The sequence below is a fragment of the Tachysurus vachellii genome, chromosome 12, assembly GCF_030014155.1.
Source record: "Tachysurus vachellii isolate PV-2020 chromosome 12, HZAU_Pvac_v1, whole genome shotgun sequence".
Classification (NCBI taxonomy): Eukaryota; Metazoa; Chordata; class Actinopteri; order Siluriformes; family Bagridae; genus Tachysurus; species Tachysurus vachellii.
In genome coordinates this window covers 942,301-1,013,921 of record NC_083471.1, presented here as the reverse complement: position 1 = coordinate 1,013,921, position 71,621 = coordinate 942,301, and the positions used below count along the sequence as shown (strand labels likewise).

General features: G+C 38.0%; 11 protein-coding genes across 12 annotated transcripts; 10 read left to right on the top strand and 1 right to left on the bottom strand.

Moving 5' to 3' along the window:
- The first annotated feature begins 5,332 nt into the window (after positions 1–5,332).
- Positions 5,333–6,364, top strand: LOC132854776 (trace amine-associated receptor 13c-like). Its single transcript, XM_060883384.1, has one exon. It carries the CDS (start codon positions 5,333–5,335, stop codon positions 6,362–6,364), a length of 1,032 nt encoding a protein of 343 aa, XP_060739367.1.
- Positions 6,365–10,317: 3,953 nt separating this feature from the next.
- Positions 10,318–11,697, top strand: LOC132854947 (trace amine-associated receptor 13c-like). Its single transcript, XM_060883623.1, has 2 exons — positions 10,318–10,373; positions 10,944–11,697. Exons 1-2 carry the CDS (start codon positions 10,318–10,320, stop codon positions 11,695–11,697), a joined length of 810 nt encoding a protein of 269 aa, XP_060739606.1.
- Positions 11,698–15,548: 3,851 nt separating this feature from the next.
- Positions 15,549–16,595, top strand: LOC132854902 (trace amine-associated receptor 13c-like). Its single transcript, XM_060883562.1, has one exon. It carries the CDS (start codon positions 15,549–15,551, stop codon positions 16,593–16,595), a length of 1,047 nt encoding a protein of 348 aa, XP_060739545.1.
- Positions 16,596–23,876: 7,281 nt separating this feature from the next.
- On the top strand, positions 23,877–24,926 carry LOC132854963 (trace amine-associated receptor 13c-like). Its single transcript, XM_060883646.1, has one exon. It carries the CDS (start codon positions 23,877–23,879, stop codon positions 24,924–24,926), a length of 1,050 nt encoding a protein of 349 aa, XP_060739629.1.
- Positions 24,927–30,479: 5,553 nt separating this feature from the next.
- On the top strand, positions 30,480–31,523 carry LOC132854945 (trace amine-associated receptor 13c-like). The gene has a single exon (XM_060883621.1). It carries the CDS (start codon positions 30,480–30,482, stop codon positions 31,521–31,523), a length of 1,044 nt encoding a protein of 347 aa, XP_060739604.1.
- Positions 31,524–34,152: 2,629 nt separating this feature from the next.
- On the top strand, positions 34,153–35,196 carry LOC132854944 (trace amine-associated receptor 13c-like). Its single transcript, XM_060883620.1, has one exon. It carries the CDS (start codon positions 34,153–34,155, stop codon positions 35,194–35,196), a length of 1,044 nt encoding a protein of 347 aa, XP_060739603.1.
- Positions 35,197–39,246: 4,050 nt separating this feature from the next.
- Positions 39,247–40,281, top strand: LOC132854864 (trace amine-associated receptor 4-like). Its single transcript, XM_060883508.1, has one exon. The coding sequence runs from the start codon at positions 39,247–39,249 to the stop codon at positions 40,279–40,281; it is 1,035 nt and encodes a 344-aa protein (XP_060739491.1).
- An 8,008-nt stretch (positions 40,282–48,289) lies between these two features.
- Positions 48,290–49,327, top strand: LOC132854873 (trace amine-associated receptor 3-like). The gene has a single exon (XM_060883518.1). The coding sequence runs from the start codon at positions 48,293–48,295 to the stop codon at positions 49,325–49,327; it is 1,035 nt and encodes a 344-aa protein (XP_060739501.1). The 5' UTR covers positions 48,290–48,292.
- Positions 49,328–52,947: 3,620 nt separating this feature from the next.
- Positions 52,948–53,916, bottom strand: LOC132854943 (trace amine-associated receptor 3-like). The gene has a single exon (XM_060883619.1). It carries the CDS (start codon positions 53,914–53,916, stop codon positions 52,948–52,950), a length of 969 nt encoding a protein of 322 aa, XP_060739602.1.
- A 5,263-nt stretch (positions 53,917–59,179) lies between these two features.
- stx7l (syntaxin 7-like) lies at positions 59,180–67,190 on the top strand. Of its 2 annotated transcripts, none has more exons than XM_060883274.1 (10): positions 59,180–59,349; positions 59,983–60,078; positions 60,205–60,274; positions 60,809–60,899; positions 61,136–61,273; positions 61,663–61,712; positions 61,866–61,962; positions 63,654–63,726; positions 65,631–65,713; positions 66,840–67,190. In XM_060883274.1, exons 2-10 carry the CDS (start codon positions 60,006–60,008, stop codon positions 66,936–66,938), a joined length of 774 nt encoding a protein of 257 aa, XP_060739257.1. In that variant the 5' UTR covers positions 59,180–59,349; positions 59,983–60,005; the 3' UTR covers positions 66,939–67,190. The 2 variants fall into 2 exon arrangements, with proteins under 2 accessions (XP_060739257.1, XP_060739256.1); XM_060883273.1 differs by having other exon boundaries at positions 59,181–59,351; positions 59,990–60,078.
- A 1,488-nt stretch (positions 67,191–68,678) lies between these two features.
- Positions 68,679–70,519, top strand: LOC132854700 (trace amine-associated receptor 13c-like). Its single transcript, XM_060883271.1, has one exon. The coding sequence runs from the start codon at positions 69,533–69,535 to the stop codon at positions 70,517–70,519; it is 987 nt and encodes a 328-aa protein (XP_060739254.1). The 5' UTR covers positions 68,679–69,532.
- The last annotated feature ends 1,102 nt before the right edge of the window (positions 70,520–71,621 follow it).

Here is a 71,621-nt window from a genome sequence, read left to right as displayed (position 1 = left end):
TGTGAATTAATCACTACTCCTTGGACTCTTAAAAAGAGACTTTGAAACATTCAGACTTTGTATACGACTCTGTGGAACCCAGACCAGTTGCTACCAAGCCTTTGTTCATTGTATTAGAATTCCTGCTTTTGACGTTGCTTCTATTTTTTCATTTACTCTTGCCTACCCTAATCCACATTGACAGCCTATTCTTATTTAATGATTTTACATTATTTGGATCTGTGCATTGTTTAATAAAATTGTTTATCTGCACTTGCATACTGTCTTAGCATCTCTCCCTGACAATGAGCAACTATAGAAAGCTGTATTTAAAATACCATTACATGTGAATTAACACAAAATGCAAAATTAATTGTGGCTGGCTATCCTACTAATATAAGATATAATATACTCGGAATATTAGTTAATAATAGTCGTTACATTTAATGTTTACTTAAAAAAGTCTATAGATGCTTTATGCTATAGAATATGCTTAATACTATTGAACTCTTAATTTGGGAAAACTGTGGGAAATGTCATTTAAGTTAAACATTATTTTGACAACTTGTGTTCTAGTGAGAACTGTTTTAAACTATCATCATTGAATTCTACATAAACAAATATAGGGGCTGCTCCAACTGGAGAGAGTTTAGTTAAAGGGACGTTAACACATAAGGACACAGCACAGACCTTAGTCAATGGCCTTGCTCATCAGTTCTGTAGCAGGTCTATAGTTGCTGTGTATTCTTACAGGTTCCTGTTTACAAAAGCAAACCTAGAAATCCTGTTAAGGTCAATACAGATTAGATTTCACTCCTCTTAGCAATAGGTTTAGGCATGCCAATAGATTAAAAGTAGGTTCAGCCATCACTTTCAAACCATCACTTTCCAGCCATTTTATTGTCATTTCAAACATATATAGCTGTTGCAGTACACAGTGAAATGAGACAACACAGAGCTAAGGACTTAAGTACGTTCAGTCAGAACCAATTTGTCAATGAGGTTTATTGCGAGCATACAGTTAGTGTTGGCGGGATGGTTCTGTTCTGGGAGAATTTTTCCCACTCACCTGTTCGTGCGCATTCATAGATGGGGCGGTTAGGCAGCGCTGGGGAATGAATAGACCCCCAAAACAAACCATATGCCAGAGGGGACCCCCCAAAATAACTGATGCGTGGCACCGTAGACCGCAAAGCGTGATTGGGGGCGTCTCGGCCGAGCAAGGCAGCATGCGATGTATTTTCAGAGGATGCGTCGTCCTGGGCTGGCTTTGCAGCGTAATTGCGACAAGCTTGTTGCTAAAACACATGCGTCCCAGCCGCGCGATATGACAACGCATGTTGTATATCCACTAAGCTATAGTGGAAACAGCAGGGGAAGCATCAACCAGGGTGAGCGTGGCATGCGGTGGTGAGCATGGTACGGAGAGCGTTGCTGAGGTGGTTCGTGGGAGGGACTGAAGCATCCCTGGGCAGCGAGGACGACGGCGCGTGTATAACCGCCACTATAGTGGGGACGGCAGGGGCGGCACGCCCTATGGAGACTCTCCTCGGTTATAAACAGCGGTTCGTCAGGACATGCGTGCGAGCGAAGACCCAGATACCGGGACATGGAAAAAAGGGGCAGAAATCTGTATTATTGTGCGCGATTGTGACTGGAATACCTTTAAGATCTTTGTCGGACTTTGAGTGTTTTAGAAAAAATTAAAAATAATGTTCGTCAAGGGTGAAATCAGAGACCGTGAGGTCATGGGAGGTGTCGCATTTATTATTGCGTGTCGTGAATTCACCCACCCTGAGGAAACCGAAGAAAGCACACAGAAACACCACTTCCAGGAGAAGATCCTGATAAGGACGGAAGCACCCCGTCTCAGTTTAGTGACCATTTTTTTGACAAGAGGGCGGGTGAGAGGAAGTCGCTTGTCTGGACACCTTTTGGTGTCCTTTTCCTGATGCCGTCGAGGAGCAGGCGGATGGATGGATGCCTCAGCAGACTGCAGACGGACGGGTCCAAAAAGATGCCTGCGTCTTGGCTTTTGATGGAGGAAGGTTGCATTTTTTGAGCTTGAAGACAATGTATGATATAAGTGCTCACGATTGCGAGGTTAACGGCAAAACGGGGGCCGAAAAGGTAGCGCTAAAGCTGGCAAAGTGAAACCATGCGGAGTCATAGGCTTTTAGTGTGGATTTGGCTATACTTGATCTCATGTACTGCGAAGCTGCGGAGATGTAGGATTGGAACGTAGTCGAGGATGGTCAGGGCAAATGCTGGGCAAGGCAGGCCTGAAGGAGAGGCGTCTGGGCACAGTGCTTGGAACTCCTGAAATTTAAAATGAGACAGACAGTCAGCTATTTTATTGTCAAGGCCGGGAATGTGAGCTGCACGCAGTAAGAAGTTGCAGGTGATGCATGTCCACGTAAAGCGCCTTAGAAACTTGTTAATAAAGGGGACTGAGGAACGCCCTTTGTTAATAATGTGGACGGTTGCTTCATTATCGCAGTTCGTTTCCTGGACCACAGGTTACCCCAGAGAATGCATGCCATGACAATGGGATATAGTTCTAACAAAGCCGTAGAAAGAGCGTTGGGGTGAAGAGTTGACAACTCTTTTGGCCAGGAGCTGGCGAACCACTGATTATTAAAGAGACCTCCGAAGCCTCTTGAGGGGGCGGCGTCGGTAAAGAATTTGAGTGCGACGGAAGTCTCTACCAGATCGTTGTAAAAAAAGGAAATTCCGTTCCATCCTGCACATAAAAGGGACCAGAAATGCAGTTCGGATTTGCAGCTTGAGTCCAACATGATTGAATCGTGCAGATTCTCAGTCATTTTTGAAATGTCGAAGAGTCTCAAAATGAAAGTGCGACCTTTCGCTATGATCCACATAGCGAAATTTAAATGTCCTAAAAGAGAAAGCAGTACTTTCTTTGCGATGGAGTCGCGTTCCGAAGTGTCTTTCATGATTTCCCTAATGCGATCGAGTTTATCGAGGGGCAGCAAGGCTTGCATGAGATTGCTATCTAGATTAATTCAGAGGAATTCTAATGTATTTGAAGGACCCACTGTTTTTTGTCTGAGAGGGGGATGCCCAATTTTTTGAAGGTTTCTTTCAGAATGTTGATACTTCAACTCTGGTTGAGAATTGGGTTAGTCGACGATGAGAAAATCGTCTAATAGGTGGAGGACAAATGGCAGCTTGCAATTATTTAGGAGAATCCAGCAGAGCACTTCCGATAAGGTATTGAAGATGCGCGGGCTGCTGCGACAGCCGAACACGAGTCTGAAGGCAAAGTACTGTCTGTCATGCCATACGAAATGTGCACACATTTTCGTTAAAGTTGTAACACATGGGAGTATGGATCGTGGGATTAACCTGTTCTTCCTCTTTGGCTTTAGGTGTGCGGTAGGCCGAAAAGGCGAATTTAGCGGATCTCGGGCACAGAGAGGGGGTGTGCGTGAATGTGCCGCATAGAGAGCAAGACAGTGCGCGAAGTCCGGTGAAATGCGTGCTAATGAGTGCTAGGTCCACAGCTGACCAATCCAATTTTTGGTTGAGCCATTGGATGTACATGGCTGATTTGGCCGAGAAAGATTTATGGTACTCGTAGAAAAGAGTCCCGCCGTAAGTCATAGCAAGGTCTGAAATGATGGCTAGGTAGGTGTCAAGCCCTGCCCTGCGCTCTGGATACACGTCACAGATGACCTCTCTAAAAGCGCCGAAAGCGACATTGAACTCGGGCATGGTTAGGCGATTAGACAGCTTTAGGTCGTTATCCTTAAGGAGTACGGAAACGTCCCCACAGTCGACCATGCATTTTTCCTGAACTTCGGAGCCCAGCAAGATCTTAACTAAATTGATGTCATTACCTGCGAGGATCTGGGTTCACAGATGGGTGGTGAGATAGCGGCAGCAGGTGGAAAGAAGGGGGCGCCGGCGGTAGGAGCTGGAAGGGCCATCGCTAATGTGCCGCGGGGGAGGAGACTTAGGTCCATGACCTCTCCAGGCCCTTCATAGTTGTGTACAGTCAGAGTTTTAAACAGAACTTTGAAGCACATAAAGCCAAATCCACACCTAATTACAACTCACAAACGTTTCCATGTCCACCGTCATCTTATTCTTATCACATAGAATTCAGCAAACCATTTTGCAGCAGAAGATCACCTCAGGTGCCAGAAACAACCAGGGTCTTTCAAAACAGTGCTATAAAATTTGCTCTGTGTACAAGAGTCAGTGTTTGGGCCCTCACCCACAGACACCCTAGCCTTGAGATTTAGGTTTTTTAACACATGAGCTTGTCAGAATGTAGGGCAGATTGGCTTGCCTATATATTCTTCCTGCATCTTTTAATGACACTATCACATCCTTAGCAGCAAAAATAATATTGGTGTAAAGATAAAAAACAATTGATGTCAGATGAAAAAGTTTTAATTAATTAAAATAATACAAATTAACCTTGTGTCAATAAAGTATGTATATATAAATAAATTAAGCTATACCAAATAATCAAAAGGGCTTTACAGAGAATCTACATTAGATTGGATCAAGTCTAAGATCAGCACCGTCTGCCAATCTGTATAAACTATAACTGACAGCAAACCACAACAAGAGGAAGAGTGCTGAAGACATGGCAAATAAATTACAACAAAGATAAAGATATGTAAACCACATTATGTAAAGAAGGCAATAGAAAGAGAAGAACCATACCCTTCATCTTTTTCATTCTACCTCTTGATCATATCATTTACTGTCTTCAGTAATATGCTGATGCTATCTACCAACAATAGATATTCCTTAGTGTTCTATTTCTGCATGCATCAATAGTAACATAACTCCATCTTTTAACCAAACACTTACCTAAAATATACTCACTGTATAGAAATAAGTAGATAAGCTAATGAAACACTGGGCCACACCCTTACAACCTCTCAAAAAGATTAGAGAATTTATGGTGTTTCTAATCAAATACTCAATGATTCCAGCAGATCAATACATTGTAATATGGATCCCAATCATGTTGAAATTAATAAAAATGCTGGGTAAATTATACAATGGTCACAAGTGATTGAGCACTGAATATATATGGTTAGTAACTTTCCCAGCACACAGCAATATTAAGCATATATTATGGTAAAAGCTGCCATTTATTATATTTTTGCCAAAGATGTCAAACCACATGTCAAAGCCCAAAATGGTCCATGTTGTTCAGAAGTAAATGTAACTTTATTCCTATTAGATTATTATGTCCCATGTGGTCTCTTTCACCAAGGAGGATACAATTATAAAACCTGGCTCTTCTCACCAACAGAATCATTTGATGAATGGTCTTTTGCAAAGATTGATTTAATCCATTCTAAGGATGCCACAGTCTATTAGTTTTTTACAAGAAGAAGCAGATTTTAGAGATTACTGTTTTCCTGATGTCAATGCTTCTTGTGTCAAGAACCCTTACAATGTAGCAACTCAAAGTGTGTTATATTTTTTACTTGTGTTTGCATTGACCATTACAATTCTAGGAAACTTTGCTGTCATCATCTCCATAGCTCATTTCAAACAGCTTCACACACCTACAAACATTTTGGTGATGTCTCTAGCTATGGTGGATCTGCTTCTGGGAATCACAGTCATGCCATTCAGCATGATAAGGTCTGTGGATGGCTGCTGGTACTTCAGCAAAGAATTCTGCTTTTTACATTCTAGCTTTGACATGTGTCTCACTGGAGCATCTATTTTTCACCTGATTTCTATTGCAATTGATCGATATCAAGCTGTGTGCTATCCACTTCAGTACCCTACGAGAGTGACTAAACCTGTTGCATGGTTTATGGTAGCTGTGAGTTGGACTGCAGCAACAGTGTACACTTATAGTCTCTTGTTTACAAATGCAAGCGTAGACAGTGGATTAACAAATTGCTTGGGAGCTTGTAGCCTGTTTATGGATTCACTGTGGGCTATTATGAGTATAGTTACAGGTTTCTTTATACCATGCTGTGTTATGATTTGTCTGTATGCAAAAATAATTTTTATTTCAATGAAGCATGCAAGAAAAATTGACAGTGTGAAGCAGGGCAGAAATGACATTACTTTAACCAAATTTTTGCAAAGAGTGAAACATGAGAACAAAGCAGCAAAAACTCTGGGGATTGTTGTAGGTGCCTTCAACTGTTGCTGGATGCCATATTTCCTTACATCTCTACTTGATCCTTTTATTAACTTTGCCACCCCTATATTACTTTTTGATGTCTTTGTCTGGTTGGGTTATATTAATTCTACTTTAAACCCTATCATATATGGCTTTTTCTATCCCTGGTTCAGAAAAACACTGTCTCTCATTGTCACACTAAAAATATTTGCTCCACATTCCTCTGACATGAAAGTGTATATGTCATAACAGCCGTTTTAAGGCTTAAAATATTTGTGACTTATATGCATATTTAAGCAAATATGCTTAAATGCATATTTTCACATGGCCTTTGTTAATGTCTTTATACACGTCATGTCACCATTAAGCCCAGCGTACAGTGTGGCCTACAGACATGGAAACCACAGACTATAATCCCAACACATACACACTGCCACACTGTGTGAATTAATCACTACTCCTTGGACTCTTAAAACGAGACTTTGAAACATTCAGACTTTGTATATGAATCTGTGGAACCCAGACCAGTTGCTACCAAGCCTTTGTTCATTGTATTAGAATTCCTGCTTTTGACATTGCTTCTATTTTTTCCATTTACTTTTGCCTACCCTAATCCACATTGACAGCCTATTCTTATTTAATCATTTTACATTATTTGGATCTGTGCATTGTTTAATAAAATTGTTTATCTGCACTTACATAATACTGTCTTAGCATCTCTCCCTGACAATGAGCAACTATAGAAAGCTGTATTTAAAATACCATTACATGTGAATTAACACAAAATGCAAAATTAATTGTGGCTGGCTATCCTACTAATATAAGATATAATATACTCGGAACATTAGTTAATAATAGTCGTTACATTTAATGTTTACTTAAAAAAGTCTATAGATGCTTTATACTATAGAATATGCTTAATACTATTGAACTCTTAATTTGGGAAAACTGTGGGAAATGTCATTTAAGTTAAACATTATTTTGACAACTTGTGTTGTAGTGAGAAATGTTTTAAACTATCATCATTGAATTCTACATAAACAAATATGGGGGCTGCTCCAACTGGAGAGAGTTTAGTTAAAGGGACGTTAACACATAAGGACACAGCACAGACCTTAGTCAATGGCCTTGCTCATCAGTTTTGTAGCTGGTCTATAGTTGCTGTGTATTCTTACAGTTTCCTGTTTACAAAAGCAAATGTAGAAATCCTGTTAAGGTCAATACAGATTAGATTCACTCCTCTTAGCAATAGGTTTAGGCATGCCAATAGATTAAAAGTAGGTTCAGCCATCACTTTCAAGCCATCACTTTCCAGCCACATCCAAGTCATTTCAAGAAGCTTTTATTGTCATTTCAAACATATACAGCTGTTGCAGTACACAGTGAAATGAGACAACACAGAGCTAAGGACTTAAGTACGTTCAGTCAGGACCAATTTGTCAATGAGGTTTATTGCGAGCATACAGTTCGTGTTGGCAGGATGGTTCTGTTCTGGGAGAATTTTTCCCACGCACCTGTCTGTGCGCATGCATGGATGGGGTGGTTAGGCAGTGCTGGGGAATGAATAGACGCCCAAAACAAATCATATGCTAGAGGGGACCCCCTAACATAACTGATGCGTGGCACCGTAGACCGCAAAGTGTGATCGGGGGCGTCTCAGCCGAGCAAGGCGGCATGCGATGTATTTTCGGAGGATGCGTCACCCTGGGCTGTCCTTGCAGCGTAATCGCGACAAATTTGTTGCTAAAACACATGCGCCCCAGCCACGCGATATGACAACGCATGTTGTATATCCACTAAGCCATAGTGGAGACAGCAGGGGAAGCATCACCCAGGGCGAGCGCGGCGTGCAGCGGCGAGCATGGTGTGAAGAGCGTTGCCGAGGCGGATCGTGAGAGGAACTGAAGCATCCCTGAGCAGCGGGGACAACGACGCGTGTATAACCGCCACTATAGTGGGGACGGCAGGGGCGGCGCGCCCTATGGAGACTCTGGAGCTGCGAGCTGAAATGCATAGCGGGGGCGTGAAATGAGAGTGAAGGCAATAGCGGGAGAGGAGAGGGAGAGGGAAGGGAACACACATTAGGATGACAGGCGTGATCAGAGGAGGTCCATGGCTTTTTGAGCATTTAACATTTCCTTAGTTCCCGCATGTATGCCGTGGAGGACCATCGTCCCAGACTTTTTAAGGTGGGAATCTTGGTGACTGAGGCTGCAGTTGTCACTGCTCCGATGCGGAAGGAGTGGGGCGTGTAGAGCTCCGGTGAGAGGCCGCAGGATTGGCAGGCCGTGCATAGACGGCCGGCGAACCATGACCTTGACATGGCTTTGCTCTCCTCGGTTATAAACAGCGGTTCGTCAGGACATGCTTGCGGGCGAAGACCCAGATACCGGGACATGGAAAAAAGGGGCAGAAATCTGTATTATTGTGCGCGATTGTGACTGGAATACCTTTAAGGTCTTTGTCGGACTTTGAGTGTTTTAGAAGAATTTAAAAATAATGTTCGTCAAGGGTGATATCAGAGACCGTGAGGTCATGGGAGGCGTCGCATTTATTATTGCGTGTCGTGAATTCATCCACCCTGAGGAAACCGAAGAAAGCACACAGAAACACCACTTCCAGGAGAAGATCCTGATAAGGACGGAACCACCCCTGTCTCAGTTTAGTGACCAGATTTTTGACAAGAGGGAGGGTGAGAGGAAGTCGCTTGTCTGGACACCTTTTGGTGTCCTTTTCCTGATGCCGTCGAGAAGCAGGCGGATGGATGGATGCCTCAGCAGACTGCAGACGGACGGGTCCAAGCATCTTAGGTGGAATTGGATGCCTTCGTCTATCGAAGATGCGCGGGCTGCTGCGACAACCGAACATGAGTCTGACGGCAAAGTACTGTGTCACGCCAGTGCACTCCAAACAGGTGCCATTGGGATGGGTGGAGCGGCATGATTTTGAAGCTGTCTACGATGTTGGCTTTGCCCAGCCAAGCCCCGTTTCTGGCTGTCTTGATGAGTTGGATGGCGTTGTCGACCGAGGCGTAGAACAGGGAAAAATTGGGGAGAGGAAACAGGCTGTTAATGCTTGGGACATGTTCGATGTTATGGGGAGCTGAGGAGTCTATGATTAGATGTTTTTTTGCCAGAATACTTTCGTGTTGCTACGCCTAGAGGGTTAATCCTAAAGACTGAGAAAGGAGGATTATCGAAGGGGCTGATCATGTATCCTTTATCTATCTCTCTAGCCAGAAGAATATCGACCACTTCGGGTTCTTTGAGAGCGGACTGGAGGTTCTTGCAAATGTACGAATTGAGGGGACGCATTGTTAGACCGGCCGAAAAACCTTGAGTGAGTACGGTGATCAAATAATGGACGAAACAGCGGTTAGGATGTTTATTCAGTGCTTCGTCGAGTTCGGGGATTTTGACAGGCATTGGCTTTACTTTCCCTTTTTGGAGGGAGCATGCATTCTACGGGGACAAACGGACTTTGGATGCCCATCTCTGCAGTACGAAACGTGCACACATTTTCGTTAAAGTTGTAACACATGGGAGAATGCATTTTTCCTGGACTTCGGAGCCCAGCAAGATTTTAACTAAATTGATGTTGTTACCTGCAAGGATCTGGGTTCGCAGATGGGGAGAGATAGCGGCAGCAGGTGGAAAGAAGGGGGCGCCAGCGGTAGGAGCTGGAAGGGCCGTTGCTAATGTGCCACAGGGGAGGAGACTTAAGTCCATGTTGGCTGGTGAAGAGAAGGCGGGAGCATCGAGAGCCGGTGAAGCAGGTGTCGTAGACGCGGTGGCCGTGTTGGGGACGAGGGAAGGTAGATTTTCCAGGGCTTGGATCCTGGCGTCGAGATTAGAGGGGGAGAGATGGATGTTGTGGAGGGCTGTCAACATGGGATCTTCTGAGATTGGTGGGGTGATGTCGGGTCGAACTGTCCTTCTTTTTGAAGCTGATGGGTTGTTTGCACGCAGGCAGTGTTTTCTTTTAGCGGTAACCTTCTTGGGGCCGGGGGTAGGGGTAGATTGGGTTGGAGGTATTTCAGAGATATTTTCCAGAAAATATTGGAACAGTTGGCTATGATCGAAACCAAGCAGCACCTGTAAATTATGGCCGAACAGGGTTGCGAGGATTCTATCGACGGCCCATTACAAGATCGGTGGAGGCGATTTACATGCCAGCCAAGGGCTTCGGCGAACCTAGGGGCCATGGGGATTTTCCGTAAGGTCTGGGTCTTCTTCGGAGCTCGGATCGGACATGGCGAGTAAGTTACCTGCTAATAGTATCAGAGAATGCGTAAAATAGCGAGCAGCATTGCTAGGTTGGATCGCAGCACCGCCGATGCGTAGAAGTGGCTTGAAGGCGAGCAGGGGAAATTATGGAGGTCGTGCCAGATTGGTATGCCTCGTGGACAGCTGATTAACAGCTGATGCAGCTTACTAGGTGGCCTGCCTGAACTAACGCGATGCTTGATTTAGTCCTAGACACATAAAGTGCATCTTTGTAACATGGTAAAAACAAATTATCCAATGATCACAAGTGATGCTTAGCAGCACTGAATATATATGGTTAGTAACTTTCCCAGCACACAGCAATATTAACCACATATATGGTAAAAGCTGCCATTTATTATATTTTAGCCAAAGATGGTTAGCAAATTTCAAAGCCCAAAATGGTCCATGCTGTTCAGAAGTAAATGTAACTTTATCCCTATTAGATTATTATGTCCCATGTGGTCTCTTTCACCAAGGAGGATACAAATATAAAACCTGGATCTTTTCACCAACAGAATCATTTGATGAATGGTCTTTTGCAAAGATTGATTGACATTCAGCATGATAAGGTCTGTGGATGGCTGCTGGTACTTCAGCAAAGAATTCTGCTTTTTACATTCTAGCTTTGACACGTGTCTCACTGGAGCATCAATTTTTCACCTGATTTCTATTGCAATTGATCGATATCAAGCTGTGTGCTATCCACTTCAGTACCCTACGAGAGTGACTAAACCTGTTGCATGGTTTATGGTAGCTGTGAGTTGGACTGCAGCAACAGTGTACACTCTTGCTTGCATGTTTACAAATGCAAGTGTAGACAGTGGATTAACAAATTGCTTGGGAACTTGTAGCCTGTTTATGGATTCACTGTGGGCTATTATGAGTATAGTTACAGGTTTCTTTATACCATGCTGTGTTATGATTTGTCTGTATGCAAAAATAATTTTTATTTCAATGAAGCATGCAAGAAAAATTGACAGTGTGAAGCAGGGCAGAAATGACATTACTTTAGGCAAGTTTTCACAAAAAGTGAAACATGAGAACAAAGCAGCAAAAACTCTGGGGATTGTTGTAGGTGCCTTCAACTGTTGCTGGATGCCATATTTCCTTACATCTCTACTTGATCCTTTTATTAACTTTTCCACCCCTATATTACTTTTTGATGTCTTTGCCTGGTTGGGTTATATTAATTCCACTTTAAACCCTATCATATATGGCTTTTTCTATCCCTGGTTCAGAAAAACACTGTCTCTCATTGTCACACTAAAGATATTTGCTCCACAATCCTCTGACATGAAAGTGTATACATCATAACAGTAGTTTTAAGGCTTAAAATATTTGTGACTTATAAACAGGGAAGACCCATTAAGTTACTTATATCCCAAAATATTCAAAACCAGTAATTAGTTTTGTCTGGGATAAAAATATTAAAACAATCTGTTAAATGATATATTTTATGTGAACAGAAGTGCTTTGTAACAGGTATCAAAAATAACAACAAATAATCACTTGATCAAGCATTGACATTTCAGAAAATGCATAGACCAGTTGCTACCAAGCCTTTGTTCATTGTATTAGAATTCCTGCTTTTGACGTTGCTTCTATTTTTTTCATTTACTGTTGCCTACCCTAATCCACATTGACAGCCTATTCTTATTTAATCATTTTACATTATTTGGATCTGTGCATTGTTTAATAAAATTGTTTATCTGCACTTACATAATACTGTCTTAGCATCTCTCCCTAACAATATTAACACAAAATGCAAAATTATTTGTGGCTGGCTATCCTACTAATATAAGATATATTATACTCGGAACATTAGTTAATAATAGTTATCACATTTAATGTTTACTTAAAAAAGTCTATAGATGCTTTATACTATAGAATATGCTTAATACCACTGAACTCTTAATTTGGGAAAACTGTGGGAAATGTCATTTAAGTTAAACATTATTTTGACAACTTGTGTTGTAGTGAGAAATGTTTTAAACTATAATCATTGAATTCTACATAAACAAATATGGGGGCTGCTCCAACTGGAGAGAGTTTAGTGAAAGGGATGTTAACACATAAGGACACAGCACAGACCTTGTCAATGGCCTTGCTCATCAGTTCTGTAGCTGGTCTATAGTTGCTGTGTATTCTTACAGTTTCCTGTTTACAAAAGCAAATGTAGAAATCCTGTTAGATTAAATAGATTAAAAGTAGGTTCAGCCATCACTTTCAAGCCAAGTCAATTCAAGAAGCTTTTATTGTCACTTCAAACATATATAGCTGTTGCAGTACACAGTGAAATGAGACAATGTTTCTCCAGGATCATGAAGCTACATTAAACATCACAGAGCTGAGGACTTAAGTAAGTTAGTCCTAGACATATAAAGTGCATCTGTGCAATCTGCTGCAAACAGTTCATGACAAAAGACAAAAAGACAGTGCAGGATAAAAGACAGTGCAAACAATACAAGACATTACACAAAAGACAATACACAAAGGGAGCACCGACCAGTGTAAATACTGTATGCTCTATATTGCATGTGCAGAAGTACTAAAATGAACACTAGTATTATGGCAGCAGTTATATGAGGTATTGTAATGTATTGTGCCAAACAGCAATCGACTGAAATGTGAAAGACAGCATGTGTAAAGAGCAAAAACTGTGTGAAAAACAGCATGTAATCAGTTTGATATGGTGGTGCTGTAGACATGGATGTATATTGGAAGAATGTGTATTTTGTGTGGCTCAGTGCAGTCGATACGCTTGATGTGTGTGTGTGTGTGTGTATTGTGCTCGGTAAACTTCAGCTCAGTTATGAAGAATCTGATGGAAAAAAACTGTTACACAGTCTGGTCGTGAGGGCCCAAACGCTTCGGTACCTTTTCCCAGATGTCAGGAGGGTGAAGGGTGTGTGCGTGAGGGGTGTGTAGGGTCATCCATAATACTGTTGGCTCAGCGTGTGGTGTAACTGTCCATGACAGAGGTAAGAGAGACTCCACATTTTTTTTTGGGCTTCATTCTCTTGCCCAGTAGCATACAGATGGACTCAAACAGGGTTAAGGCAGTTAGAGACTGGTCAAACCTGGATAACAGAAAGCATCTCCAGCACTTCTTGGGGTTTGTTAACTTTTAGCACAAGTTCAGCAGGGGCTTCAGCACTGACGCAGACCAGCAGTTTATTGTAGAAGTGGATGCATCTGACTGTCTCAGCGATCCACCAAAGACAACCGGCTCTATCCCTGTGCTTTCTTCACAAGGCACCTCAGTCCGGGTGAATGGAAATATCCTATAGGTGAACGGGAACTCTTGCCCATCAAGTTGGGCCTGGAGGAATGGCAGCACTGGTTGGAGGGTGCTGGGCAGGCCTTTCTAGTGTGGATGGACCACTGGAATCTTGAATGTCTTTGCTCGGCCAAGCATCTGAATTCCAAGCAATCCCGTTGGGGTCTTTTCTTTGGATGTTTTAATTTTATCCTGTCCTACTGCCCAGGATCCCAGAATGCCAAGCTGGACACTCTATCTTGGCAATTCACCATGGAGGATGATGGAGAACCCATTGTGGAACATATACTTCCTTCCTCCGTCATGGTCCAAGCCCTTCACCTTGATATTGAAAGGAGGGTCCAGCAGGCCACCTCCAGTCTTCCGGTTCCAGAGGGCTGTCCAGAGGGAAGGTTGTTCGTTCCAGAATGTCTACACTCCCAAGTCCTCCAATGGTGTCATGGCTCTCCCCTATTCTGTCACCCTGGCTCTGCCCAGACCTTGTCAGTCCTCCAGCAGCGCGTCTGGTGGCCTAAGGTAAAGAAGTATATGCAGGAGTTTGTGGCGGCATGTCCTGTCTGCGCTCAGCATAAGACACCCCGGGGCCCCCCAGGCGGCTTGCTCAGTCCTCTTCCTTTTCCCATGCGGCCCTGGTCTCACGTCTCCATAGACTCATGCTCCAGCATGTCTTTTGCCTGCATGGCCTCCCACACAACATTGTATCTGATCGGGGTCCTCAGTTCACCTCTAATCTCTGGACAGAGTTTTGCCAGCTCCTGCGGGGTCACCATCAGTCTAACGGACAAACCAGGCACAGACCCTACTGCTCCCAAAGCGCCAGAGGTGGTGGGCGAGCAGTAGGGGAAGCCTACCTGAAAAAGGCATCATGTTTCCTTCTTAGCCTGTGTGCAGGTGGCCTGTGGACTGAAGTCAGAAAGGGGTCGTCTAGACAAAAAGTGGTCTAGCGGATTCAGATTTGGTGACAGAGAAGGCCTCTGAAGAACAAGGAACTCAGTGTCATGTTCACAAAAAAAAAACCTGCTCTGAAATGATTGCTTAGTGACATAGTGCATTATCATGCAGAAAGTAGATGACTGATAAGTATTGATTTAAAGTGTAACATTGCACACATTACAGCACCTCCACCAGCCTATACTGAGTAGGAAGGTTGGGTTCATAGATTCCACTGATGCTACCATTTATGTGCATCAGCAGAAATTCATGGTTCATCAGGTTTTCCAGTGTTCACCTGTTACGGTCCAGTCTTGCAGAGCTTGTTCCACTGCATGTGAAGATTTCTGTTTCTGGCTGACATAACTGTCAGTATCATCTTTTCCCCATACTGATTGTTGATGTGAACTTTATCTTAAGTTGATGGCCTTATATGCATTATTTTCTGACATTGCACTGTTGCCACATGATTGGTCAATTAGACACATTTATGAATGAGGAGGTTATAAGAGTTCCTAACAAAGTGATCAGTGAATGCATGCTTGACTGGCTCTGTGTTCTGTAACACAACTTCAGGTTCTTTACAGCTGTTACAATCATGTCAGAACTATTAAACTAGCTCTATAAACTATTTGTTGCTTACTTTGTGACTTGACTGGTAAGTAACCTTACCATCTCTATAGAAATATTGCTGTATTTGTTATTTTCACCAAAATATGCTTGATGTAATTCCACATTGTTCAGAATATTTCCCCTTTGTTCCTATTGGCTTACCATCTCCCAGGTGGGCATATTGGCAGACTGTTTAGCAAATATAACTTACTGTAGTGTAGGGAAGCAAACATAAATGTTCTGTGGGGAAGTGAGAATCATTTCTTACATGGCTATTTGAGACTGCACATTAAAGACAAGTCATTTTCCCCTCCAGATGCTTTTAACAGATTCATGTTAAAGGATGCCAGAAGCTCAAAATTTATCTTTACCAGAAGAAGTACATTTGGAGGAGCACTGTTTTCCTGATTCAAATTTCTCTTGTTTGAAAGCGTCTTACCATGTGACAACTAAAACCGTGTTATATTTTATACTGGTGTTTGCAATGACCATTACAGTTCTAGGGAACTCTGTGGTGATCGTCTCCATAGCTCATTTTAAACAGCTTCACACACCAACAAATATTTTGGTGATGTCTCTAGCTATGGTGGATCTGCTTCTGGGAATCACAGTCATGCCATTCAGCATGATAAGGTCTGTGGATGGCTGCTGGTACTATGGTGAAGAATTGTGCTTTTTACACTCTAGTTTTGACATGTGTCTTACTGGTGCATCAATTTTTCACCTGATTTCTATTGCAATTGATCGATATCAAGCTGTGTGCTATCCACTTCAGTACCCTACGAGAGTGACTATACCTGTTGCATGGTTTATGGCAGTTTTGAGTTGGACTGCATCTGTTGTTTATTCTTATACACTCCTGTGTTCAAAAGCAAATTTGGAAAAATTAGATGATTATATTGTGTCAATAAGTTGCCTGGGATATTGTGGCCTTTTGTTCAATGCACTATGGGCAGCACTGGATGCATGTATGTGTTTCTTTTTACCATGCTGTGTTATGTTTTGTCTGTACACACAAATATTTTTTATTTCCAAAAAACATGCAAGAAAAATTGACAGTGTGAAGCAGGGCAGAAATGATATGAACTTAATCAAGTTTTCACAAAGAGTGAAACATGAGAACAAGGCAGCAAAAACTCTGGGGATTGTTGTAGGTGCCTTCATTTGTTGCTGGATGCCATATTTCCTCAGTTCCCTACTTGATCCTTTTATTAATTTTGCCACCCCTTTAGTTCTTTATGATGTCTTTGTCTGGTTGGGTTATATTAATTCCACTTTAAATCCTATCATATATGGGCTTTTTTATCCATGGTTCAGGAAAACGTTATATCTTATTGTTACACTAAAGATATTTGGTTCTAATTCTTCTCATATGAAACTGTATGCATAAACATAAACATGGATAAATGCTTATTATTAGATGTAGGTTTTTTTTATTTTACTTTGCATTTTCTGAAGCCTTTTCTGCTTACAAATGTGTATTATTGATCCCAAAATATACCCTTGTGCCAGAAAACATAATTTAGTTTAATCAACTCGAAATTGTCTGTTGTTAGTTTGGAAGGTTTCAAATGATCATCTGTCATTTCTGATTTCTACACAGCTATTGTCTGCATACATGTTACTTACATTAAAATGCATCTATTGCAATATGGTCTCAAACTTTTTTATGAATAGAATTGAAATCTTAATAAAAGCTCAGCACAATGACTTTTCAATGGTGAGAATGGGGATACAAATTCACATTCAAATTCAAATTTATTTGTATAGCGCTTTTTACAATGGACGTTGTCTCAAAGCAGCTTTACAGAACATAAACATAGAACAAAAAGATTAATATAAAGATTAATATAATACAAAAGTTCAAGATTAATATTAAATGTGTTTGTATTGATCACCAATGAACAAGTCTGAGGTGACTGAGGTTACTGTGGCAAGGAAAAACTCCCTTAGATGGAATAGGAAGAATCCTTGAGAGAAACCAGACTCAAAAGGGACCCTGATTCTAATTTGGGTGACAATGGATATTATAAATTAAAGATTATAAATACACAGTCCGACAAATGTTGTCTTGATGAGGAGGTTGTGGTCCTCAAGGACCACATGGAGTTGACATCTCCTCTTAGTATGTCAGAATATTTTGTGATGCAAAGTCCAACTGGAGCTGGTACATCTTTGTAGATGCCTCAGGATCCTCACATGGTTGACCTCATCTCAACGAAAGTCCAAAATCTTCATGACATGGAAGACAATCAGCACTAGTACTATTTCAGGATGCCCCGGGATGTGTAGAAAAAATGAAGAGGAATTAGCATAACTGTTGTTCTTAATATTAGCAAACACTAGATGATAACGTGAATGTGATCAGATGTACTAAAGCACAATATGGGATGTATTATGTGTATGCCTGACTAAAGAGATATGTTTGTAATCTACATTTAATCTGGGAAAGTGTGTCTGAGCACCAAACACTATCAAGAAGACTATTCCAAAGTTTGGAATATATTTCATATTCTGGAAAATACCAGACGTCCTGAGTTTTGTGATCTCACAGAGCGTGAAGGACTGTAACGTGTTAGAAGACTAGTTAGATATATGGGAGCTAAACCATTAAGAGCCTTGTACGTAAGTAGCATCAGTTTGTAATCAATTCTAAACTTAACAGGTAGCCAGTGTAGAGATGATAAAATTGGGGTTATATGATCATACTTTCTTGTCCTAGTGAGAACTCTGGTAGCTGTATTTTGGACTAACTGTAGAGTATTTATTAAAGATGCAGGACAACCACCTAGTAATGCATTACAATAGTCCATTCTGGAGGTCATGAAAGCATGAACTAGCTTCTCAGCATCAGAGACAGACAGGATGTTTCTCAGCTTGGCAATATTTCTAAGTTGGAAGAAGACTGTGTTTGTAATATGGTGATATGATTTTAAAAACAAGTTACTGTCTAATAAACACCCAGGTCTTTCACTGTTGAGCTACTAGTAACAGAACATCCCTCTAAATGGAAGTTGAAGTGTGAGAACTTCTGTGTACTGGTTTTTGGACCGATAATTAATATTTCTGTCTTATCAGAGTTTAACAACAGAAAATTACAGTTCATCAAATTGTTTATCTCTTTAACACACTCAGTTAATTTAGACAATTTAGCTATTTCATCTGGTGAGATATATAACTGGGTATCATCAGCATAACAGTGGAAACTAATCCCATGCCTTCTAACGATGTTCCGTAATGGAAGCATGTATATTGAAAAAAGCAGAGGTCCTAGAACTGACTCTTAAGGGACCCCATAATTAACTGGCAATAAACTGGAGGATTCACCATTTAAATCTACAAAATGGTATCGATCAGACAGGTAGGATCTAAACCAACTTAAAGCCTGTCCATGAATACCTGTGTAATTTTGTAAGCGATCTATAAGAATCTTGTGATCTACTGTATAGTGTCGAATGCAGCACTAAGGTCAAGTAGAACTAAAAGTGACATGCAGTCTTTGTCTGAAGCTAAGAACAAGTCATTTGTAACTTTAACAAGTGCAGTTTCTGTGCTTTGACGGGGCCTGAAACCTGACTGAAACTCTTTGAAGATATTGTTCTCCTGTAAGAAGGAGCTCAGTTGAACATGCACAACCTTTTCTAGTATTTTAGACATAAATGGCAGATGTGAAATAGGTCTGTAATTTGATAGTTCATTAGGATCTGAAGAAGTTAAAAGCAAGGTCCGTGACGTCGCCCGGTATGGCACAACCGGGGCCCCACCCTGGAGCCAGGCCCGGGGTTGGGGCTCGCATGCGAGTGCCTGGTGGCCGGGTCTTACCCCACGTGGCCCGGCCGGGCTCAGCCTGAAGGATCGACGTGGGGCCGATCTCCTGTGGGCCCACCACCTCTAGGAGGAACTGTAAGGGGCTGGTGCAGTGTGGATTGGGTGGCAGTCGAAGGCGGGGGCCTCAGCGACCCAATCCCTGGACACGGAATCTGGCTCTAGGGACATGGAACATCACCTCGCTGGGGGGGAAGGAGCCTGAGCTGGTGCGGGAGGTTGAGAGATATCGACAAGAGATAGTTGGGCTCGCCTCCACAGCTTGGGCTCTGGAACCCAACTCCTTGAGAGAGGCTGGACTCTTTACTGCTCTGGAGTTGCCCACGGTGAGTGGCGGTGGGCTGGTGTGGGCTTGCTTATAGCCCCCCAGCTCAGCCGCCATGTGTTGGAGTTCACCCTGGTGAACAAGAGGGTCGTTTCCGTGAGCCTTCGGGTTGGGGATAGGTCTCTCACTGTCATTTGTGCTTACAGGCCAAATGGCAGTGTAGAGTACCCAACCTTCTTGGCGTCTCTGGGAGGGGTGCTGGAAAGTGCTCTGACCGGGGACTCCGTGGTTCTACTGGGGGACTTCAACGCTCACGTGGGCAGTGACAGTGACACCTGGAGAGGCGTGATTAGGAGGATGGGGTCCGGGGCCCTCTGCTAAGGGCTGTCCGGTCCCTATATGACCGGAGCAGGAGTTTAGTCCGCTTTGCCGGCAGTAAGTCAGACTTGTTCCCGGTGCATGTTGGACTCCGGCAGGGCTGCCCTTTCTCACCGGTCCTGTTCATTATTTATATGGACAGGATTTCTAGGCGCAGTCGGGGGCCGGAGGGAGTCCGGTTTGGGGGCCACAGGATTTCATCTCTGCTTTTTGCAGATGATGTTGTCCTGTTGGCTTCATCAAATCACGACCTTCAGAGTGCACTGGGACGGTTTGCAGCCGAGTGTGAAACGGCGGGGATGAGAATCAGCACCTCCAAGTTCGAGGCCATGGTTCTCAGCCGGAAAAGGGTGGATTGTCTCCTTCAGGTCGGTGGAGAGCTCCTGCCTCAAGTGGAGGAGTTTAAGAATCTTGGGGTCTTGTTCACGAGTGAGGGAAGGACGGAGCGGGAGATCGACAGGCGGATCGGTATGTCCTCTGCAGTGATGCGGTCGATATACCGGTCTGTTGTGGTGAAGAAAGAGCTGAGCTGCAAGGCGAAGCTCTCTATTTACCAGTCGATTTACATTCCTACCCTCACCTATGGTCATGAGCTTTGGGTCATGACCGAAAGGACAAGATCACGGATACAGGCAGCCGAAATGAGTTTCCTCCATAGGGTGGCTGGGCGCTCCCTTAGAGATATGATGAGGAGCTCGGCCACTCGGGAGGAGCTCAAAGTAGACCCGTTGCTCCTCCACATTGAGAGGAGTCAGCTGAAGTGGCTCGCTCATCTGTTCCGGATGCCTCCTGGACGCCTCCCTGGGGAGGTGTTCCGGGCATGTCCAACCGGGAGGAGGCCCCGGGGAAGACCTAGGACACGCTGGAGGGACTATGTCTCTTGGCTAGCCTGGGAACGCCTTGGTATTCCCCCGGAAGAGCTGGAGGAAGTGTCTGGGGAGAGGGAAGTCTGGGCATCCCTGCTTAGACTGCTTCCCCGCGACCCGGTCCCGGATAAGCGGCAGAAGATGGATGGATGGATTAGGATCTCAATTAGGTTTCTTAATGAGGGGCCTAATAACTGCCAAATTGAAAGATTTAGGGATGTAACCTAAGGAGCGAGGAGTTAATAATATTAAGACAGAGATGGGGGACTCGAGTCATATGACTTGACTCAAGTCGGACTTAAGTCGCAAGTTTGAGACTTGAGACTTGCTTGACAAATATTAAAAAAAGACTCGACTTGACTTTGACTTGACATTCATGACTTGAGACTTGACTCGGACTTGAGTTAAATGACTCGAAATAACTTGTTTTTTGTTTTTGTTTTATCTTTTTTGTCTATTTTGTTTTTAAATCTGTTTTTAAACGCACGCAAGAGCGTAATCTAACCACGTGACGCAGCAGGCAAGCAGAGGGAGCGCGTGCACTAACTAATAAACCTTAACAGTCGTGACGAAACATGGCGCTACATCAAAAATAATTAAGTTCGGGTACTGGGATTTTGTGCAAGATGAGAAGAGAAGAACAGCAGTATGCGACCACATCGCTCACATTTGAATGACAAATTTCTATCAAATTAAATTTTTTGTAAGCGCCATGTAGTGTAAATGGTTGGTCACCGTTTATGTGGAAATGTCAGCTTTTTTGCAGTAGCACTTATAATTGGTCTTCAGTGTTAGGCTTTGAGTGAAAAGCTTATGGATCGTTTATGGGGATGCACATATATATAAAAAACATAAATATAAAAAACTTCAGAGTTGCAAGCAGAGCCATATTCTTGTCTAGCATGCACACGCGCACACATTCAATTTAAAGGGATAGTTCACCCAAAAATAAAAAAAATTCTTTTATAATTTTCTCGCCCTCATGATGGTACAAACCTGTATAAATTTCTTTGTTCTGATGAACACGGAGGAAGATATTTTAAGGAATGTTTATAACTAAACCATTCATGAGCCCCATTCACTTCCATAGTATTCTTTTTTTCACTATGGAAGTGAATGGGGTTCATGAATGGTTTGGTTATAAACAGTCCTCAAAATATCTACATGTGTGTTCATCAAAACAAAGAAATTTATACAGGTTTGTAACATCATGAGGGTGAGAAAATGATGACAGAATTTTCATTTTTAGGAACGTTTTATTTATTTAGTTTCATTTTAACTATCCCTTTAATTAATAAATTACACTCACTCCAATCATCTCTCTCTCTCTCAAGGATTGTGGGATTCAATAATTTACGTTTTTTTGGTTGACATGATTGATTGTTGTTGTTATTCTGTTGTTAAAAAGGAAGGATCTAATTTAAGGATGTGTTCATGTCCCATTAAAAGGGAATGCCTGTTCAAAAAATGCCATTTGGTTGCATAGAAACCATTGTACTTTTATATATCTACTTTTCCATGGTCTTCTGCCATGTTTGAGGCATATTGAAACTTTTCATGCTTTTATGTTGGCCTTATTTCAGTTACATTTACATCTTATTCTTTGTAGTTTTGATTTTTATTCATTTTTAGATTTTTATTGTATTTACAACTCACCTGTATGTGGACACCTTTTAAAAATAAATGCATATAATCATTTTTGTTGCAAATAAAACTCATAGTTCATAAATACTGTAGATTTAACTTTGTTTAATATATACATTTAGTTAAATCATCAAACATCTGTATGACTTGCCAGTGACTTGCTTGACTCAAGCTACGACTTGACTTGACTTGCTTGACATAAAGCAGTGACTTGACTTGACTTGACTTGACTCTCACAAAAAATGACTCGGACTTGCTTGAGACTTGAAGGTTAAGACTTGAGACTTACTTGTGACTTGCACATGTGTGACTTACTCCCACCTCTGTATTAAGAAGAGGCTCACCAGCTTTATGTAACACTTCTTTCAGTAATTTAGTTGGAATGGGGTCTAGTGAACAAGTTGTTGGTTTAGCTGTAGCAATAAGTTTATCTAACTCTTCCTGTCCTGTACTTGTAAAGCACTGTAGCACTCTCATATATTGAACATCAACTATTTTGTTCCTGATACTTTAATTTTATCAGTGAAGAATCTCAAGTCCTCACTACTGAACTGTGATGGAATAGTGTGTTCAGGTATCAAATTGTTTATTAATCTAGCCACTGTGCTGAATAGAAACCTGGGATTGTTTTGGTTATTTTCTATGAGTTTTCTCAGGTGCTCAGCCCAAGCAGCTTTTAGGGCCTGTCTACAGCTGGACATACTGTTCTTATGCGCAATTCTAAAAACAAAGGAGTTTTACAAAGGTAATTTTAAAAATGAAGAGAGGGAATCACCCTCACAAATACATTTAAATCAAGCACAGGTAAGAGAAGGGCATTATTAACTCTCTTAGACCCTAAAATGACTTCTTTCTTATATGCAGGTGCTCTTGAAGGTTAAAGCCATTAAGATAAAAGTAAAAAGACACATAGACAGTGTTAATATTAACTGTAAAACATACATATGTGATGTCCCTAATGTGCCTAATTAAAAAAGATAAAGATTTTTTTGATTATATTAGATCTCAATTATTCCAATCAAAAGTCATTTCTAGCATTTTCTGAATTTATTACACTTGCTTTCGGTTACATTTGCAAATATAAAATATAGATTACATTTATGGGGTATGTAATTAAGTACAATTAAGTATGTTTTTTTTAGTTTGCGGAATTAAGAATAATAGTTATTTCTTTATGATTTGCATTTGTTTTTCTAAGATCAATGAAAAGTGTGGTGGTAATATGTAATTTTTATTTTGTCACTATATTACATATAACACTTATTAATAAACATAAAACCTAAGACACAACATATATAAACATAACCCTAACCCTAATCCTAACCCTAACAAAGTGATCAGTGAGTGCATGCTTGACAGGCTCTATGTTCTGTAGCATAACTTCAGGTTGTTTCAGCTGTTACAATAATGGCAGAATTATTAAACTAGCTCTAATTATTAACTATTTGTTGCTTACAATTGATGCTTAGCACCATTGTTATTCCACTTGTGTTTCCCCTTTGTTCCTATTGGCTTACCATTTCCCAGGTGGGCATATTGGCAGACTGTTTAGCAAATATAACTTAGTGTAGGGAAGCAAAAATAAATCTTCTGTGGGGAAGTGAGAATCATTTCTTACATGGCTATTTGAGACTGCACATTAAAGACAAGTCATTTTCCCCTCCAGATGCTTTTAACAGATTCATGTTAAAGGATGACAGAAGCTCAAAATTTATCTTTACTAGAAGAAGTACATTTGGAGGAGCACTGTTTTCCTGATTCAAATTTCTCTTGTTTGAAAGCAACTTACCATGTGACAACTAAAACCGTGTTATATTTTATACTGGTGTTTGCAATGACCATTACAGTTCTAGGGAACTCTGTGGTGATCGTCTCCATAGCTCATTTTAAACAGCTTCACACACCAACAAATATTTTGGTGATGTCTCTAGCTATGGTGGATCTGCTTCTGGGAATCACAGTCATGCCATTCAGCATGATAAGGTCTGTGGATGGCTGCTGGTACTATGGTGAAGAATTGTGCTTTTTACACTCTAGTTTTGACATGTGTCTTACTACTGCATCAATTTTTCACCTGATTTCTATTGCAATTGATCGATATCAAGCTGTGTGCTATCCACTTCAGTACCCTACGAGAGTGACTAAACCTGTTGCATGGTTTATGGCAGTTTTGAGTTGGACTGCATCTGTTGTTTATTCTTATGCACTCCTGTGTTCAAAAGCAAATTTGGAAAAATTAGATGATTATATTTTGTCAATAAGTTGCCTGGGATATTGTGGCCTTTTGTTCAATGCACTATGGGCAGCACTGGATGCATGTATATGTTTCTTTTTACCATGCTGTGTTATGTTTTGTCTGTACACACAAATATTTTTTATTTCCAAGAAACATGCAAGAAAAATTGACAGTGTGAAGCAGGGCAGAAATGATATGAACTTAATCAAGTTTTCACAAAGAGTGAAACATGAGAACAAGGCAGCAAAAACTCTAGGGATTGTTGTAGGTGCCTTCATTTGTTGCTGGATGCCATTTTTCCTTACATCTCTACTTGATCCTTTTATTAATTTTGCCACCCCTATATTACTTTTTGATGTCTTTGTCTGGTTGGGTTATATTAATTCCACTTTAAACCCTATCATATATGGGCTTTTTTATCCATGGTTCAGAAAAACGTTATATCTTATTGTTACGCTAAAGATATTTGGTTCTAATTCTTCTCACATGAAACTGTATGCTTCATGACTGCAATTTATTTATAGATTAAAATATATATTTGATACAACAAAAGGGATTACTTTTTAATGCAATATGCCACATTATTTAAAAATCCCTTTGAATTGATAGAAAGTTTATCAAGTTATGGTTTAATTCCAGGCTTTCACTGGGTAAATGCTTATTATTAAATGCAGTTTTTTTTCTTTTGTCTTTGCATTTTCTGAAGCCTTTTCACCTTACAAATGTGTATCATTGATCCCAAAATATACCAATGTGCCAGAAAACATAATTTAGTTTACTCAATTTGAGATTGTCTGTTGTTAGTTAGGAAGGTTTCAAATGATCGTCTGTCATTTCTGATTTTTACACAGCTATTGTCTGCATACGTTACTTACACTAAAATTCACCTATTGCAGCATGGTCTGTCAATCTTATTTATGAATGGAATTGAAATATTAATAAAAACTCAGCAAAGTGATTTTACAATGGTGAGAATGGGGAGTTTTTCAATGGTAATTTTAAAAATGAATAGATGGAATCACCCTCTCAAGTACTTTCAAATCAAGCACAGGTAAGAGAAGGGAGTATGGATGGCCTACTCAATGCTTTAGTATGGACAGCCTGCCAACACTGCTATATGTTAGCACAAATATCCAATTTAGCCGATCCCTAATATACAGCACTGGGTTAAGTTAGGGCTTGTGGTAAGCAGTATTTGAAATAAGTCATAAACACTTTGCTGTAAAGATTTTCCCTGGTTATAAATAACTCCCAAATATATACATCATTAAACTTCCTAGGAACAAAAAATCATCAAATCTTACAGAAGAATCTGTGATGTTCTACAAAAGTCAGATAATTTCCTTTCCTACTGATTTGGGTTTATGCTTTAAGTTATATAAAAAGTTCTTGCAGTTATTGTATAAGAGAAGAAATGTTTGAATGCAGTTATTTGTGTTAAATGATGCTCTCCTTACACTTGAATGATAAAAATATATGCAATGATAACAATTAGGGACATGGCAGACATAATATACCAACATCATTACAGATGAAGAGTGGAAAGCAACACGTGAACTACAGAGCTTGATATGATTCCAGCTATATCTGAGAGGTCAGTACTGATTAAAGTTAAAAGGATAGAACTACTATGACAGAGTGAATGACAATTCTGTCTGTCCTCAAGTATTCTACAGTATATTAAGTTGGGTTGCAATAAATTGAAAGAAAAAGATCCCATTCTGATCAATCACTAAGGGGCTTTTTGCACCTGGTCACTTCATGTGTTTTCTGTAATCGGATAGCTATCCGATCGTAAAAAGACCAGGGGTCTCATTTATAAAACTGTGCATAGGATCCCTACTAAAAGTTTACGTACGCCCAAAAGCCAAAAATGGCGTACACCAAAAAAAATTCCGATTTATAAAACCGTGCGTACGCACTCCTCTAAGCAATGTTCCCTTTATAAATCACAGATCACCCACAGATGTGCGTACGTGAACCAGCCTCAAATCCTGCCCTGTACATTTTTAACCATAAATAGTCAATGCAAATCACTGCGTGGGCACGAGAGTGGACCTCGTTATAATGAGTTTCCTCTGCGCTCTGCGGGTTTAAAAATGGGGTGAGGAGCCAGCGTCTCAGGGGGTAACCACTGTCGCCTGCAGGTTATAATTATATTAAAAACAAAATTGTTACAGTTTCTACTTTTTAATATTGTTAAAATCACCAAGAAGCCAGCCATCACGCACTGCGCCTGCATTTAGTCTGTTCCCTACACTGCTATGTGTCAAGATAAAGGAATCATGTGTTGAACCAGGCCAGCGTGCCACAATGTTTGTGAGGGTCATGTTGGAGTCTGTAATGAGTCTGTCTGTGTTTCTGCCCTGTTTCTGTCTGCTGTCTTTCCCTGTTGTTAATTGTTTGCTCCGCCCACTCATTGGTTACCATGGACATTAATTGAACTCCATCTCTCCTTCAGGTGTGTTGTCTTTGTCTCTGATTGTCTCTGCTTTGTCATTGTTTCCTGTCAGTTATATATACTCTGTTTGCTCACTTCCCTGTTGCTAGTCGTTGTCTATATGTTTGTGTTCCTGTTTCCCGTTAGCTCTGTGTGTTGCCTACTTTTTCCTGTCTGTTTTCTGTTTCTTGACTTAGTTTATTAAAACGTTTAAAAACTGCATTTGGATCCTCACTCGCCTTTGTCCTGCATCGTGAAAGAGTCACATATGATTTGCACATTAATAGAATGCACATGCTTTCTATTAACATAAGCAAATTCATTTACAGATGGTGCCCTTATAGCAACATGAGCGCAGTCAATTGCGCCGATTACATTTGGGAAACCAGACATTGTTGCAAATTGCATTTTAATTTCGGCCTGTTCTCGCATAGTGTAGGGGAACCTGATGTATCGACTACCCATATTAAGTATACCATTCAAAACGACAGATATTATGGCACTCAGGGACGGCTGTGATATACCAGACCTATAGGGTGAGATGATAGATTCCAATAGAATTATTTCATATACAAAAAGGTCTTAGACACAAAGTTGAGGATTACTTATAGTTTTTTTTATATAAATAATTTACCTGTCTGGAAACAGCCGGGAGCCAAGAACCCCAGAGTGGTGAGGACTGGGATGGCATGGTTCCGGCATGTTGCCCTCTCTAATACTGGACCCAATCCAGCACGTAGATCTAAGAGCACGGCTCTAGGGATTAGCCAGTCATCATCATGGACCCTGAAAACTCGTTCTCTCCTTATTCTGCCATTGGCATAATCCTCCAATAGTGCCAGCAGTGCCATCATGAAGCATTATATACCTGGGTCACCGGAGGATTTATATGTTTCTAGCAATTAGACTGATTGTTAACACCTTGACAAAATCACAGAATTAATTTGTGGGCGAAAATTTAAGATGAAAATGTTATAGTGAACACACTTCTTCATGACGGTTTTGTAATGAACACCATAATAGTTAGGACCGATGATGAGTAGCGATTGTGCTTCATGACTGTATTTGCAGACTTTGACATTTTATGATATATGTATATTAAAGAAAATATTTCGTTTTTACACTGTGCTCGGCAGTTCTCTAATAAATGGGTAGTTCATGCTATTCTGTATCACATGTACTGTAGTCGCGTCATCTCCTCCTGCGCTCCCGTTGTGGACAATGTGACTGTAAGGCAGCGCTGATTATTCATTCATTCATTCATCTTCTACCGCTTATCCGAACTACTCGGGTCACGGGGAGCCTGTGCCTATCCTCAGGCGTCATTGGGCATCAAGGCAGGATACACCCTGGACGGAGTAGCGCTGATTATTATTATTATTATTTTATTTTTAATACATTTTGAATTACGTTTGGATTTTACTAGATGTATATAGCCTAAAACAATCAGCACAAATAACACTGTTGGATTTAATCTTCATGATAATGTGGATATAACGTATGAAATGGAGTGAAAATTAAATGTCATTAATTCTTATAATCGTTCTTCTCACATGTATTTTCTACAATCTAACTTCAGTTCACGACCTCACCATCTGTGTCGCCAATTCCCTTTGTCTCCAGAATGTGTGTACGCACGTCTCAAAGTTTGCTTAAAGGTGTGCACGTTCTCCTGTCAAGTTTGTTTTTTATAGATCACAACCTTTGCGCGAAAACTTGCGTACGCACGCTTTATAAATGAGACCCCAGGTCTAAATGCTCTCTGAAACATTTTCGAGAAGGATATAAATCTGATCATTCAAACCACTTCAGGAGGTGTTCTGGGATGCAGGCCCTAAGTTTCCATAACTTTGTTAGTATTACCCTGATTATTACCTATAAAAGAGTAATAGAGAAAAAAGAGCCCCTTTGAATGTCTCTGAGAAACTACATGCTGTTAGTTCAGCCAAACTGTCTTCCGTTCTTATCCTCCTTGACCTTTCAGCATTGTTTGAAACGGTCAACCACAAGACTCTCTTGTCCACCCTCAGGAGTCTTGGGATTTGCGGATCAGCTTGGGAATGGTTCGCTTCCTACCTGGAAGGATGCTCATATCAAGTAACATGGAGGGGAGTGACATCTGCTCCACGCAGACTCTCCACTGGTGTCCCACAGGGCTCGGTACTTGGTCCTCTTCTTTTCACCCTGTATACTCACTCTCTTGGTGAAGTTATTTCCTCACATGGGTTCTCTTACCACTGTTATGCTGATGATACACAACTTATCTTCTCTTTCCCACCCTCAGATACCACAGCTTCTGATTGGATCTCAGAATGTCTGGCAGAAATTTCATCATGGATGACTGCTCATCAGTTAAAGATCAATCCTAGCAAAACTGAACTGCTGTTCATCCCAGGTGATTCATCCCCAGGTCATGAACTTGTAATGTTCCTGCACAACGATCTGATCTCCCCTTCAGCCACAGCTCACAACCTTGGGGTAACCATGGACAATCAACTGTCCTTTTCCTCTCATGTTGCTAATGTGACTCGCTCATGTCGCTTTCTTCTCTACAACATTAGAAGGATTCGGCCATTTTTGTCCACACAGGCTGCTCAGGTACTTGTTCAGTCTCTTGTAATTTATAGACTGGATTACTGCAACAGACTGCTGGCAGGTCTACCTATGAACGCAATCTGTCCTCTGCAAATGATCCAAAAAGCAGCTGCACGGCTTGTTTTCAACCTGCCAAAGTTCTCGCATACCACCCCGCTGCTGCGATCCCTCCACTGGCTTCCGGTAGCTGCACGCATCAGATTCAAAACACTGATGCTGGCCTACAAAGCCAAAAATGGACCAGCTCCCTCTTACCTCAAAGCCCTCACCACTCCTCGCACTGCACCCCGCACCCTCCGATCTACCAGCACTGCTCGACTGGTCCCACCATCTCTCAGGGTAAGAGGCAAGTATACTACAAGACTTCCCCTAGAGGTCCGGACAGGTGAGTCACTGGCTATTTTCAAGTGGCGTTTGAAGACCTACTTATTCAGGAAACACTTCAACTAGCACTTCTTTCCTTATCTTTTGCATTTAAAAAACAACAACAACAAAAAAAAAAGACACACAACCTTTGACACTTTTTCACTGTAATTTTGAGCAAATGTTTTACTCATGATATCTTAAGTATGTAACCTAGTGAGCCAGCATTAATGTATTCAATGTTAGAGATTTAAGCACTTATGTACGTCGCTCTGGATAAGGGCGTCTGTCAAATGCTCTAAATGTAAATGTAAATGTATAAAATAATATTTATTTCTGTCTATCTACAGTATTATATTGGCTACATATTTGCATTTGCTTATTTTTTATCTATAAAGTTGCTTATACCTAGGTTTAATCCACGATTGTTTAAAAAAATAGTCAAGGGTATATTTGCATAACACATACAGAATTTTAGTTCCCTGTTGTACAAACTGGATATTTTCTATTGGACTACTGCCTCCCAGGTGGTCTCAATTCTCAGCCAGAAAGTGAATATAACTCATGGCATCAGTCATAGTAAGAATAATTTAAAACTTGAACTGTTGGGACCTGCATGTCTGTTTGTGTTTTTAATTATATTTAAATCTTCAGGTAAAAGGATGCCAGAAATTCTGAATTCATCTTTACTACAAGAAGCAGATTTGGAGGAATACTGTTTTCCTGGTTCAAATCTCTCTTGTTTGAAGGCTTCTTACCACAAAGCAATTCAAACTGCGGTATACCTTTTCCTGCTCTTCGCAATTACTATTACCATTCTAGGGAATTCCGTGGTCATCATCTCTATAGCTCATTTCAAACAACTTCACACACCTACAAACATTTTGGTGATGTCTTTGGCACTGGCAGATCTGCTTTTGGGAGTCATCATCATGCCATTCAGCATGATCAGGTCTGTTGATGGCTGCTGGTACTTCAGTGAAGAATTCTGCCTTTGGCATACTAGTTTTGATGCTTTCCTCTCAAATGCATCAGCCTTCCACTTGATTTGTATTGCAATAGATCGATATCAAGCTGTGTGCTTTCCACTTCAGTACCCTACAAGAGTAACTATGCCTGTTGCATGGCTTATGGTAACTATAAGTTGGATTTCAGCTGCAGTGTATTCGTTTGGTCTCCTGATTTCAAAAGCCAATGTGGAAAATTTAGATGAATACATTGCATCTATCTATTGCCTGGGATATTGCAACATTTTGTTCAATGCACTATGGTCTGTCCTGGATACATGTTTAGCTTTCATGTTGCCTTTATTTGTTATGATTTTTCTTTATGCTAAAATATTTTTCATTTCAAAAAAACATGCAAGAAAATTTGATGGTGCAAAGCAGATGAAAAATGATGTGACCAAGTTCTCACAAAAAGCAAAACACGAGAACAAAGCAGCAAAAACTCTTGGTATTGTGGTAGGTGCATTTAATTTATGCTGGATGCCATTTTACATTAATTCTCTCCTTGATCCTTATATAAATTTTTCTACTCCTTTAGTACTTTTTGATATTTTTACTTGGTTAGGTTACATTAATTCAGCTCTAAATCCCATCATATACGGTCTTTTTTATCCATGGTTTAGGAAAACACTATATCTCATGATTACACTAAAAATATTTGCTCCAAATTCTTCTGACATAAAAGTGTATGCAGGTTAAAAGCAAAATTATTATTATTATTATTATTATTATTATTATTATTATTATTATTATTATTATTATCAGCACATTTTAATCCATATATTAGCCTTGATGACATTTCTTAAAACTTTAATGTCACTTTAAAAACAATAGTATTTATCAAGAAAAAACAGAAAGAATAAGCATGTGTATCTGTATATGTAGGTGTGTCTCTTACAGAAGAAATACACTGTCAGTCAGGTTTAGGAACACATGAAATCTATTACATTTGAATCAATATTGACTATTAAAACTATAAATTCAAAGAATATTAAAAAAATTCCGTTACTAATTGTCTTAGACCCTAATTTGAATCTAAGTGCTTTCTTATAAGCAGGTGCTCTTGAAGGTTAAAGCCATTAAGATTATAAGTAAAAAGACACATAGACAGTGTTAATATTAACTGTAAAACATAGATATGTGATGTCCCTAATGTGCCTAATTAAAAAGATAAAGATTTTTCTGATTATATTAGATCTCAATTATTCCAATCAAAAGTCATGTCTAGCATTTATTGAATTTATTACACTTACTTTTGGATAAATTTTCAAATTTAAAATATAGATTACATATATGGGGTATGTAAATACTTGTTTGGTAATGAGCAATAAGTAGCAATTAAGTATGTTTTTTTAGTTTGAGGAATTATGAATAATACAGTTATTTCTTTATGATTTGCATTTGATTTTCTAAGATCAATGAAAAGTGGGATGGTAATATGTCATTTGTATTTTTTCACTATATTAGGTACTGTATAACACAAACATAATATGTGGCACAATAAATTTACACGATTCTCCTAGAGATGATGAAACTTTGATAAAAAAAAATATATATATATTGCTTGATTGCAAAACTTAAACTAAAAGTTTAACCACATTACTGATTGAAACTCTACAATAAATATTGTATGCTAATGTAAAACCTGACAACATATTTAAATGAAGGGCCTGTATTCAAATAAGCAACCATGACCGAACAAGAAAATCCAATAAATAAGCAAAAAGATTGTAAAATCACTGTGCTGAGTTTCTATTATTTCATTTCCATTCATAAATAAGATTGACAGAGCATGCTGCAATAGATGAATTTTCATGTAAGTAACGTATGCAGACAATAGCTGTGTAGAAATCAGAAATGACAAACAATCATTTTCTTTTATTTTTTCTTTGCATATTCTGAAGCCTTTTCACCTTACAAATGTGTATTATTGATCCCAAAATATACCAATGTGCCAGAAAACATAATTTAGTTTACTCAATTTGAGATTGTCTGTTGTTAGTTAGGAATGTTTCAAATGATCGTTTGTCATTTCTGATTTTTACATAGCTATTGTCTTCATACGTTACTTACACTAAAATTCATCTATTGCAGCATGGTCTGTCAATCTTATTTATGAATGGAATTGAAATATTAATAAAAACTCAGCACAGTGACTTTACAATGGTGAGAATGGGGAGTTTTCAAAGGTAATTTTAAAAATGAATAGATGGAATCACCCTCTCAAATACTTTCAAATCAAGCACAGGTAAGAGAAGGGGGTATGGATGGCCTACCGAATGCTTGAGTATGGACAGCCTGCCAACACTGCTATATGTTAGCACAAATATCCTGTTTAGCCGATCCCAAATATACAGCACTAGGTTAAGTTAGGGCTTGTGGTAAGCAGTATTTGAAAAAAGTCATAAACACTTTGCTGTAAAGATTTTCCCTGGTTATAAATAACTCCCAAATATATACATCATTAAACTTCCTAGGAACAAAATAGCATTGAATCTTACAGAAGAATCTGTGATCTTCTACAAAAGTCAGATAATTTCCTTTCCTACTGATTTGGGTTTATGCTTTAAGTTATATAAAAAGTTCTTATAGTTATTGTATAAGAGAAGAAATGTTTGAATGCAATTAGTTATGTTAAATGATGCTCTACTTACACTTGAATGATATAAATATATGCAATGATAACAATTAGGGACATGGCAGACATAATATACCAACATCATCACAGATGAAGAGAGTGGAAAGCAACACATGAACTACAGAGCTTGATATGATTCCAGCTATATCTGGGATATCAGTACTCATTAAAGTTAAAAGGGTAGAACTACTATGACAGAGTGAATGACAGTTCTGTCTGTCCTCAAGTATTCTACAATATATTAAGTTGGGTTTCAATACAATGAAAGAAAAAGATCCCATTCTGACCAATCTCTATGTTTTCATAATAGTGTTAGTATTACCCTGATTATTACCTATTATTACCTATAAAATAATATTTATTTCTGTCTATCTATTACATTGGCCACATATTTGCATTTTCTTATTTTTTTATCTATAAAGTTGCTTATACCTAGTTTTAATCCACGATTGTTTAAAAAAAATAGACAAGGATATATTTGCATGACATTACATATGGAATCTTAGTTCCCTGTTGAACAAACTGGATATTTTCTATTGGACTACTGCATCCCAGGTGGTCTCGATTCTCAGCCAGAAAGTGAATATAACTCATGGCATTAGTCATAGTAAGAATAATTTAAAACTTGAACTGTTGGGACCTGCATGTCTGTTTGTGTTTTTAATTATTTTTAAATCTTCAGGTAAAAAGATGTCAGAAATTCTGAATTCACCTTTACTACAAGAAGCAGATTTGGAGGAATACTGTTTTCCTGGTTCAAATGTCTCTTGTTTGAAGGCTTCTTACCACAAAGCAATTCAAACTGCGGTATACCTTTTCCTGCTCTTCGCAATTACTATTACCATTCTAGGGAATTCCGTGGTCATCATCTCTATAGCTCATTTCAAACAACTTCACACACCTACAAACATTTTGGTGATGTCTTTGGCACTGGCAGATCTACTTTTGGGAGTCATCATCATGCCATTCAGCATGATCAGGTCTGTTGATGGCTGCTGGTACTTCAGTGAAGAATTCTGCCTTTGGCATTCTAGTTTTGATGTTTTCCTCTGTACTGCATCAGCCTTCCACTTGATTTGTATTGCAATAGATCGATATCAAGCTGTGTGCTTTCCACTTCAGTACCCTACAAGAGTAACTATGCCTGTTGCATGGCTTATGGTAGCTATAAGTTGGATTTCAGCTGCAGTGTATTCGTTTGGTCTCCTGATTTCAAAAGCCAATGTGGAAAATTTAGACGAATACATTGCATCTAACTATTGCCTGGGATATTGCAACATTTTGTTCAATGCACTATGGTCTGTTCTGGATACATGTATAGCTTTCATGTTGCCTTTACTTGTTATGATTTTTCTTTATGCTAAAATATTTCTCATTTCAAAAAAACATGCAAGAAAATTTGATGGTGCAAAGCAGATGAAAAATGATGTGACCAAGTTCTCACAAAAAGCAAAACACGAGAACAAAGCAGCAAAAACTCTTGGTATTGTGGTAGGTGCATTTAATTTATGCTGGATGCCATTTTACATTAATTCTCTCCTTGATCCTTATATAAATTTTTCTACTCCTTTAGTACTTTTTGATATTTTTATTTGGTTAGGTTACATTAATTCAGCTCTAAATCCCATCATATACGGCCTTTTTTATCCATGGTTTAGGAAAACACTATATCTCATGATTACACTAAAAATATTTGCTCCAAATTCTTCTGACATAAAAGTGTATGCAGGTTGAAAGCAAAATCATATTATTATTATTATCAGCACATTTTAATCATTATATTAGCCTTTGACATTTCTTAAAACTTTGTCACTTTAAAAACAATAGTATTTATCAAGAAAAAAACAGAATGAGTTAGCATGTGTATCTGTATATGTACAGTAGGTGTGTCCGTTACAGAAGAAAACACTGTCAGTCAGGTTAAGGAACACATGAAATCTATTACATTTGAATCAATATTGACTATTAAAACTATTTAACCAAAGAAAACTTAAAAAAATCCATTATTAACTCTCTTACACCCTAATGTGATTCTAAGTGCTTTCTTATAAGCAGGTGCTCTTGAAGGTTAAAACCATTAAGATTATAAGTAAAAAGACACATAGACAGTGTCAACATTAACTGTAAAACATACAGTACATATGTGATGTCCCTAATGTGCCTAATTAAAAAGATTTTTCTGATTATATTAGATCTCAATTATTCCAATCTAAAGTAATTTTTAGCATTTATTGAATTAATTACACTTGCTTTTGGTTACATTTGCAAATAGAAAATATAGATTACATACATGGGGTATGTAAATAAGTACAATTAGGTATTTTTTTTTTAGTTTGTGGAATGAAGAATAATACAGTTATTTCTTTATGATTTGCATTTGTTTTTCTAAGATCAGTGAAAAGTGGGATAGTAATATGTCATTTTTTTTCACTATATTACATAATATAAACATAATATGTGGCACAATAAATTTACATAATTCTTCTAGATTATAAAACTTTGATAAAAAAATTTATATTGCTTAATTGCAATACTTAAAGTAAAAGATTAACTCCATTACTGATTGAAACTCTACAAAAAATTTTTTGCTAATGTAAAACGTGACAGCATATTTCAATAAAGGGCCTGTATTTAAAGAAGCAACCATGACCGAACAAGCAAATCCAGTAAATAAGCAAAAAGATTTTAGAAATAGTACACATTTAATTAGCTTTAATTACTATTTAATATCCACACATAAATTTACTATCTTTTTGTTGATCATGGCCATAATTTTTTGTGACTGGACAAAGAGGTGGTTAGTGGGACTTTGGAGAACAACGGTCAGTGCCAGAGGCTGGCAGAGAAAAGTAATAGTGGATTGTAGAGACGAGCAGGAGAAGATGATGTGTGTGTGTTACATCATTAGAGCAAAAATATCAGAGGCTGATTACATGTCTGTTTACATTACAGCTGACAGTCAATAAAAATGGCATTAATTCAGTGTCTTATGATTCCTATTTATCCAATGACAAGTTTAGTTATTCTACACCATGTTACTATCAGCTATTCCTAAACACTACTATCAAGCAATCAATCAATCAATCAATTTTTATTTATAGAGCACCTTACAACTACCAAAAGGAGCACAAGGTGCTTTCCAGTAAACCAATAAAATAAAATAAAATATAAGAACACAATGTGCATAAAATAGCAGTTGAATCAGAGGCTACATGTTAAAAGCTTGTATGAATAAATGAGTTTTCAACTGTGATTTAAAAAACTCAGCACAGTGATGCACCGTAAGTGTGCTGGAAGTGCGTTCCACAGTTTTGGTCCCTGGACGGCAAATGACCGGCCTCCAAACTTTTTATACCTATACTTGGAAGTGACCAGAGAGGTATGTCCAGAGGAGCGGCGAGATCTGGCTGGTTGGTAGACCCTTATTAATTTGTTTTGTACCATTTGGAGCCGATTGAGAAGTGATTGATTAAGTCCATTGTAGAGAGCATTACAGTAGTCAATCCTCGAGCTGATGAAGGCATGTATAGCTTTTTCAAGGTCAGCTTGGGACAAGAATGATTTGACCTTGCTGAGTAGTCTTAGCTGGTAAAAGCTCGCCTTCACTACTGCACTGATCTGTTTATCGAAGTGCGTACTTTTGTCAAAAATAACACCCAGGTTACGCACGGTAGGTGCAAACTGAGGTGTTAAAGGACCAAAACAAAAAGAACTGCTGGGTGAATCCGGGCTAAACAGGATGTACTCAGTCTTTTCTTCATTTAGATGAAGGAAGTTCTGGGAAAGCCACTGTTTGTTATCCTGAAGGCAGTTATGGAGAGGGTCCAATGCAGAACGATTACTCAGAATCACAGGAAGATAGATCTAGGGGTTGTCAGCATAGAAATGAAATTGAACGTTGTGATTGGAGATGAGTTGACCAAGTGGCAGCATATAGAGTGAGAACAGAATAGGACCAAGAATAGATCCTTGAGGCACACCAGATGACAGAGGAGCAACCGAGGAAGGATAATCATTAAGCATTATTGAAAAAGTTCTGTTAGTGAGGTATGATGAGAACCAATTTAGCACCGCACCCTGCAGACCAACAACATGTTGAAAATGAGAGATGAGGATGGCATGATCCATGGTGTCAAATGCGGCGGTTAGGTCCAGTAACACCAAAACCACAGAGCTTTTACCATCCAGGGCTCCAAGAATGTCATTATGGATCCTCAATAACGCTGATTCAGTGCTATGTCTCGACCTGAAACCGGACTGAAATGTATCACCAATGCCGTGCAGTTGAAGATGAGACTGAAGCTGGGTGAAAACAAGCTTCACCATCAACTTAGACAGAAATTACAGGTTAGATATAGGGCAGAAGTTGGAGAGTATGCAGGGGTCAAGGTTGGGTTTCTTGAGCAGTGGTCTAACAATAGCATGTTTGAGAGCAGCGGGAACAGTACCCACCCTAAAACAGCTGTTTATGAAGGGGACAAGGATGGGACCTATGATGTCAACAGCTTCCTTCAAAATCCTGGCAGGAACAGAGTCTAGAGGGCAAGTGGTGGGCTTCAACTCGTGGACAGCTTTTTTGAGGTCCACCAGAGTAACTGCATTAAAGTTCTCTAGCACACATTGCGCCGCACGAGTAGACATGGCAACAACGGGGACTTGTGTTATGGTTTGCCTAACAGACAAAACTTGTCAAAAAAATGTTGTTTAAATGCATTGCATGTGTTTACAGAAACGTCATTCAAGGCGATAGACACCGGATTTATAACAGAATTGATAGTGCTGAATAAAATTCCAGGGTGGTGGCTATTGCTAATGATGAGAGCAGAAAGGTACTGTCCTTTAGCTTCCTTCAGTGCACTCTGTTAGGTGGCAAGACTGTCTCCAAATATCTCCAGTGACACCTGTAGCCTATCCTTTTTCCATTTTCGCTCAGCCTGTCTACACCGGCACCCTGTCTTCCTCCTCCCGGTTGTGACAGTTAGAAATCTACAGGATAGAGGCCAAAAATCTAATATTGTTGAGGAAAAATACCCAGCTCCTAAATTGGCTCAGGTGAACATTTCAGGAGGACAGAATAAATATCTCATGTAGAACAATTTTTGTTCCAATGTGCCAATTTTTATACTCCTCAGCATAGCTGCTTCTGAATGAATTAAGAAATATTCTTCTTTTAAATTCAAGAATTTCATGTTTGTTACTATATAAGCTACATTTTCTATACAGTAAGCCTTCTATACAACACTTTCAAAATCAGTTGCATTACATATATTCACAATTTCTCACTTTTATATTTAAGCATACTATAAATAACAAGCTTTTTTGCATAGTTAATATTTGTATTATTAACTCAACATTCATATGTATCTGTATCAGTATCTAGGTGTTGGTGAGGTTACTATATTGAATCTAGTTTTGTTTTTTCTACATGTTGTAACTGTGTAATGCACTACAACAATAAAATTTACTTCATTCCTAATTAGCAGAAAGTACAGAGCAGGCAATATTAAGAAACACAAGAATGCTGGTGATAACAATAGTGTTGCTAGCTAATTACATACAAACCTTCACCAATGACCACAGGGCCTTCATGCAAATTTCATGATGTCATATTGAAGCACTTCTACTGGTTGTCTCTTAAACACCAAAATATATAAAATTAGCATGAAGCAGTCTCTGTTCTTTGTGGGCAGGCAATCTGGTTGGTATTTGTAATATATCTATTTATTGACATTTATATAATTGAGCAGAAATTTACTTGTAAAGCACGTTTGTGAATTTGTTTGGATGGACACACTATTCATGAATAACACTGATGTGGAGGTTTTGCTGCTCTGCTTCCCACACCAGCCTGACTCCTGCTTTAAAACAACACGTTTCTTTATCATTAGAGTGGCCATGTATTTTTTAACACTAACTGCTATCCTTATGACTGTTTTTGGGAATCTGTTGGTCATTATCACAATTTCACATTTTAAACAGCTGCATTCGCCGACTAACTTCATCATTCTATCCTTGGCTTTCGTGGACTTCATGTTGGGCTGTCTGGTCATGCCTTTCAGTATGGTGCGTTGGGTGGAAGGCTGCTGGTTCCTGGGAGATCTGTTTTGTCAAATCCATTCCAGTTTAGACATGACACTAAGTATTGCCTCCATTCTGCACCTGTGTTTGGTTTCTGTGGACAGGTACATGGCCATTACTGACCCCCTGGGTTATAAGATGAAGGTGACAAATGAAAAAACTTTAGTGTGTATTGCTTTTGTTTGGATATTTTCTTGCATGTTCAGCTTTGGAATTGTGTTTTCCAAAATTAACATTGCTGGTCTGGATGAGCAAATGCTAAACATGTGTATTGGAAACTGTGTTTTAATTTTTAACAAGGAATGGGGTATTATCGCTCCACTTCTTAACTTTTATATTCCTGGAGCTATAATGACCTGCTTGTACCTTAAAATTTTTCATGTTGCAAGAAAACAAGCAAAATTAATTTCTGATAGAACTGCTGTGCTCACATCTTGTGAGACAAAAAAACAAGTATCAGAACAGAGGGAGAGAAAAGCAGCTAAAACTCTGGGCATCGTCATGGGTGTTTTCCTTTTGTGCTGGCTACCTTTTTTTCTCACTACTGTTATTGATCCATTTCTCAACTTTTCAACCCCTCTCGATGTTTTTGATGCACTGGTCTGGTTTGGTTACTTTAATTCTATGTTTAACCCTCTGATATATGGATTTTTCTATCCACGTTTTCAAAAGGCATTTAAGATCATTATTGTAAGATACCTTTTCTGCTTGAAAAGCTCAAACAACTTAGTGCTTCAGTGATTCTACTTGGCAAAATTGTAATTCACATAAAATGATACCGATAACCTGGATTTTAAACTTCATATTCATAATTCAAACCAGTTTGATACCGTTTTTGAATTTCATGCACATATTATAAAAAAATAATTTGTGTATGATTTCATGAGAAGATTTAAAACATTTAATGAAACACTGTAAATAGTATTCAATCAGAGGAAGTTAAAATAAAAAAGAAACATAAATGGCATGGTCAAAATAGAAATTTTACAAATTAGAGTGCTGAAAACTGAAATAAATATGTGTAGTGGGATGTTTCTTCAAACATTTAAAAAAATATGACTGTTCCATTTGCATAAATACATAAGGAGACTTTGTAAATCATTGATATATACTGACGTAATAACAGTGTACAAAGGCTTTTAATATATATTCATTATTATGCTATTCAAACTTTGTATCTTTAATCATTTAACAGTGTAAAAAACTATTCCTCAAAATCAAAAGAAAAAAATAACTACATTTTAGCCTGATTGTAATTATCTGATAATCTTCAGGTTTGTATGAAAAGGATTTTTGCAGGTCCCCTTCTAAATAATTAAGCAATTTCTGTGCTACAGTATTATCTGGTTTATTTAGTTCAGAAATTATTATTAAATTATTAAATCATTATTAAATTGTAATGATATTGTAAATTGTATTTTTTTTACATTTCAGCCAAAGTAACACTAAGAGAGCTGACATATTCCTTTGCACAGTAATAGAAAAGTAGATCATAAAAAAATTATATAACATTTTGTATAACATATCTACTTGAGTAAGCACAAGGCTCTTAGTTACTTAAATTAGATCATTTTGGTATTCCCTATTGTACAGTGAAAGTGTTTTCCAGGTGGTCTATATTCTCAGCAAGATAGTAAATAAACATAAGTCATAGTAAAAAAAATCAATTTACTCAGAACTGTCTGGACCTGTTTTCTTTTTCACTATTTTAAAATTTTCAGGTTAAAGGATGCCTGAAGTTCTGAATACATCTTTATTATAAGAAAAAAACACTGTTTTTCTGATTCAAACATCTCTTGTTTAAAAGCTTCTTACCACATAGCAATTGAAATGGCACTATACATTTTTCCTACTGCTCACAATAACTATTACCGCCCTAGGTTATTCTGTGGTCATCATCTCCACTTTATTTGTAAAACTAGATATATAGCAGATTGCATCTGCTGTGTATTTGTCTCCTGTTTTCAAAAGTAAATGTGGAAAATTTAGATGAGTACATTGCATCTAAATAATGCCTGGTCTATTGCAACATTTTGCTCTATGCACTATGGTTAGTCTTGGAAACATTTTTATATTTAACAAATATATTTACATTTACTGGATTTGACAGACACCCTTATCCAGAAAGACTCTTTCAATGTATGTGTTTCATGTTGCCTTGTTCCGTTATAATTTTTTATGGTAAAATATTTCTTATTTCAAAAAATCATACAAGAAAATTTGATGGTGGAAAGCAGGGGAAAAATGTAATGTAACTTATGCTGGATACTACTTTACATTAATTCAAATTTATATTTATTTTGTTGCACATACAATCATACATATCATGTAATAAGATGTTTTTTTGACTTTCCAGGTATAAAACAAATGGATATAAAATAAAATCTGATTGAAAATAGAATTGGTAAAATAAGAGAAATAAAAACAAAAATAAGAAAAAACAAATATAGAATAATATATAATATATATATATATATATATATATATAATATACAATAAATAAGAAAAAACAAAAAAACAAATATAGAATAATATATAAATATAGAATAGAGCCTTCAGCTCGGCTGTGGACGTTACTCTGCCCTTTAGCTCGGCTGTGGACGTCGCTCGGCCCTTCAGCTCGGCTGTGGATGTCGCTCGGCCCTCTCTGGCTGCGCCGCCGTGTGCCTTGCTCCCCCAACCTGCCTCACTGTGTGCCTTGCTCCACCCCTTGAGTCTCGCCGGGATTGTGGCCCCCTCGGATATGGGTTGATATGGGATTGGTGCGTCGGGAGCCGCGCCTCGAGGGGGAGGGCACTGTCAGGATCCAGCCCGGACTTTGGCCACATGCTTCTGTTTATGTTCTGTATCACATGTCAGCCCCGCCCTTGTTTCTTCCTCCCCGCCTCTGCACACCTGTTCCTCATGTGTTAATTGTTATTTCTATTTAGCCATGCCGTGTTGCCTATGGCAGCACGGAATCCTTGTCGTCTTATGTCATGTTTTGTCAAATCTTGTCCCTGTTTCGTGTTTTTTAGTTAATAAATTCAGTTTTACGCTATCCTGCATTTGGGTCTGTTTTTATCCCCACTTCCCTGACAGAGGGAGTTTTCTATTTCATTTAAGATCCTCAACAACTTCTACAGCTGTGTGATTGAGAGTGTCTTAACCAACTGCATCACCGTGTGGCATGGCAGCACTACTATGAGGGACCTCAAACACTTGCAGAGAGTGGTGAAGACTGCTGAGAAGATCAAGAGGACTCCACTGCCCTGTCTACAGACCATTTACCACCGCAGAGTCCACAGGAGTGCTGCCACCATTCTTAAGGACCCCACCAATCCCCAACGTGGACTATTCACACTCCTACCCTCGGGACGGAGGTACAGGAGTGTGAAATGCAGGACCTCCAGACTAAGGGACTCCATCTTTCCCTCAGCAATCAGACTCTGGCTACTCAGGTAGCAAGAAGACATAGACTAGTTTCTATCTCTACTATGATCTATCTCATATATCTATCTAATTCACACTGCTATAGAAAGCTAACCTAACAGAATTTCTGACAAGATTAAAGTCCTTTTAAGATTAAGCTAACATAAAAGCTTGCAAAGCTCACTGCTAATACTAATTACCATGCAAGCTAACCTGAAAAGATTTCTGACAGGATTTCCTATTAATACCTACATAGTCACACTGCTAACACTAATCTGACAGGATTTCTGATATGATTTCGTATCAATACCTATACATAATTCACACTGCTAATGCTAGCCATACAAAGCTAATCTGACAGGATTTCCCATGAATACCTATACAAAATTCACACTGCTAACACTAGCTAGACTAATTTGACAGAATTTCCTATTAATACCTATAAATATTTCACACTGCTAACAGTATCTAAATTAATCTGACAGGATTTCTGACAGGATTTCCATATTAATACCTATACATAATTCACACTACTAACACTATCTAAACTAATCTGACAGGATTTCTTATTAATACCTATACATAATTTACACTGCTAACACTATCTAAACTAATCTGACAGGATTTCCTATTAATACCTATACATATTCCACACTACTAACACTAGCTAAACTAATCTGACAGGATTTCCTATTAATACCTATATATATATACCTATATATATATATATATATAGGTATATATATATATATATATATATGTATATATATATATATATATATATATATATATATATTTCACACTGCTACCATTACAGTAGCTATACTAAACTAATCTAACAGGATTTCCTATTAATACCTATACAGTACATAATTCACACTGCTAACAGTATCTAAATTAATCTGACAGGATTTCTGACAGGATTTCCTATTAATACCTATACATAATTCACACTGTTAACACTAGCCATACAAAGCTAATCTGACAGGATTTCCCATGAATACCTATACAAAATTCACACTGCTAACACTAGCTAGACTAATCTGACAGAATTTCCTATTAATACCTATAAATATTTCACACTGCTAACAGTAGCTAAACTAATCTGACACAATTTCTGACAGGATTTCCTATCAATACCTATACATATATCACACTGCTAACACTAGCCATACTAAGCTAATCTGAGAGGATTTACATATTAATACCTATACATAATTCACATTGCTAACACTAGCTATACTAATCTGACAGGATTAGATGATTGTAGCCTTCACTGCTAACACTGGCCCGTTAGCCTAAACTTGCTAATTCGACATAAGAAAATCTTACCTCATCAAGATAACCGACTCTGAACAGCAAGAATGTCCAACTCTCACCGACACGAAAATAAAAATAAATAAGTGAAACCAATTGAGATGATAAAATACATTTACACTCAGGATCTTACAGTATGTGAAAATACCACACAAGGAAAAAACGCGTCTCAGCGCGCTCATCGGAAATGTTTTCCGATTTCAGCGCATGTAGTGATTGAAAAAAGAAAATAGTGATGAAAATAATAATAACTTGTTAGTGAATAATAATAGATTTTTCGATGTCTAGCACTGATAGATAGATCTGTGAGTGACTGATTTCCTGTGAGTTTTCGGGGGGAGGGGGTCAATCAAAGGACAAAGTTTAAACAGTTGAGACTTTCTCAAGCAACACGAGGAAGACAGCGCATGATAGGACATGAGAAAATGAAACATGAATCAAAACAAAGCACATGATAATTAAATAAACACTTAACAGCATGAAAGTGATCACCATAACTGGCTGCACATGTACTGTATGCTGAGTGAAATGTGTGACAAAGCCACCGAACACCAGTCCAGTTTTTTTCTCGCCACTGTTATTGATCCATTTCTCAAAACCGATGTTTTCGATATGCTGGATTGGTTTGGTTACAGTAATTCCATGTTTAACCCTCTGATCTATGGATTTTTCTATCCATGTTTTAAAAAGCATTTAAGATAATTATTGTAAGACACCTTTTCTGCTTGAAAAGCTTAACTTAGTGCTTCAGTGATTCTACTTGGCAAAATTGTTATTTGCATAAAATGATACTGATAACCTTAATTTTAATTTGATCTTCATATTCATAATTCATACCAGTTTGATACTGTTTTTGAATTTCATGCACATATTATAAAAAATAATTTGTGTATGATTTTATGAGCAGATTTAAAACATTTAATGAAAAAAGCAGAGGAAGTTAAAATAAGAAAACAAAAATGGCATGATCAAAAATACGTGTACTGGGATGATTCTTCAAAGATTTAAATCCATAAGGAGACTTTATAAAAAAATGTATATTAGACTGATGTTATAACAGTGTATAAAGCCTTGTAATATAATCCTTATTATGCTATTCAAATAACAATTTCAAAACTTTATATCTTTAAATAAATACAGTATAAAAAAAAACTATTTTTCAAAATCAAAAGAAATTTTTTTTTAAAAAATTTAGCCTGATTGTAATTATCTGATAATCTTCAGGTTTGTACGAAAAAGATTTTTGCAGGTCCCCTTCTAAATAATTAAGCCATTTCTGTGCTACAGTATTATATGGTTTATTTGTTTCAGAAATTGTCATTATTAAATTGTGTCATACAAAGCTAATCTGACAGGATTTCCCATGAATACTTATACAAAATTCAAACTGCTAAAACTAGCTAGACTAATCTGACAGAATTTCCTATTAATACCTATAAATATTTCACACTGCTAACAGTAGCTAAATTAACCTGACAGGATTTCCTATTAATACCTATACATAATTCACACTGCTAACATAAGCTAAATTAATATGACAGGATTTCCTATTAATACCTATACATATTTCACACTGGTAACACTAGCCATACTAAGCTAATCTGACAGGATTTCCTATTAATACAGTACCTATACATAATTCACACTGCTAACACAAGCTAAATTAATCTGACAGGATTTCCTATTAATACCTATACATATTTCACATTGGTAACACTAGCCATACTAAGCTAATCTGACAGGATTTCCTATTAGTACCTATACATAATTCACACTGCTAACACAAGCTAAATTAATCTGACAGGATTTCCTATTAATACCTATACATATTTCACACTGCTAACATTAGCTATACTAAGCTAATCTGACAGGATTTCCTATAAATACCTATACATAATTGACACTGCTAACAGAAGCTAAACTTAACTGGCAGGATTTCTTATTAATACCTATACATAATTTACACTGCTAACACTAGCCATACAAAGCTAATTTGACAGGATTTCCTATTAATACCTATACATATTTCACACTGCCAACACTAGTCATACTAAGCTAATCTGACAGGATTTCCTATTAATTCCTATACAAATTTCACACTGCTATCAGTAGCTAAATTAATCTGACAAGATTTCTGACACGATTTCCTATTAATACCTATACATAATTCACACAGAAAACACTAGCTAAGCTTATCTGACAGGATTTCCTATTATTACGTATACATATTTCACACTGCTAACATTAGCTATACTAAGATAATCTGACATTATTTCCTTTCAATACCTATACATAATTCACACTGCTAACACTACCTAAACTAATCTGACAGGATTCCCTATTAATACCTATACATAATTCACACTGCTAACACTAGCTAGACTAATCTGACAGAATTTCCTATTAATACCAATAAATATTTCACACTGTTAACAGTAGTTAAATTAATCTGACAGGATTTCTGACAGCATTTCCTATTAATACCTATACCTAATTCACACTGCTAACACTAGTTAAGCTAATCTCACAGGATTTCCTATTAATACCTATACATATTTCACACTGCTAACTTTAGCTATACTAAGCTAATCTGACAGGATTTCCTATTAATTCCTATACAAATTTCACACTGCTATCAGTAGCTAAATTAATCTGACAAGATTTCTGACACGATTTCCTATTAATACCTATACATAATTCACACAGAAAACACTAGCTAAGCTAATCTGACAGGATTTCCTATTATTACCTATACATATTTCACACTGCTAACATTAGCTATACTAAGATAATCTGACATTATTTCCTTTCAATACCTATACATAATTCACACTGCTAACACTACCTAAACTAATCTGACAGGATTCCCTATTAATACCTATACCTAATTCACACTGCTAACACTAGTTAAGCTAATCTCACAGGATTTCCTATTAATACCTATAAATATTTCACACTGCTAACAGTAGTTAAATTAATCTGACAGGATTTCTGGCAGGATTTCCTATTAATACCTACACATAATTCACACTGCAGGGGGCACCGTGGCTTAGTGGTTAGCACGTTTGCATCACACCTCCAGGGTTGGGGCCTCCGCCTTGTGTGTGTGGAGTTTGCATGTTCTCCCCATGCCTCGGGGGTTTCCTCCAGGTACTCCGGTTTCCTCCCCCGGTCCAAAGACATGCATGGTAGGTTGATTGGCATCTCTGGAAAATTGTCCGTAGTGTGTGAGTGAATGAGTGTGTGTGTGTGCCCTGCAATGGGTTGGCACTCCATCCAGGGTGTATCCTGCCTTGATGCCCAATGATGCCCGACGTAGTTCGGATAAGCAGTAGAAGATGAATGAATGAATGAATTCTCACTGCTAACACAAGCTAAACTAATCTGACAGGATTTCCTATTAATATCTCCACATATTTCACACTGCTAACACTAGCTAAACTAAGCTAATCTGACAGGATTTCCAATTAATACCTATACATTATTCACAAGACTAACACTATCTAATCTAATCTGACAGGATTTCTGATAGAATTTCCTATTAATATCTATACATAATTCACAATGCAAAGTGAAAGTTATCACCATAACTGGCTGCACATGTATGCTGTGTCAAATGTGTGACAAAGCCACCGAACACTGGTCCAGTCACACATTTATCCAGAATGTACAGCCAATACCTAAGGTCTCAAAGCAGGCAACATCCTTCATGTTTTGTTGCTAGCTAGAACTGCTAACCAATTACAAACAAACCTTCACCAATAACAACAGGGCCTTCATGCAGATATCATGATGTCATATTGAAGCATTTCTATTGGCTGTCTTTTAAAGACCAACATATATAAGTTAGCATGAAGCAGTCTCTGCTCTTTGTGGGCATGCAAAGGACATTTACAAGATATAGATTTAAAGTGTTGTTTTATTTCTAGTTTATATATTTATTTATTTAAAAATTTACAAATTGTTGACATTTATATAATTGAGTAGATTTTTACTTGTAAAGCACATTTGTCAATTTGTTTGGATGGACACACTATTCATGAATAACACTGATGTGGACGTTTTGCTGCTCTGCTTCCCACACCAGCCTGACGCCTGCTTTAAAAGAAAACGCTTCTTTATCATTAGAGTGGCCATGTATTTTTTAACACTAACTGCTATCCTTATGACTGTTTTTGGGAATCTGTTGGTCATTATCACAATTTCACATTTTAAACAGCTGCATTCACCGACTAACTTCATCATCCTATCCTTGGCCTACGTGGACTTTATGATGGGCTTTCTGGTCATGCCTTTCAGTATGGTGCGATGGGTGGAAGGCTGCTGGTTCCTGGGAGATCTGTTTTGCCAAATCCATTCCAGTTTAGACATGATACTAAGTATTGCCTCCATTCTGCACCTGTGTTTGGTTTCTGTGGACAGGTACATGGCCATTACTGACCCCCTGTGTTATAAGATGAAGGTGACAAATGGAAATGCTTTAGTGTGTATTGCTGTTGTTTGGATATTTTCTTGCATGTATAGCTTTGGAATTGTGTTATCCAAAATTAACATTGCTGGTCTGGATGAGCAAATGCTAAACATGTGTTCTGGAAACTGTGTTTTGACTTTTAATCAAGAATGGGGTATTATCGCTCCACTTCTTAACTTCTATATTCCTGGAGCTATAATGACCTGCTTGTACCTTAAAATTTTTCATGTTGCAAGAAAACAGGTGAGATTAATTTCTGACAGGACTGTTGCACATAAATCTGGTGAGAAAAAAAAACAAGTATCAGAACAGAGAGAGAGAAAAGCAGCTAAAACTCTGGGCATCGTCATGGGTGTTTTCCTGTTGTGCTGGCTACCTTTTTTTCTCGCCACTGTTATTGATCCATTTCTCAACTTTTCAACCCCTCTCGATGTTTTCGATATGCTGGATTGGTTTGGTTACAGTAATTCCATGTTTAACCCTCTGATCTATGGATTTTTCTATCCATGTTTTAAAAAAGCATTTAAGATCATTATTGTAAGACACCTGTTCTGCTTTAAAAGCTCAAACAATTTAGTGCTTCAGTGATACTACTTGGCAAAATTGTTATTCGCATTAAATGTTATTTTGATATTTATAACAAGGATAAGGTTTTGGTTGGTTTTCATAATTATAATTCATATTGTTTTGAATTTCACAGACATGATATGAACAAATAATTTCTAGTGGTTTCAGGGGCAGGTGTAAACATTTACAGGAAACAATTTAAATAGTATTCAAGCAGAGGAAGTGAAATTAAAAAAAGAGGAAATGGCATGATCAAAATAGATCCTTTACAAATTAAAGTGCTGAAAACTGCAGTGTGCTGTGGCTATTTCATCGGCATGAGCACAGATACAAAAGGGACTGTTGTGAAATATCTTTGTATTACAGTGATGTCATTTCAAGTACACAGTGATTAGTTCAAGGCTATTTTAATATTTTTGTTGTTATGCTATTCGGAAAATGATACTGACCAACGTTGATATTTGGTGAAAATCTGGGGAAATAAATTCAGCATAATCATTATTAACTTCTAATTTGCAGGTCTGAAACACAAAATATTATAGCAGGTTCCCCTTCTAATTAATTAAACCCTTGCAGTGCTGCAGTACTATTACATAGTTTACATTTTGTTTTGGTATATTTTAGTGCAGAACATTTCATTAATTTCACATTTTCAAAACAAAAAAAATGTGTTAAAAAAATAAATGCACCTCTATAAAGGCTGGTATTTTAGACTGAATCTATATATATATACCTCGATCTACGAGTGCTTTGACATTTGACAATTTTTTGAGATACGAGCTGTGATTCGACCATATTTTTGGCTTGAGATACGAGCAAATTTTTGAGATACGAGCATCCGAGCCGCCGCCGAAACAAAGATCCCAAACAACCACGTGTGCTCTGTTTCCCCCGCCTCAGCTTCCCGCGTCTCACTCGGTTAAAGCTGCCTACACTGCCCACGTCAAACGACGGCCGATAAACAGGAAGTCATTCAGTTCCTATGGAGAGTCGCAAAGGCGCTGCGTGAGGTGCCGACCATCTGCGAATCCGTAATTTTCGGATCCATTTTAAGCGTTGGATCCGTTAAAAAAATTGAACTTGTGCGACTACACTGCATCTGATATGCCGACCGGACAGGTTTTTATTACAATGACCGGCAGATGTTAGTGAGGAAAGAGTGACAAAAAAAGCAAAAACAAGTGAAGAGAAAAGCGATGAAGAAAATTAAGCAAAATTAATGTAAAGAAAACAGAAATTATAGCAATTAAGTTCAGTTAAGTTAAGAGAAATCAAGCATCGCGTTAGTTCTGGCAGGCCACGTCAAGCGCGCATCAGCTGTTAATCAGCTGTCCACGACGCGCACCAATCCCGTTACGACATCCATATTACCAGAACATTCACATTCATTGAGCCGCTTTCTAGCGCGTCGCTGCTGCTGTGATCTAAACTCCCTCCTCCAACCCCGACTCCACCATGCCGGAACCTGTGTTCGTTGTACCAGTTTACGTCATAAATTTCCACATATTTTTCTCTCTCTCTCTCTCCCTCTCTAATTATTTAATTATTTATTTATCCATTTATTCATTTATTATTTTCCTTTCCTATTTTTAACTATGCATGATTAATGGTTATACGGGGTCTATTCTATTTTCTGGTTGCTGCTCTCCGCGCTCTAAATGAAGTTTAGTTAAGTTCCATTTAAGTGTAAAGTAGCATTAAGAGTGCGAGTAAGTGAACGAAAGTGAACGAAGTAAGTGTAATTCCTCCTAACTCCTCCGCCTGTTTACTCCTCCCTCAACCTCCGTGCGCATCTTCCGTAAAGTAAAACCAGTTTATTTTTTTAACATTCTCTTTTATTACTGTATGTTTTTATACAATATTTGTCATTTATAAATACAGTACTGTACATTTTTCATATTCAAAACACATAAACAAAACAACTGGAGTGGAATTTTGCGAGCTGGAACGGATTAATGGGATTTCAATTCATTTAAACGGGGAAAATTGTTTTGAGATACGAGCAATTTGAGATACGAGCAAGGTCACGGAACGAATTAAACTCGTATCTCGAGGTATCACTGTATATGTATATATATATATATACGTATGTATATATATATATATATATATATATATATATATATAATTTTTATTTATTCATTTAATTTTTTTAAATAGTGATTTTTTTATAATATATCTGCTACTTAAATTTTAATTAGGTTTATTATAACACTAAGCCGGGGGGCACGGTGGCTTAGGGTTGGGGGTTCGATTCCCGCCTCCGCCTTGTGTGTGTGGAGTTTGCATGTTCTCCCCGTGCCTCGGGGGTTTCCTCCGGGTACTCCGGTTTCTTCCCCCGGTCCAAAGACATGCATGGTAGGTTGATTGGCATCTCTGGTAAATTGTCCATAGTGTGTGATTGCGTGAGTGAATGAGAGCGGGTGTGCGTGTGTGCCCTGCGATGGGTTGGCACTCCGTCCAGGGTGTATCCTGCCTTGATGCCCGATGACGCCTGAGATAGGCACAGGCTCCCCGTGATCCGAGGTAGTTCGGATAAGCGGTAGAAGATGAATGAATGAATGAATGAATTTGTAATTGATTTATTCTTTGAAACTTTAATAATAATTTATGCAATTGAAATGCCTTGATTTTAGTAAGATTAGTACACAGTCATAGCCATAAATGCAATGGTAATAATAATTGGCATAATTTCTTTCGGTGTTTCGGTTTTCGGCCTTGCTTTCCTCTTTTTCGGTTTTCGGTTTCGGCCAAGAATTTTCATTTTGGTGCATCCCTAGTGGAATAGTGTTTCTTTAAACGTATCAGGATTTGAGTTTGAATATTAGATTGTAAAAGTCAATATAGGATTATCATTCCTGAACATTTTTAATATCTTTCATATAATTGCAAAGTCTCAAACATTTAAAAAGGTGATCTCAACATTTTATTTTTTACTCTCTTATCCCACCCAATTCATCCAATTTTACTTAGGATTAGCATTATCATGGGCATGACATCACTTTAAAGAAAAACATGAATGGCTGTTTATTTAGTTAATTGCCTTACTTTGTTATTTATATCTATGTGATAAAAGTAAAATACAGAATACAGCGTAATGACGATAGAGTAACAGAATAGTGGTGAAATGCGTAATGATGGACAGTAGAGGAATAAGAATAATAAAAGCACAATGGACATTCCAGCTATTAAATTTGTGTCAGTAAAAATAAGCTTAAATTTGACTCATACGATTTATGAGGGTGGTTAAGAGCCTGCACTGACCTGTTGTTTATTTATAAAAAGTATTTTGCATCATTAATATAGCTACATATTTATCTGACATACATTTTGAGTTGGTGATTCAAAAGCATTTTCTCTCTGAGTAATACAATTTTATCTACTGGATTTGTATAGAAATTTACTGAAATGTCACTGAGCTTACAGGATTTGACAGGTTTTGATCCCAGCATGCTACACTAGGTTGCAGATTAAAAAGGGGTGTTTCAGTTTTCAAAATGTATTTTTTACAATCTCATAACTCATTTGTGCTGAGGCCACGACTTAAACCACTATTTAAAAAAAAAATCTTCTTTTATCTGGATATTTTTTTTCTGGTTTATTTCACACTATTGATTATTTAACTGCACACACAATGTTGACTATTTTCTAAATAATGCACAAAAGCTCAGTGATTTTTTAAACCAGGGATACGATATTGCATATATAATAGGGTTTATAAAGCTGTTACTGGAAAACAGCCACATTAAATAATTTAGAATAACATTAGATTCCGGAACATTCTCAATATTCAATAAAAATACATACAATGGGATCCAGCACAGCAAATACACAAACACAACAGTGCCTAAAGTTTTTGTGGCTTTGAGCTCTGATTTCCTCCGGTTTATTCCAGGTTTTGCAGCATCAGAAATAACTTTTGCATGTCTCAGGGCAACTGTTAGAACCCTAAGATACAAGATTACGATCAATAAACATGGAATAATAAAACTGAATATAAAGTCAGTAAGACCCCAAGTGTTGTTGACTGGAATAGCACATGTTTGGAAGCAGATCACTTTTGTCTGGCCTTGTTCTGAACTGCCAATGAACATTATTGAGAGATTATAAATAAGGGATAATAACCATACAAAACCCACACACTTCAGCACCACTCTCAAGGACATTTTTGCAACATAAACGAAAGGGTGGCACAAGGCAAAGTATCGATCTATTGCAATCAGCACAACATTGTAGAGTGAAACACTGCCCAATATAGTGCTGATAAAGTTATAAACAGGACAGATACTTCTTGTGTGGTATAAACAAACATCAACAAACATAGCACACTGTAACGGCATCATTAATCCTCCTACTAAGAAATCAGACATGGCCAAAGACAGGATGATAAAATTAGTTGCTGTGTGAAGCTGTTTGTTAATAATTATAGACACGATTACTACCATGTTTGCACTAACGGTAAGCAGAGAACCCACAGAAAAAATTAATAATACAAAGAAATTGCTGAGATTCAAATGGAATAATTGGACGTTCCAAGAGCAGTTTTTGTTCCACAATGTGACACACTGATAATCCAAATCAGCAAAGACAGTCTTGGTGTAATCATCCATGAATTCAGAATCCTGTTCTGTGTCTCAGATTGATGTAAGGCTCTATTTATCCACACCATCATACATCTGAGGTTGCTAAGGGGTGTATAGAGGGATTTACATCACCATGAAGTCTAATTTTAGAATAACGTGCTATTTTTTGTTTAGTATTCACCATGAACACAGTGCTCACGTGTGGCTGCTAGTTAGACACCACTATCTGAAATAAGCAAAACCCAATACAAAAAATAGTTTTTCATTTGTGAAAGGTAGTGTGGTTGTAACACTCCAGCCACATTCCACATTCCAGCACTCAGCACTGTGGCATGTTGCAGAAGATGCTCTTCTTAACTGAGGGTTCTCACAGATACATCCATCTCTCATAAGGAGCTAAATAAACTGTAATGGAAGATTAAAATAGCAAAAAATTATGAGCACTATTTGCTTTCAAGCATAGCTATCACTCAATTAAATTGATCTACTATATATATTAGACTCCAGGACAGAACAATACAAAGTGACCAAGTTTATTTAATACTTTATTTACTGTACTGTATTGTACAGCCTCCTGATTGCCAGACCCAGATAAGTGGTAAATAATTCTACAGAGTGTTTGTGTCAGGACCCGAACTTTGACCACGTGCATCTGTTTATGTTCTGTGTCACGTGTCTGCCCCGCCCTTGTCTCTTCCTTCCTGCCTCTGCACATCTGTTTCTTATGTGTTGATTGTCACGTGTATTTAACCGGTGGAGGACGCCACCCCACTTCCTGTCCGCGGGGGGTGTTGCAGGCCCGTGTTTTGCCCCACTGATATTTTTGTTGATTTTGATTTTCATGGTGGAGTATCTTTTGCCTCTGCACACCTGTTTCTTATGTGTTGATTGTCACGTGTATTTAACCGTGCCATGTTGTCGTCTTATGTTGTATGTCCTAGTCTGTGTCCCTGTTTCATGTTTTTATTTAATAAATCTGTTTTATTTTTACGCTATCCTGCATTTGGGTCTGTTTTTACCCCCGCGTCCGCTGACAGTTTGTTAAACACTAAAACAGTTCCTGAAACGCTAAAAATATCACGTGAGAAATTCTGTCAGTTTAGCTTGCATTAGCGTCTTTGCTATCTACAGTAGAAAGGTGGTGAACATAAGGTTCCTGCACCTTAAGAATCCTCTCAGACATCTTGTTATCAGTGCTGTCAGTGTTAATGAGTATGAGAAAATGTTTCATTAGAAATCCTGTCAGGTTAGCTAAGCTAGAATTTGCATATTATATTTACAGCATTTTTATGGATAAGTATTAAAAATCCTTAAAGAAAGTATTGTCAGATTATGAACCACTCTTCCAGAATTCCTGTCCAGTTAGCTTGTTGATCACATTTAATTATACTATAAGCTCAAGTTTTGGGTGAGATGGTGTGTGTCAGGAGGCTTAGTGTTATTCATTCATTCATTCATTCATCTTCTACCGCTTATCCAAACTACCTCGGGTCACGGGGAGCCTGTGCCTATCTCAGGCGTCATCGGGCATCAAGGCAGAATACACCCTGGACGGAGTGCCAACCCATCGCAGGGCACACACACACACACACACTCATTCACTCACGCAATCACACACTACGGACAATTTTCCAGAGATGCCAATCAACCTACCATGCATGTCTTTGGACCGGGGGAAGAAACCGGAGTACCCGGAGGAAACCCCCGAGGCACGGGGAGAACATGCAAACTCCACACACACAAGGCGGAGGCGGGAATCGAACCCCCAACCCTAAGCCACCGTGCCCCCCGGCTTAGTGTTATAATAAACCTAATTAAAATTTACGAGATACGAGTTTAATTTGTTCCGTGACCTTGCTCGTATCTCAAATTGCTCGTATCTCAAAACAATTTTCCCCGTTTAAAGGTGTGGTTTTAGAGGTGTGAGACGAACGTGCTAACCACTAAGCCACCATGCCCCCCAATTACAAGTTATGAAAATATTTATTTATAGCACATTGCAACAATGCACAGGATAAAATAAATTAAAATTCAAACTTAAATGTTTAACTTAAATGCACTCATTTGTATATTAAATAATAATGTACAGGCCTTCTGGCCTGCTGAAAGGTTGTAAAATTAAATATGTTCTTTCATAAAAACAACGTGCATTCAGAACAAGTGCAACTGCTTAAAGATACAACAATATTTTCACTGTAGGCCTACAACATAATAGTGTATCAAAATAAAGACTGCCATAGCCCATATATTAACTGTAGAACTTTAACAACAACAAATGCACCAAGAATTGCAGATGTGCAAAGTGGATAATAAATCTACAGACATCTACAGATCTACCGGCTCCAGTTGGACTCTGTGATACTTGTATATTTGTAACCACACCATCTAGTGTCACCCATATGAGGATGGGTTCCCCTTGAGTCTGGTTCCTCTCAAGGTTTCTTCCTTTACCAATCTAAGGGAGTTTTTCCTTGCCACTGTTGCCTGAGCCCTCAGACTTGCTCATTGGGGACAAATACACATACACACATACATACATACATACACACTGTGAACTGTATATATCTTGAATTTTTATTATATTAATTCTTTATACTTCTCCTTATGTTTATCTTTTGTTTTATGTTTATGTTCTGTAAAGCTGCTTTGTGACAATGTCCATTGTAAAAAGAGCTATACAAATAAACTTGAATTGAATTGAAACTTGAATAATAAATATTTAAACACTAGACAAGCCCATTCTACTTCTTGAGGTAAAGTGGCAGGTTTTTCTTGATGAAGAGTAGCTTCTCTGCTTTCTCACAGTGAAGCCTGTTCCTCTTATCATCGAGAACATGGGCTGCTGCACTCCAGACTCCAGACGCCCTCCAGACGCGGTCTGGATCATTTCTCGTGCGCGCTGCTTTATTTCCGCATCCAGGTAATGATCTTTATAACGCGGATCAAGTACAGTCGCGATGAAGTGCAGAGGATCCGAATAGATCTCAGTGAAACGTGTGCTGACATACTCTAGGAGTGTACTTTTCATTGTTTTCACTCCGTGATCCGTCTCAACCTCTTTGCATAAGAGACGCTTTAGTGCTGCAATTAAAGTAATAACGTCCGTCACAGACGGAGCGTGCGTGCTTGGAGGGGTTTTGCTTTTCTGTGCCGCGTTCCTCTCATATTCAGCATAGCGATCGGGATGTTTAGATTTTAGGTGATAAATTAAACCCGACATGGAGAAAGTCTTTGCAGACGCACCCCTCTTGAAATTTCAATTTTCGGTGGCCGAATATTCGGTGCATCCCTATATTCCACATAACCACATTCAGTTGAAGCAAAGTAATCTTTTGTACAGTTGATACCATCATATAAGTCATCATCATGTAAAGTAAGATTTTTTGCTGTAGATACTTGTGATAATCGATCTGTTCAGAAACACATTGTGATTTGTGCATTCTAATGTGATGGACTAAAAATGTGTTGTGCTCTAGAACGTGCCCATCCTCATTGGGTCTATATATCAGAAACACATGGGCACTGTGTTAGTGTGTAAAGTGTTGTGTTTGTGACTCAAGCCTTGTTAATAAATATCACGTTCACATGTGGAGGTCATGGTGTTAATTCCAGGGACGTATAACATTTGCCATAATAAAATTTGGGGGGGCACGGTGGCTTAGTACGTTCGCCTCACACCTCCAGGGTCGGGGTTCGATTCCCGCCTCCACCTTGTGTGTGTGGAGTTTGCATGTTCTCCCCGTGCCTCGGGGGTTTCCCCCGGGTACTCCGGTTTCCTCCCCCGGTCCAAAGACATGCATGGTAGGTTGATTGGCATCTCTGGAAAATTGTCCCTAGTGTGTGATTGCATGAGTGAATGAGTGTGTGTGTGTGCCCTGCGATGGGTTGGCACTCCGTCCAGGGTGTATCCTGCCTTGATGCCCGATGACGCCTGAGATAGGCACAGGCTCCCCGTGACCCGAGGTAGTTCGGATAAGCGGTAGAAGATGAATGAATGAATGAATAATAAAATTTGCCCAACAATAGTTGCTGTAAAACATTTTTAATGATATGTTTGGGACAACTAAAACATGGACATTCCTGTTTGGTGTGATGGCGATTAATGTCCCTGATAACATCTATAGTCCTATTTAGCTGTTTATTAGCAACCACATTTTTCAAGAAACAAAATCTTCTATAATCACCAGTGGGGTATTACTGATGTACTTTATGTTAAAAACAAAAACAAAAACAAAACCCTATGTATGGAACCAGAAGTACTAAAAGGCTAACTTGGTTGTGTGTTAGCACTGCAGCACTCTATACTAAAGAAGGGGATGTTTACAGTGTGAGCAACCATGTTGATATGACGCCACTGAGTAAACTAGACAGGAGCGGGTGATTGGGCAGAAACTACAAGGCGTTTTCGGTTACTTTACTGTTTGTAGACAGAGATTTACAAGTTACGCTTTGACTCGAACGCAGAAAATGAGTCAGAACACTAGATGTCGCGTTGGCTACGAAAGTTCCTTGGAACGAATGCGTCAATAGAGCCGCCATTAATGCATCAGCGTCAATGTAGGCAAAGGTCTAACGGAAATAAAATCACCATAAATCATCATGAATGCGATTTTCTAGTTTTTTTGGTTCATTCCAACGGTCAGACATGTATTTATCGTTGAGTCCAGAGAAAATTGAAGGTTTTGATATTAAGATAATCTACTTTTTCAAAATATAATGCTGACGTCTCTGTTTATCACTTGGGAATCTACAATCAGATTCAGATTCAGATTATTTTAGTTAATGCCATGTCGGCAATCAAAGCTATTACCATGGCAAAAATTCAATTACAAAAACACGATTATCTTATAAATACAATAAAAACAAAACAAATAAAAACAGCAAGTCATACTTGTTTGTATCATATGGGGTCAATTTTTAATGTCCTTATTAAGAGCTTTGGAATCTACAAACATTGTCTGTTTTCCTAACTGTCACAAACTAAAGTAACTAGCATGGATTAGCTGCGGTCGTTAACCAAGGACTAAAACAAACCAAACGGAACAAGAAATATAATTTCCTAACATTCAATATCATAAAACACATTCTCACTTGTGAAATGTAATCCCTTACTGTCTGGTTTTTAGATTTCACATCCAATCGCAGCACAGAAGTCCGGCATCGTCCATGAATTCGAAGTACAAGACCCCTGTTCCAAGATGGCGGCGGTTTTGCCGCATTTTTAGAACCCCAAGGCGACCTCTAGGTGTAGATATCTATGGTCAGAACCTATGACTCGGTTTAAACAACCCGGAAGTGTTCAGAGACTGGACGGTCTCTGTGTTTTAAAAGCTCTTTGGCTTGTTGTAAACGCACCAATCAGCGTTCAGGCTGAAACGTCATGTGACGAGAAACGGCCGTGACTTTGAGTGTCAGGAAATCAGTTCGGGACTGGAGACAAAACCCAACACAGAAAACAAGGTAAATTACACAAGACGTTTGTTTCGTCGTGATAATCCACCGGGGTGTTTATTATGGGGTGTTTATTATGGGGTGTTTAAAACCGAAACAAAGCTAAAATGTACATACAAAAGTGTGTGTGTGTGTGTGTGTGTGTGTGTGTGTGTGTGTGTGTGTGTGTGTGTGTGTTTCCGCATTTCTTCCTGGCGACATTTTATTCTGTAACTTTATTTGGTGTCATTACATTTAATTAAAGCTCCAAACTTGGACCCTTGTGCTTTGATGTAAACAATCATAAACATTCATATTGTGATCTCGACATAGCTAAAGACATCATGTACAGTTTACAGGCCTACACTATTTATTATTGTTATTATTAGTATCATTATTATTATTAGTAGTAGTAGTTGTTGTTGTTGTATTATTGTTGTTGTTTATTATTATTATTATTATTATTATTATTATTATTATTATTATTGCGGTTCCTGTAATACTTGTTTCTGATTGGTGGATGGAGAGACTTCTGTTCCTACCCCATCATCATGAATGAAGTATAAAAAAAAAACACCCCACAATTTTAATAATGATTAATATTGATCTAATACTTTACAGTTGCGGTCTTTTCTGTGTGATTGTGTCATGTATCTTTTAAAGGTGTACTGTAGAAGGTCACCACCATGTCTGGATCAAGGGACCCAAATTTACTGGCCCAGACGATTGGCTCAAACATCCAGACCATAACACAGCAGAGTAAGTACATATCCATCATGACTGACCTTCTATCACGGCTTACGATCCTACAGCTGACTGCTTGAAAGAACATCTACATTAAATGTGGGTTTTATACATGTGCACTTTCTGGATTATTTCCACCAGCATCTGAAATCCAGAGGATAGTGAACCAACTCGGAACAGACAGAGACACGCCGGATCTCCGACAGCGACTGTGAGTGACCACACACTCACACACACTCATATACATACACACACACATACAATCACATACACTCAAATACACACACTCACACACTCAAATACACACACTCACACACTCACAATCACATACACACACTCACTCTCTCACACACACACACCGACACTCGCATACACACCCACACACTCGCTCACACACTCGCTCACACACTCACTCACACACTCACACACTCACTCTCACACACTCACACACACCCACACACACTCACACTCGCATACACCCACCCACACCATCATACGAACACTCACACACCCACACTCACTCACACACACACACACACACTCACACTCGCATACACCCACCCACACCATCATACGAACACTCACACACACCCACACTCACTCACACACACACACTCACACACCCACACTCACACACACACACACTCACACACACCCACACTCACACACACTCACACACATACTCACACACTCACCCACACACAAAATGAAATATGTTAATATCTGTTTATATTTATATGCACAGGCAGCAGAAACAGCAGTATGCAAACCAGCTCGCTAAAGAAACAGATAAATGCTTGAAGGAGTACAGCTCATTACCTGTCGCTCAAGATCAGGTCAAATCTTATTTACTTTATTCTGACATTGTTATTGTTTTTTTTTTTCTTTCTTTCTTTCTTATGTACCAGTATTTATGATCAGCTGACTTGAAGGTTAGCTCACCTCAGCACTTTATGGTCCAAAATGAAGTGACAAAATTTAAATAATCAACTTGTTATTTTGGACTCAGGTTGTATGAATTGTTCCAGTTGTATAATAACAATTTTGTAATCTTTTTTATTTTTAAATATAGCGTCAGAGGAAGATTCAGCGAGAGCGTCTGGTCAATGATTTCTCCAATGCGCTAGCACTTCTACAGAAAACCCAGAGACAAGCTGCCCAGAAAGAGAAGGAGTTTGTGGCCAGAGTTCGTGCGAGTTCAAGAGTTTCGGTAAGACGTGTGTATAAAACTGGTTTCTCTGTTTCCCGGCATCTAAAAAGTCCAGAACATGAACTTTGACCTGATTCTAGTATAGGAATCGTATTGTCAGTATTGTCTTTATAGGTATCTTACAAAATTGAAACCATAGTAACACACTCTAGTTACGTAGGTTTCCATGGTGCTCCAGATCCTATCTATAATTCTATCAGATCACCTCAAGCATGCGATCATGTGTAAAGTTTCTACAATAATCGCCAAATTCCTTCCATAAGCATCAGTACACAATATCCCTCCTATTGAATTAACTACAGTTAAGATCTAGTGAGTTTGTTATTATCCACATCACAGTTTGTAACATTTAAGCTGGTGATCATCCGACCTGCTGTTCTTGTTCACAGAGTGGTTTTGCTGATGAGCCGTTTGGAGGAATTGCTTCACCTTTTGAGAGGTCAGAGTCTTTAAATATAGAGCAAAGCTTTATGTTAAATAAACATTTAAACATTCTTCATTATTTGTATAATTACTTGGGTTTCATTTACATGTTTTATAATGATGATGATTCTGATGATGATGATGATGATGATGATGATGTTTAATGTAGTGAGACCCAGACTCAGACCCAAAGCTATGACGACGGCATCACTGAGGAGGATTTGCATCTCATTCAGGAGAGAGAAACAGCCATCAGACAGCTAGAGGTATGATAGTAATAATAATAATAATAATAATAATAATAATAATAATAATAATAATAATTAGATTAATGAGTCTTTTGTACAAATGTAGTAGTGTGAGGATTTACACATGCAGGTTTAGTGGATGAGGTCACACCTGAGGATGAGGTCACACCTGATCCATTAGCAGTGTGGATTTAATACACACCCTGAGACAGAAGTGAACGTGTGATTGAGTATTTGGGGTATTTGAAGTAGTTCAAATTCTACTTGTACATTTTGGCTACTAGAGAGTCGTAGCACAACTTAAACATAACAAACAGGCCACGCCCACTACCAACAACCACGTCAGATCCTACACCAGTGTTACTCATTGCGCGGCTCGCGTGCCTCCTGCAGCTCGCCAAGCTTTAATATGCGGCTCGCATGGCAGTAAATAATACGATGATATGATCATGTGGTTAAAATTTATTTTTCATTTAAATAACGTTAAAAACAATCAGAGAAGCATAGAAAAATGAATGTGCTCTATTACAAATAATATATATTTATATATTATTTGACTCGTCACTGACTCACGCGTTCTGCGCAATAGCCAGTTTTTGGCGGCCTGTCAGAAGCTAGTTTGTGTTTCATGCTAGTTAACAACTTGTGTTTACACACGGACTAAAAAATGGATCGATTTCTTATCAAACAATCCCACGCACAAAATGAACAGCAACAAAGCAATGTGACAGTGACAAAAGAGGTAACTGATGGGGAGCATGCATCATCCGCAACTCAAGAGGAAGACTGAGACGGAGGTTGTGGAGAGTCCGCGCCTGCTAAAAAAAAGAAAGGTGCGAGTCATACAAGATGAGCATAGAAAATTTCAAGAAAAGTGGACAGATGAATTTTTATTTGTCCTTCACGGATCGAACCCTTTGTGTTTACTATGCAAACAAACCCGCTCTGGTTTCAAGCAAAGTAATTTGGAGCGGCATTTTCAAACAACGCATCCTAATTTCAATAAAAGTTACCCGCCTGGAAGTGAAATAAGAACAAGAAAAATAGAGCAGCTTTCTTAAATAGTCTTAAATAGCTTATCTGCTTAAATACAATGTACAATGTATTTAAGCAGATAAGCTATTTAAGACTGAATAACTTGGCATACTTTGCGGTGAAAGTGGCTCTCCTATTGACTTTGTCCTATCAGTGTGGCTCACATGAAAAAAATAGTGAAGACCACTGTCCTACACACACCCAGACCTGACGTGGACTGACTTACTAACATGAATGTAAGTTGAGTCTCTTTACTGGTCACAGGCCCTGTAACTGTGACTCGCTAGTCTTCTATAGCTAGCTTTTTTTACACGGTTTGTGTATCTATTAGATACTTTGTTCAGAGCCCCTGTATTTATTCTTTTCTTTCTTTTTTTTTAAATTTTTCTTTCATTCAAGCCACAAACTAAAGAGTAAACATTATGCTGTGGTCCATTAAACGCTAAACATTTGCCCTCAACACTACATTTGTCATAAAAATACTCATAAAAATACTAACACAGACCAGAATATGTGCATTAATGGCTGCATCAAAATTCAGGTGCTTTACAATCTAAAGCTTTAGATTATGAATCGTATATAAAAACTTCTGTAACTTTTTATTTAATTTCCTGTTTATTTATGGAGTTGTTGTGTGTTTGCTTAATGACTGTCCTATACGCCGTCATTTCCAGTCAGACATCACAGACATCAATGAGATCTTCAAAGATCTGGCCGTCATGGTGCATGAGCAGGGCGATATGATCGGTAAGATCTACAACACATGCAGAACAAGCTTGAATAAGCCTCATGATGTGTTCATGTTACATAAATATTATATTCTGTATTAATGCAAGTGAAGCAATTTTAAGAAAACGAGTCCTATAAATCAGAGGTCCTGTTACGGTGTGAGTGCAGTGCAGCTTTTAGGAAATGTATGGAGGAAATCACTAAATAACTTTAGAGCCTTTCTGTTTGACACTTGAGGGAATTCCCCATCCAGATTTCTTTTGCTATTCATAGTGCAGTTTGTGTCTCTTCACAAAGTCCTAGTTTTGTTTTTTCAATTTTTTTTCTTTTGTTTCTTTAATTCTTCTAATGACAGTCTTTTTTGCTAATTATTTCTTATCATTAACGCCTGTGCAGTATGGGTCACTGTACCCGGCCATACAGGTGCTGAGGGGTGGCAAAACTTTACAACACACCTGCAAGGTGGATTAATCTGTTAAAAATGTGGCTCTAGTGTATATTGTCATAGAGCGTGAGGCCCAGCAGCTTTCTGACACACACACACACACACACACACGTGTGATTATGGAGTCAAAGTCCAGTGATAAGCAGCTGTTTATTCTTCGTGTTAATGATGTTTAATGAACGTCAGTGGAGCAGCTTTTAGGCTTCTCCTGAGGTTTAGATTTATAATGTGTATAATAATCTCAGCAGTGTGATTTGTAGAAAATTTCTGAATATGGCAGTATTTTAATAGCCTACATTATGCAAATGAGCTCTCAAATAAACCAGTTATTTATTATTATTATTATTATTGATGTTTGTTAAAATAAAAATAAATAAATAAATGTTTGAATTCACTAAATAAATTTTACAAAAATTACTTTATATATATTATGGTTAGTTTTTCCCATTTTGTGAAGCCTCTGGTCATAATAATGTAACTTCAGGTCAAACTGTACCAATGTAAGGCAAGAAAGCAGGTGTATTACGGCACACACACACACACACACCCCTATTAACATCCATCAGGTAGAAACATCACACTTAAAGTACTGTTGGGTTAAAAACGGTTGACTAATAAACAATGAAATCTCGACTGTGTGTTTGTTAATGACTGTTATGATACACAACAATTAAAGGTGTTAAAATATCAAACACACTTTTTTAATGAAGTCCTGCGAGAACACACGAGGTCAAATCAGCAGAAAGTTCCTGTGTCTCTAAAGATTTGACTGGCAAATCAGAGGCGTGTTTGTGTATTTGTGTGTGTGTGTGTGTGTGTGTGTGTTTGTCCATCATCCTGAACTTTGCCATATTGCAATGAAAAATATAACAATAACCAAAAAAATTGTTCTTGTTCAAATGAGAAGGAGAGCTGGGAAATATTCAGAAGTGTCACTAGAGAGCACTAAAGCTCTAGGTAGTGGTTTTAGCTCATTTTGCTCTTTACCTCACAGGGATGTGTAAGCTGAAGAAGACCTAGTGAAACTCTTATGACGTGTGTTAGATTATGTGCACACAATCAGTGTGTCAAGCTCATTTTAGATGACATGCCACTTTACACTAAAATTGGTTTAGTGACCACGAGGCACATTAACACAGTAACCCTGAGCAAGACCTTTATCCCCCAACTGCTCAGCTGTATGAACCAGATAAATGTTAGCCGCTCTGGACGAGGGCATCTGCCAAAAGCCGTAAAAATAATTCCACCTGGCCTTCGAACAAACCAGACGATGTTAACGATTATACCTGGTCCAAGAGGCAATCGAAACAAGCCTAGATTCTAGAAACATATCAGTCAGGGTTTGGTTATTTAAAAAAAAAAAAAAACCCATTAAATACACCAAAGAACTCAAAATGTCCGTGACTCAACCTAGAAAAAGTGGTCCATCAAAAGTTTAAGCTTTTATTTGTAAGTAATTTACTGTATTTCTTCTCAGACAGCATAGAGGCCAACGTAGAAAGTGCTGAGGTACATGTGCAGTCTGCAACACAGCAGCTTGCAAGTGCTGCAAATTACCAGGTAACTTTGATTCTTCACTTAAACTTTATTATCTTTGTATTAAGTTACGAAAGAAGTTCATCAGTGTGCAAAACACTTATAGATTTTGCCAATACAACCTTCTCCTCCTGCATGACATCGTTAGAGCTAAAGCTAGTGGTGTACATCTGAAGATGGATAAGCCTATATACGGCAGTGTCGAACTGGATGACGAGCGTCCCTGGCCCTACCTCAGTAAAATATTTTAACATGTTTGAGTAAACATAGACTGGTAAAGTTAGAGCCTACTTTACCTCACTAGATGGCGTGAACCTCATCTAATTTGAGGATTATTTTGCTAACATACAGTCACAACAACATCTGCAGTGCACCCTCCTGACCACCAGAGTTTTGATCACTGCCTGGACTACTTTCACCATTAAGCACTTTTACACCAGCGTCTTTAGATGTTTAGACACTGAGTTAAGGAGTCACAAATATCACGATGAAAAAACAGACAGAGATTCCAAACAGCCAGGATTAGCATTCAGCGAAGACCAAAGGCACAAAATTACAAAGCAAGAAGACCGTAATCCAGAAACAGGCAAAAGTCTTACACACAGAGCAAAAGCAAGATATCAATAGAACAACGGTTTGGTATGTAGTTGGGCTACCAATGCTCCATGTCTAAATGACACCAGGTTTTAAAGTCCTTAATGGTGGGAGAAGACCTGGAACTGATCAGAACTCTGGCATGGGTTTACCAGAGTGCAGATGTTGTTTAAACACATAACTTAGCTTTTCTCGTTAAAGGTATATAATTCTAGATAATTTCAAATATTGATTAGCTACATTCTATTTTAGTTCTGATGAATACATTAGTAAAGTGTCGTTAATCACACAGAGTTCTTAGAGACTAAATGATTCTTTTAGACTCAATGAAAAAAAATCATAACAGTTTCAGATAAGTAGTTAAGTACTGTATGTCTTACTCGTTAAAAAACAGCTTTATTACTTAGTAACGTATTTAAATAAATAACTTAATTTCATTAGGTTTAAAAGCAACTGTTTGAGTTTTATTTATTTAAGTGTGAACTCTTAACATAACGAAGATAAAGATAATAGATTAACATGGGTGTATTAATCGCTGTTTATGATTTTTCCACAGCAAAAGTCTCGTAAGAAGATGTGCATCCTGATCGTAGTCCTGGCCGTGCTGATTGTGGTCGTGTCCCTCATCATCTGGGCATCAGTTAATCATGGATAAAACTTCTAAATTAACCTGAAAAGTCACAGGTGAACACCGAAAATTCAAACAAAATTCCTGGTCGTTTGCTGTTATTTCTGTGATGTAAAGGTTGGCGTGAGTAAAAATATTTTTTGCAAGCATGAAAAACTAGCTTACGATGTCATTGTGACATCACGCTATACAAATATATATAAATGACATTTTCTAAACATTGTTGATGTTTGAATCTCCAGATCTTTACAGTTTTAACTTATGCAGCATAAATGGTATCATAAATAAATTTTGTTCCTATTATTCTGGAATGCCAAGTACTTTTTAAAAATAACGCCATCTGATGCTCCCATACGTGATCTTGAAAATGATAAACTAACTTGGAATGAAAGCTAGCAGGTAGCACTGATAACACTATGTCATGTTGCTTAGTGGATACACTAGCTTTAATTGATTTAATCAGAAAAATACAAACGTAATTTATTCAATCATTTTAATGCTTTGCTTTGCGGTAATGTTACTAAAAATAACAAACGCTAGCATTTTTACACATTCAACATATTGTTCTAGCTTTTCTGCTTTGATATTAACTTAACAGGTATCTTATTATAGGAACCTGAGAGACTGTATATCTAATTAACACTATTATCAAATGAGTAGTTTAACTTCATAGAATTATTATTATTTAACAGAACTTTACATGACAATAGCAAGAGATATTCATGCTAGGAAACTTTGGTTGTTTTGTGCCAATTGCTGACTGCTAAAAAAGATTCTGCTTTTCTTACTTTGATTGAAATGAACATTTCATCCTAATTTCACCAATTTATGATACTATGACTAACGCTTATTATAAGCAATACGAACAAATAAAAAGAATACTTACAGTAAATGCATAGATAACTTCTACAATTTTTTTTTTTTTTTTTTTACCCAGCCACATATTTACTTTAGAAAGTCCTTCAACTTTTTGATGCTTTTACAGATAAATGAATATGGGAATAAATATTTAAAAAATATCTAATTAATGTGAACTGCAAAAAATAAAAAATAAATGGGTAATTTAGCATTGTATTTTGATAGCACTGAAAATCTGACTTTTGTTTTTATTTTTTTTTTAATAGAAGTAAACACTCATGCATTCCATTTAGTTAAAATGTAAATATGCAGCTTTTTAAAGGCAAACATGTGCCATTTTAAACCTATTTGCACACAATATTCATTATTTATTCAAATGAAAGGTTTTCGAAATGGTCAGATGTTATATTTTCATCAAACAGTGAATCCTTTCTTATCGGGGTTTATCTTCTTGCCAAATAAAGTCGGTTCAATCATAAAATTCAATGAAGCTTATTGTATAATGACATCATTTAAAACAATGCTGCCACTTAATCCTGTGCACATTCTGTAAACAAATTAAAAATTTTGAGTTACTGTTTTATAAAAATTTGTTTCATTCATGTTATCTAGTATATAACATTTTAAAACACAGCCTTAAACTTACTTAATTACTTTGAATTATTTTAACATCATATAAATGAAGTGAATAGATTGCAAATGAATCATTTAAAAAATATTTGCAGTTTTTTTTGAATACAGACTTTGTTTTTTTATGATTTGTACAATAAATTGATTTAAAGCAAATTCTTTCATGTGATTTGTCACATACAGAGATATGAGTGACAGGCCACATTTATTAAGTTTGATATGAATGGATTTAGTTGTAAATCGTTCTTTCGAGTGTTTACACAAGAAATGTGGAATTCATTAAAAGACCACAGAAGAGTGTGTGTGAAATTACATGTAACACGATTAACATAAACCTCGACTTCAGGTCCTGTAATCTGCATGAATTACTGCACTTTTATATCTGGACCATACTGTGCATTTTAAACTGTTTATTTTTATCATGTTTATTATATTAATATTTAGTAAAACAGTCATTTTTTGTATACAGGAGGCTGAGTTGGTCCATCTGTGCAGAGTTGTAAGAGTCATAAACAAACACCTTAGCAAAATTCTATTATTTTTAATGTATTATTAAATATTTCTTGGTGAAGTATTGTTCACTTTTGTTTTTTAAACTTTACCCTAATCACTCATTTTGTGCTCCCAGCTGCTTGTGCACCTTACCTTATATGGAGTTTTGTGGGCATCACTACATGCAAATGAGCTGTGTCATGAGCGTGGTTTGCACATTTATGGTGATCATGCCAGTTTGTAAAATTCAGCTTTTCGAAAACTAAATCCGGCAGTAAATCTTTCCAAATGCAACAACAAAAGTTGCATTCTTGCAAAGCTTTCTTTCTTTCTTTATTTCGTTTTTTCTTTCTTTGTTAATTTTCACTTCTCACTGCAATGTATTTTCTCATAAATTAGTATTCTTTTTTATGTAGGTAGGTGTTCTAATCTTACTTAATGCTCTGAATGCTCTGTTTTCCCCAGGTAATGTAAAAATAATGATGTCAGTAAGATGTAAATTTGGTATGGGGTTATTTGCAGAGCATATAAATATGAGACACCAGTTGTAATAAAACACTAATGAAAGTGACACTATTTGGTGCAGAGAAATGTTTTTTTATTAGGGTTTTTTGCTTGTTTATGCTTGTGATTTTAGATCAATGAACCTGACAGAGTTTAATCAGTCTGATGGCTGTGATCATTTCTCCTGTCCAGAGAGATCTTTATCTCCTGCAGTTTACATCTTACTGTACGTGTGTTCAGCTGCTGTGGTTCTGCTAACAATGTGTGGAAATCTGCTTGTCATCATCTCTGTTCTTCACTTCAAGCAGCTTCACACACCAACCAACATGCTGGTGCTCTCTCTGGCTGTGTCAGATTTCTTGGTCGGACTTTTCGTGATGCCATTTCACTTCACGTGGCTGATTGAGTCTTGCTGGATGTTTGGACACATTTTTTGCATCTTGTTTAATTTCATGAGTTTTCAGCTCACGAGTGTGTCTGTGGGAAGCGTGGTTCTGATTTCTCTCGATCGTTACATGGCTTTAAGCAATCCTTTTCTGTACCTGAAGGATATCACGTCTAAAATTGTTCACACTCTGATAGTCTTGTCATGGGTTTTTTCATTTTTGTATAACTTTGTGTTTTTTTATGTGAATGGAAACTTTACAGATTTATTTCTGTGTCCCGGTGAATGTCTGGTCGGTACATACAACGAAGTCGGCTCGGCAATCGACCTCATTTTCATCGTCGTGATTCCCTGTGGTTTGATGCTTGTGTTGTACTTCCAGGTCTTTGTAATTGCTAGGAGGCATGCAAATGCCATACGAGATCTCAATCAAAACAAGAAAAACATCTCCAAAAATGTCTCAGAGGTCATGAAATCTGAAAGAAAGGCTGCTAAAGTGCTGGGCATTCTGGTTTTTGTGTTTCTGGGATGTTTGGTGCCGTATTACATCTGTACTTTAATGAGCAATACAGCGTCATCGTACATCGTGATCAATAATATTCTAATTCTTTTTTATCTGAATTCATCCATTAATCCTGTTATCTATGCCCTGTTTTACTCCTGGTTCCAGAAGTGCACAAAAATGATTTTATCCTGCAAAATATTGCACACAGATTGTTCTTTTGTAAATGTAGTATGAAAAAGCTACTAATAAAGCACAAAACCACACTTGGTTTGAATAACTTGGTTAAAACAATATTCAACTAAAGTAAATGTACAAAAAAATATACTTTGTCTTGCAGATATTATGGCAATGTTTTACTTTAAGGTTCCCTAAACCACTATGATTTACTTCACTATTAATAAACTGTAAATAATCTTAAGTCTTTCAGGAAACATCCAACATCCAAAGATTTAACTTCCTGAAATCCATGTTCTAGGTGATCATAATGGAAACAGCCTCAGATGTAAATAAATGGCTAATTGAACTAATTGATTATTATTTTATTTTAAAAAAAACATCAATTATTACAGTTGTTAGTTCCTTTGTTAATGTTGCTCTTGTTTTATTAAAGATAGTGTTAAATAATAATGGGTTAAATCAGCTAAGAAAACCTTGTTGTAAAACAATACCATAACTGATATAATAGTCTTTCTGCATTTTAAATTGACATTTCTACAAATTGCATTCATTAAAGAAAAGAAATGGAATCAATTAATGTGTAAAGTTCTAAGCAGTCGTTGATGAAACAGAATAAAATGGGAAGAATTCCTCATATGCGTGACACCAGACAGTGTGATTATAAATCATTATGCTGTTCATAAACAGTGTGAAAAAGTGTGAATAAAGTATGAACAGATTGTGAATAAGATTCCAGGGATGAGCAAAGCAGCAGCTTTTAAGAGCAAATGTACAGTATCCAGTTGATTGAACACTAGAAGGGTGTTTAAGGATCACAACATATTACTGATGATTGATAATTGACCTTATACAAAAGGTGCTGTGGGACAAAGTACACATTTCAGCAATGTTCAAGATCATACACAAACAAACTTACAGAAAACAATGAACAGCTTTGTATACAAAATATTGACAATAGTTCATATGGCTGCTAGCATGAGCATGGAATAAATACACTAAAACTAGGAAGTACTCCTTGAAACTAAATCTCTCAGTACTCAGGTGATGAGGAGGGGGAATAGCGGTTGAAGTTGTTACAGTGTTCTACTGCTACTGCGGTCTCCACCTCGGTCGGTCTGGGTACTGGATTCTGTGAAATTCTTCTGTATGGGAGGGGTCT

Excerpts from the sequence above, each read along its gene's own strand:
- LOC132854873 (XM_060883518.1), top strand. The coding sequence starts at position 48,293 with ATGGACACACTATTCATGAATAACACTGATGTGGACGTTTTGCTGCTC.
- LOC132854700 (XM_060883271.1), top strand. The coding sequence starts at position 69,533 with ATGAACCTGACAGAGTTTAATCAGTCTGATGGCTGTGATCATTTCTCC.
- LOC132854944 (XM_060883620.1), top strand. The coding sequence starts at position 34,153 with ATGTCAGAAATTCTGAATTCACCTTTACTACAAGAAGCAGATTTGGAG.
- LOC132854947 (XM_060883623.1), top strand. The coding sequence starts at position 10,318 with ATGGGGATTTTCCGTAAGGTCTGGGTCTTCTTCGGAGCTCGGATCGGA. Across the intron at positions 10,374-10,943 it reads GCTCGGATCGGACATGGCGA|CATGATAAGGTCTGTGGATG; the intron begins GTAAGTTACCTG and ends ATTGACATTCAG.
- stx7l (XM_060883274.1), top strand. The coding sequence starts at position 60,006 with ATGTCTGGATCAAGGGACCCAAATTTACTGGCCCAGACGATTGGCTCA. Across the intron at positions 60,275-60,808 it reads CCGGATCTCCGACAGCGACT|GCAGCAGAAACAGCAGTATG; the intron begins GTGAGTGACCAC and ends TTATATGCACAG. Across the intron at positions 61,713-61,865 it reads ATTGCTTCACCTTTTGAGAG|TGAGACCCAGACTCAGACCC; the intron begins GTCAGAGTCTTT and ends TGTTTAATGTAG.
- LOC132854902 (XM_060883562.1), top strand. The coding sequence starts at position 15,549 with ATGCCAGAAGCTCAAAATTTATCTTTACCAGAAGAAGTACATTTGGAG.
- LOC132854864 (XM_060883508.1), top strand. The coding sequence starts at position 39,247 with ATGGACACACTATTCATGAATAACACTGATGTGGAGGTTTTGCTGCTC.
- LOC132854943 (XM_060883619.1), bottom strand. The coding sequence starts at position 53,916 with ATGGATGATTACACCAAGACTGTCTTTGCTGATTTGGATTATCAGTGT.
- LOC132854963 (XM_060883646.1), top strand. The coding sequence starts at position 23,877 with ATGACAGAAGCTCAAAATTTATCTTTACTAGAAGAAGTACATTTGGAG.
- LOC132854776 (XM_060883384.1), top strand. The coding sequence starts at position 5,333 with ATGCCACAGTCTATTAGTTTTTTACAAGAAGAAGCAGATTTTAGAGAT.
- LOC132854945 (XM_060883621.1), top strand. The coding sequence starts at position 30,480 with ATGCCAGAAATTCTGAATTCATCTTTACTACAAGAAGCAGATTTGGAG.